Genomic DNA, 54286 nt, shown 5'->3' with positions numbered 1-54286 from the left:
ATGTCCCTCTCTTCAAGCATGCCAACTGCAACGATTCCCTCGTGTTCTTCTTCTGTCCTCACCTCTCTCTGTTATCCCAGTGAATTTCCTTCTTACGGAAAAATTTCCTGATGTTGTATATTGTGAATTTTCTGAAGAATACACAAATTTCAGACCACCGTCTCATCTGCAGGCCGCTGTTATTGTTTCTATTCCTACACTAGAAGGAAAAGGAGACTCCAGGAGTCAAAACACCTCATTTTGTTAAAGACTCTTAGTTTTTTTTTTTTTTTTTTTTTTTTTTTTTTGTAAGTCTGGGTTTGTGCCATGCTAGGCTGCAAGTTTATTTGACCAGGACTGTTTTTGTTTGGTTTCATGGCAAAATCTGGCCATGGGAAGCGAAAGGAAGGGAAGGGAAGGGAAGGGAAGGGAAGGGAAGGGAAGGGAAGGGAAGGGAAGGGAAGGGAAGGGAAGGGAAGGGAAGGGAAGGGAAGGGAAGGGAAGGGAAGGGAAGGGAAGGGAAGGGAAGGGAAGGGAAGGGAAGGGAAGGGAAGGGAAGGGAAGGGAAGGGAAGGGAAGGGAAGGGAAGGGAAGGGAAGGGAAGGGAAGGGAAGGGAAGGGAAGGGAAGGGAAGGGAAGGGAAGGGAAGGGAAGGGAAGAAGGCAGTAGATGGACTTGACACCTGTCTTGCCCTGTGCAGGCAGTAGGACCTCCTCAAGTGAAAATGTAGCAAGAATATATACTGTTTTTTTCATGTAAGCATTCAGTATTTTTATTGTGAATAAAATTAAACACCTGAAATGTAAAAGCATGCTATACATTTTCTTTTCAATTTATGCTGGTTTGCATAACCAATTTCTAATATTTAATTTATTTTAACAAACCTGTGTTTTGGACTTACGTATCTTTGGAGTGCCACAGCGACGTATTCTTCTAAAGTTAGTGATTATTATATCTTTCAAGAGATATTTAACAAGTTCATTTCCTTTTCATCTAATCATTTAAAAATATGTGGCCGGGTCATTTTTATTTACACATTGTAGACGAGGTTTGAATCATTTCCTCTCATTCTTTTTTTTATCGCGCGTCTCTTGAGGGAGTGTAAAATAGAGCAATAACATTGACATGTTGCTTTGTGCCCACTTCACCCCTCCGCCGGTTTTCAGTACGAGGATTTGCACCGGCCCTGCTGGCGCTGGAAGTGTTAACACCTGGACAGAGAAATCCGTGTTCAACCCCATCCCCTCCAGTAGATGTCATTGTGACAATGGGAAATACCGCTGGGGATGCTTGTGATGAGAGGTCCTGTGCCAAGGGAGGGAAAAAGCTTTGCTGCAGTAGGCTTCCCTTCTGTCAAAATATGATAGCTCTCTCAGCGGTTAGCATTTACAGAGTGCATTTCGTTTTTATGATGCTTTGAAAAGCATGGTGGCTATTAATACGTAGTCACCAGTCGGGGCTGTGGTTCGTGGCAGCGGGGTTTATATGCTCTAAGGGTGGCCACAAATACAGATGTATACGTGCACACGTGCATGTGCAATTCTGTTTGTCGGCTGCTTGCTTTTTCCCAGCTATAGAGCTTCATTCGTTCGGCATCCCTTGCTCAATGCCATCTCAGGCTTTCTGTTATACTTTTTTTTTTTTTTTTCCCCCTCAGTTCCTCCTTAGCAGTGATTTCTCCAAAGGAAAAGCAAAACCCTCCCACATTGTTTCTATCAACAACGAATCTCCCCACACCTGCCAGCACCCGACCTTCTGGCATCCAGTCAGTTTTAAGACTCAGGGCTGTCTGAAATGAGCGATGTGTCTTACGATGGTTATCTAGTGGTGAATAAAGCCACAACCCTACAACATAACTGGCTATAATTTTAATCTGTCAAACAGAGAGCAAATCCCCAGAAAAGGCAGGAGACAAGTCAGTCACTGGCAGTGACACGCACAAGGGCTGCAAGGCTGGAACATACATGTCTACAGCAGAGTTAGAGAAACGGGCTGAAAATATGTTTGGCTATTGTCAAATGCTGATCTGGTTTTATCAGGACATAGCATCTAAGATCATGAAGTTCTTGCACAAAACAGAAACCTTTTTTCCCCTTGGACGTCCCAGCGGTTTGATCGGATACGTGATACGTACCTAATGCGTGTGGTCCTTTTTTAATTTCAACCAGTGCTACACCAATGTTCTTCACGACAGAATGATGCTACAGTGAGATGCCATCAGATAAAACAGAGCACAAGCTGGGCCACGTGAAGCAAGGAGGCTGCTGGGCTGAGATGTGACTTTCTAAAAATCAACAGGGTGCATCTATATCAAATAACAAGTCCATAATTTGAATGTACTCTTTTCTCCGGATAATAGCCCTATGAATAATAAGTTTTTCTTCTTTAAAATGTCAGGCTTTGAGAAAGTAGACAGCAAGAAAGCAGGGCACTAATGGCCTGATTAACTTAGGAGTCTGCTTCTCCTCCTTAGCACAGTGTCTAAGACTGAAGCCAGTCTCTGCAGACAACATTTATAAGTTCTAGGGAAAACGGCCAAATGACTAGACCAAATTTGTGACCTCCCACATTAGGAGGAAAATGAACCTTATTGGCAAGATTTTTTTATTGTTCACATTAAAAAAAAAAAAAGTTGGCTGGAATTTTGTCCTTGACCAAGTAGAAAGGCTCTCTGCTGGCAGGAAAACAAAATATTTAGTGAAAACAAAACAGTTGATGCTTTTGACGGAGCAAGAGCAGGCACCTAGTCTGATTGTTTTGAGTAAGTGAAACCATCTCAAATGAAATATCACAAAAGCCCCATAAGCATCTATTAAAATGCATGGAGAGAGAGGGGTGCAAAGACTTGTTTGGCATTACATCTCATTTGGGCACTGTGAAAGTAGTATGGAGCTGGGGAAAAAACAGGTCTTTATCCTCAGGAAACGTACGAGGTTTTATTACCAGAGTTAATAATAAAACATACAATAAAGAAATAAAATAGCAACACCTTAAGAATTGGAAAGATATAGATGCCAACTATAAAAGAAGAAGACAAAGTTGGTTATAATCTGTCAGAAAAGGTGACAAAGGTAACTACTACCTCATGTCTGTTTTGTATTTTGCTTCAAGAAGGTAACTTTTTGGTACACATGTATTCCTGTTTAAGAATACTTACATTCCCATTAACAGTATTCACATTTTTATTCTAAAAGCATTCTATAAAACAGTAATTTAGTATTTCAAGTTTCCCTAAAGTCTTAAAATATTCAGACTGTAACCCATTACTTGGAGAGAATTAAGTGCAGCTGATAAAAGCCCAAAAGATCAGAAGATAACTCACAAAGAGGTATCACTCAGTTCCCTGTATCCACCTTAAATCATGGTCAGTACACCTGAACTGTTCCTAAAAACTGACCCGATGGTAATTCCACATTTTCTTCCCACGACCTGCTCCAGCTGCAGAGCTATCTGTGTGGTTGGAGCAGGACTTCCTAACGCCCACCTTCTGCCTCCCTTGCTGCAGTTTAGCCCTGTGATATGTTGCCCTATCTGCTTTAAAACAAACGTTATGCTCCCTCAGGGCTATGAACCTTAGTAATACAGCTGAAGCCTTAGTGTTTCCAGGGGAATAGATTGAAGTGCGGAGTCTTTGGACCAACGCTGGTTCTTGTGTCTTGGAAGAGGTACAGCTGGGAGTCGGATGGAGTGGTGGGGGTCAGGCTGGGTCAGATCAAACTGATCTTGCTGTATGGACCTACTGGTGCTGCTTTTTAGGACTGCTTCCACCAGTTCTGCGTGAAGCCAACTGCAGTATACGTACTAAGGGCTTAACACAGAGCATCAAGCCTCTTATCCGGTCCGTCGGAAGACAGACGGGCTTTGTAGGCTTGGATCTACCTCCCTGTTTTGGGGGTTAATGGGGTTACATCAGAAGGGAGAGCTTCCATTAGCAAAGCATGTGCTTGGGATTCCAGCCCTTGTGATTCAAAGGCAGAGCTCACCAGCACGACCCGAGGGTCAGCGATAATGCAACGCCAGCCGCTAGCGCCGAGCCCAACCCCACCCTCTTCATCAGCAACCACAGGACAGCATTGCACGGGGATATCGCATAAAACTCCTGCTGCTTGGCAGCCTTTCTTTTGGTACTTTGCTTAGCAGGGAGGGCTGCGGTGCTGCGGGATGCACAGGGGGCTTCGTGCTCGGGTGGGTGTCTGCCACGTTCTTCCAGCTCGCCAACACAGCCTCCCCTGCCCGCGATTCTCTCCTGATGCTGTGTAGTTGCTTGTTTGTCTTGTGAGAGCAACCTCCACGCATTTCCCCTCTTCCCCTCCCTTACCTCAAGTGCTGGTTTCTAGGACTCCAGGCTGTGTGGGCTCTGAGGCAAGGTTTATGTCTGTCCCTTCCAGCAATTAATCCTGGTAATTGCTGCGCTACAAACCTACGTGCGTGCTTTTAACCTCTGCTTGATGCTGGTGTTCGTCACAGTCCCAGTGCAGTGTGTTCTCAGGGAAGTGTGAGGAAGAAGAAGCAATGGTCTTCCTGGCTCTCATGCTGTAAGAACAGATTATTCTTTATTTATATTTATTAGGATTTAGTTCCCGTATTTTTGTTAAACTTCATTTTAACGTTAAACTTTGTTAAACTTACATTAGTGGTACAGTGAGAAAAATATATATATATTTTTTTCTCTTACTGGATCCATGTCATAGCCTCTCCTTAAAATTTAAGCAAAGTCAGAACCTATTACATTTTATTTTCTAGTGTTGTAAACATTGTTCCTTGCTTTTGAGATAATACAAAAAAAATGAGACTTAGATCTTCAGTGTTTGAGTCAAGCAGACATTAGTGATTTGTCACTTTCCTGAAAGATCTTGTAAAGAGACTTCGGCCACAGCAGTTTTCTGTCAAAACATGGTTTTGACAAAACTTAACTTTTTTGTAGGAACATAGCAGTTTCATTTGTGTTTTCAAGAAAAAGTTATCCAAACATTTTATTTCTGGTTGAAACTAGAATATTAAGAGGAAAACCATAAGTGCAAACTGAACATCTGATGCTGTCAAAATATTTTATTTCTGCCAGTTGTTTCCCAAAATAAAAACTGCAGAATTCGTTTTGCAAAAAGTGTTGACTTTTCATTTTCATTTGAAAGGAAATTTCAGAATATCCGTTTTTTTGTTCTTAGGCCAGCATTATTTTCCTTGAAACTGCTTTCAAGGAGGATGTCAGACCAGTAGCCTCCGGGGACCCTTGCATTTGGTTCGAAGCCCTTAGAACTCTGCTGATTAGAAGAATGACTTGGTGCTTGCTCGTGGTCCAAATCAGAGGCACTATCAAAGGCTCTGTGAAGGGCAGAGCGAGTTCTGGGCATTGTTGGCAATGTTAGCTGAATTTCCAATCAAGACAGGACTGCCCTTAATTCTGAAGTGAGCATTTTTCCATCCTGCCTGACACAGAAGGATTGCTCCATGGAGGTGCTACCAGCATGCAGCCGCAGTCACGGCTCACCTGGCCTAGGCTGGGGCTGGGACGGAGGAGTGACACAACGTCTGCCTCCCTAAACAGTGCCTTTCTCGGTGTCTTGCAGGCTGTGGATTTGGTATCAGATCAGATGACTGGAAATAAATGCTATTTTTTCCTGAGGTCCAGCTGCACTGTTTTTTTTTTAAAAATGGACTGTGCATTGAATTGAGCTTTAAGAACGCGGTCATATGACAGAGATTACAGTTGTTAAGTATTTATTTATCAAGGATTTCTATTTTTGAAGAAGCTAACAACCCCGTTATAGTTTGCAATCTAAATATAAGATCTTAATATAAGATCTTACAATGAAAAACGCAGATCAAAAATAGTCAAACGGGCAGAAGCTGCTGGTTCCGAATTATTTTCCTGAGCAATAAGAATATTTTGTGAAAACTAAAGGAAACTGCTTCCTGGAAAAACTGTTTCTGAAACACCGAGCAACCTTGGCTGCTGGAGAAGTGGAACACAAGTCTTGATTCTTTGCGGCCCTCCTCTTAGAGGGCAACTTGGAATGGATTTCTAATGGGAAAAAAATCTGCCACAAACGTAAGATTAAAAGGGAATAAATGACGCACACCTCTATGCACGGAAATATCAATACTTAGTGAAAGGATGCACTGCAAACAGTTTTGGGCATTTAGGGTATTTAAGGCTAATGTCCTAGGAATGCCTAATTTAAGTAAAACCAGAAAGTAATACCAGGTAAACTATTCTCTTTTAATAATGTGACCTGAAGTTGCAGAACTGTCATTGTATCTCATACGCTGCATGTGAAGTATGTCTGCCTTTCATTTGTGCATGATTCATTACTTTTACTAATTGTTAGAGTCATAATGCATCAATAACAGAAACATTAATAACTAATGACAGTGTGATCTCACTGCCTCTGTTTGCAACTAACAGGGTCACCTAGCATGTCCTTTATGTCGCAACCCACAGCAGCGCTGGGATACAGAGTCCACATCAGTACCTGTATTCCTTCCTGATGCTGTATATGTGATAGAACCGAGGATACAGGCTGACAAATTTGTTTTTAAACTCCTCTTGCACTGCTGCATCTTTACTCGCGTGGTTTGTTCTGTATTCCACGCTGCTCCCAGATCTGCAGGACTGAGCACAAAACCAGGCCAGGGAAGAGAATCCGTTTTTTAAATGGTCTTTTTTCACTTGGTTATCTTCAGACTGAATTGGTTTGGCTAGTCAGGTAATTGTGTGGTCCCAGAAACCAAAAGGATCTCAGGAACAGGTACAGTCGGCAGGCGGGAAGCGTTCTGATGGGAGCTGCTTATGCCTGCACTGCTGGCAGAAAGTGATGGAAATGCAAAGAATCTCTGTTACTTGGTAATTAGAAGGGGAAAAAAGAGCATTAAGCATTCTGGCTCTGATTCAGATGTATGTTCTTTCTAAGGTGAAAAAAAAAAAAAAAAAAGAAAATCTTACTCATAAAGTTCTGTTTAGTTGTTCCTAAGACTGTGTCATTTAACTGTCTCTCTTCATCTTACCGTAGTAAAATAACAGAACTCCCTTACACCTTCGTTGGAACTAATACCATCTCTTTTTTTCAGGAAAACAGACCCATTTTATCCAGTGTCATAGAAACTGATGCCAGAATGAAGTTAGACCATAAAACAGTGGGAGTAGCATAAAGAGAAATGACTTAGTAAGAAAGACATTTACATTCTAAAAGCAATTTTCATGTGTTATTTGTGTTATTGAAAATCCTTGAAAATAACCCATACGTTTCATTGTCACCGAATTTGAACGACACACTGGACACCCGTGGAAATGAGTGTTACGATGGTACAGGTTGAGGCACAGCTTAAGCAGAAAGACACCGAGGTATGAATGCAGGAAGGGTGGATTTTGAGTGAAGGTGTTGAACCTGCCAGTTCCTTGGGCTCCAAGCTCCTTGTAACCAACTGGTGTGGGAATGGAGATCCTCTGTGGGCAGGAGAGCTGTGGGGGCAAGGTGTGGGGGAGCTGGGCCCTGGAGCAGCGGGTGCAGGTGAACACCTCTTGGCATAGCCGGTGCAGGGGACACCCCTTGGCACAGTGGGACCCCCTTGGCACAGTGGGACCCCCTTGGCACAATGGGACCCCCTTGGCACAAGGGAACACCCCTTGGCACAATGGGACCCCCCCTTGACACAATGGGTGCAGGGACACCCCCTGGCACGGGGGGGGGCAGGGGACACCACTGCGGGCCCTGCCAGCCCCCGGCGCAGATTACTGATTAATTTAATCCGCATTGATCCCGCGGATTACCCTAAGCATGTGCTTCTGAGGATTAAAAATTAATCCCCGAAGCACGCCTGCAAGGAAAGCGTCGCGGCGCAAACGAAAATAAAAAAAAAAATTAGAACTATCATTAAAACAAAAAGTGGCTAATTATGCTCGCTCCGTTTTATTCCAAGGCAATTCTCCGGAGCAGCCCGAGCAGGACAGAGCCCAGGGAGCAGGGACAGGGGCAGTGCTTATACCGGGGAGTCGCTGCCGGGAGCCGTGAGGCGGCTGCGGGACCCCCACGGCGCCGCCCGCCCCCCCTCGGGGCTCCCTCAGAGCCCCGCGGCGCCGCCCGCCCAGCCCGCGGGACGGCCCCGCCCCCGGTGGCCAGAAGAGGACCCCATTGGCTAGCGTGACCGCGCTTCGCACGCCCATTGGCTGCCGCCGCCGTCAGGCAGCGGCCGCTCGGGCGGTGCCAGCCCGCCGCCTCCCTCCCGCCGTCGCTCCCCGCGGGCGAGCGCGTCCGTGAGCAGCGGAGGCGCCGCGGGGCGGGCGGGGTGAGTGAGCGAGCGAGGAGTGAGCGGGGGCGCGCGGCCGCTGAGGGAACTCGGCGGGGCCGCGCGGGACGGCGGCGGCCGTTGGGCGGCCAACGGCTGCGGGGAGCCCCCACGGCCCGCGGGCAGCCGGTACCCGCCGGGGCGGGCAGGGCAGGGCAGGGCAGGGCAGGGCTGGGCAGCGCCGGGCAGCGCCCCGCCGGCTCCGGTCCTCCCCGTGCCGAATCCGTCCCCCGAGGGCTGCGGGAGGCGGCAGCGGGCTGGGGGCGGCGGGCAGACAAAGAGCTGCCCCCCGGGCGGGCACCGTGCAGCGGTGCCGCGGCGTGCCGCCCGCCTCGCCGTGCCGCCCGCCCCTCTCCGCCTTTTATTTTCAATTTTCACCGTTTTTCCGCGCCGCGTCCGCTGGAGGCGGTGCGGGCAGGGGTGCGAGAAGTGGCAGCAACAGTTGTACGCGGCGAGAGTTGGCGGCCGGGCGCCGTGAGGAGGAAGTGCTGCGGGAGGCTGTGCCGGGGGAGCTTTCGGTATTGAGCCCAGCGCGCCCCAAATCGCCTCATCGCGCCCCAAATCGCCTCATCGCGCCCCAAATCGCCTCATCGCGCCCCAAATCGCCTCATCGCGCCCCAGATCGCGCCAGCTTGCCCCACGCTGTCGTCCAAAGGGAATATCCGATGCAGAAGTAACGGCCGCGGGCTGACTGCTGTGATCCTGGGAGCTGCCCTCCTTGTTTCTCTTCCAGCGGAACCCTGGCTCTGTCAGGAAAGTTGTGCGTCCTCAAGGAAAAGGTTTGGGTACCCGAGGAGCGTGTGTCTTGTAACGCCGATCTCTGATCGTTCCCAATGCCGGTTGCCGATACACGCGACAAGTGTAGAGGAATAAAATACTAGCTTCTGTTGATTGCCGCTAAGTAGTTTTGTCAGCTGCACGTTCAGGCTTAATGATTAGTGTTATTTTAAAAGCGACTTGAGCAAATGACACGGCGAAGGAGCAGTTTTGTGTGGCAAAGTGTAGAGCGACGTTGATGATTGGTTGTCACTGCATTTAAAAGGCTTTTCTGCAGGTTTTTTTGCCTCTGAGAATGCAGCTAGGTGCTACAAAGCATCTTTTCAGAAGCTTGTGCCTTTCACAGCATGCCTTCCTCTGTGACAGTGCCATGCTTTTGTTGTCATCTCCACCTTCCAACAAGTTCTTTTTAAGTTGTGAAAAGTCAGTATCCTTGGAAAGCGTGGTGAAATTAACTTCCAGTCTATTTCACTTTCATCAGTGAAATACTTGAGGTAATAGTAACAAACGTTAAAGTTGAGCTGAATCCATCTGGCATTGTGCTTGGATACGTTTTTTCCTCCAGAGTAAGGAGACGACATGAAAATACTACTTTTGAAATGCAAAACTCAGCTTCTTCTTCTCTGTGATAACCTTTGTGTGAGACAGGGTGCTTTTAACAGGGCTTTTAACAGAGGGGTGACAATTTTGAGGAAGTTCGTGTTGCTGCGGATGATTTATTAATTTTAGCATTTCACTTCCTTTCAATGGTGAGCTGTTTCAGGGGACAAGTTAAGTTTACTCAGAATGCTTCTTAAAAGGAAGAAGGCTTTCATGGGCAGAATCATCTCAAACTTCTGCAATAGCTACATGAATGGGAGGGTTCTCTTTCACTTGGGAAAGTTCATGGTAGACATGTTCACAGGCATAGCTGGATGGTTAAGTCACTTGGATTTTAATTTGTAAAGACTTGTATTGCAAACAAGAATGTGCGAAAGATATTGCAAGGCTAGGCCCTGTAAATGGTATGTGTCATCTGTATTTTACTTAGCACAATGGGGCTGGCCCTAAGCTCTGAGCCCACTTACTGATGCAAATGTTATGACTAGCCTAGCAGTAAGTCACGGAGTTAATCTATTTCTTAGTACGTTATCGCACACAAGGAAACACGTTCATGTCAAGAAATGCCCTTTCGTTAAATCCTACCTCAAGGTAGGTAGGTTCTCTCTGATCTGTGACTTACTTCAGTATGTGCAACGTGAAAACCACCTTGTTCGTTCTGGAGATTTATCTCACTATCATTAGTTTTTAAATGTTGACTACTGTCTGGCTATTTTGATTAGAAAATAAATATGCATTTTATGGCCCAGCTTGACGCTGCTTTGTTTCAGGTTCTGTGGAAGTTTGAGAAATCTGCGTGATTTGTAAGAGAAAAGTAGCAGTTCCCAGGCTTTCCTTTGGGACTAAGAGCCTGCGGAGTGCTTTTTATGTTTGAGGCTTGGAAATGGCATTTGAATGAGCCTTAAATGTTTATGGTGATGATAATATTCAAACGCAGTGGGTCTTGTACTCTTGCAGAGATCACCTGGCTGCTCTGCAAACATGCAGAGCCTCCACTGGGAACAGTTTAGACTTATCTCCGTTAGTTGGATCACCAGGTTCATTACCAAGCCCTCATTTAGGTAAATGCCCTCTTCGCACAACCTGGCGTGCTTCCTGTCTAGCAAATGCAAGATCGGGTGCAAGCTTATGCTGAAGTCTGCCGTTGGATTTGTGCAGGTACTTTTGTTAGCATGGATGGGGGTTATGCACATGAGTCGCCGCACTTGTGTGTTACTGAAGATATTAACAGTTATCAAGCAGTCGGTCTGCCAGAGTAATAGGCGTGAAGTTTAAACAGGAGATCCTGTCACACTATGTAGGAAATGAGAAGCCTGATGATATGACCTGCGCTGTGTGTGTATGCTCTGTCTCCTTCGAAGTTAGGAGAACTAGAGCCCAAATCTCCTACGCTTAAAAACAACAAAAATACAGAACAAACAAAAACGCACGCAAACCCTCCCAAATTGAAGACTGTGCAAATACTGATGCGTAATAGCTTGATCGCTGGAGTGGCAGTGTGTAACCTCCTAGACTTATGTGGTGTTGTGAAAATACAATGTGCTTAAAACTTATTGCTCAGCGTATTGGTTTGGTTATGGTAGGATGGATTGGGAAGTTCTTGTCGTTGTACTGGAATCTGATAGTTTGCTGTCTGACAGAACTATAGCTTTTGATTTGCTGATGCTGTTCTGTTTAATCATGGAAGTATTTAAAATAAAACAACAGCTCAACCACACACACAAAAAAACCCAGCACCCCAAACCCACCAAGTAAAATTGTAGGCATCATATCTTTTCTTTAAATCTGTATTTTCTTTCTTTTATGAAAGAGCGGCCCTTTTGGCCACTCGCTGCCTTCAGCTGCCAGAATTGAAATGGGGAGTATTAAATGCACGTTTGAGAGTGAAGAATGTGTTGGAATTAAAACATTGTTTTACTATCATCAGTTAATTAGGTACTTAAATTGGATTAATATATTTGTAATGCTTCTTGAGATAATCTTGGAAGGCAGTAACAAAGTGGTGTCAGGATGAAGACTGGAATCTGTGTCAGGCCAGTGTAGTTGAAGAAAAAAATGTACTCAAGTATGAAAAATGTTTTTAAATTGTGCCAGGGCTGCAAGGCCCTGCTTAAAGCTTCCAGGGCGCTCAAGTTCTGCACACCATTAAAATGATTTCTTAGTTCTGTGAGGCTGAGGGTCTTGCTTCTGCATCTGCTCTGACTGTAAGTGGTTAGGGTTCTGTCAAATCGGTGTTGGAACTTTGCTAGCTTGCAAACTCAAATACTTCTGGTTTAGATTAAAAGCCAGCTGAAAGAGCCAAGCTTTTAACGTACTGCTCATCTAAAATAATGCAGGATATTCAGTGTTTTAGTCCTCCTGGTGAAACTGCTGTGAAGCCTTTGTCCTAATTAGGATCAGGTTTGAGACCAGCAGAATAAAAATAGAGTGCTGGCTTACTCTCATCAGGCGCCTTACTTATGGTGACTTCTTTAGCCGCATCCCCACGTGAACTTGCATGCTTTGGTAACAACTGGGGAGCTAGTGAATGAACGTAACGTGGCTTGCAGCCCCCGCGAACGCTGCAGCGCTTGGGACGTGACCCGTCCTTGTCATCCCGCTGGCAGAAATTGCTGCGGTTATTTCAGGGTGATGCATTAAGGGCTTGGTTTTTAAGGCCTGGTTGTAAATTCCAAATGGTGCACAAATTTAATGTGTGCTTGATAAACAGTTGTTATCAGGAGCGTTATTTATTAGATTTGGAATCAATAAAGCACGTGGAATTTGGACCGTGCTCAGTAATCATCACTCTTGTGTATGGAGAGTGCCATGAAAAATGAGAGCATGCATGAAAACATTTTTTACTCCTTTTTAAATGATCAACATTGCAGGAGAGTCGGTCACATATCATCTGATTGCTGAGAGGAAGATTGGAAACAGGCTATCTCTCCAAAGCAGATGTATGTTTGCATTCTTCTGTCTCTAGCCCCCGATGATAAGAAATGCTCTGTAGCAAACAAAGCACAACAAAGAGATGTAGGTAAAAGCAGAACTGGCTGAACAGCTAAACACGCCTATTGCTGGTGCACGAGTCACCGAGTGTTTGCTCTCCATCCTGACTGGAATAAGCACTCGTACTCTAAATTTAGTGCCAGAAGCTTTGTGTGTATGGGGTGGCTTAGAGAGCTGTTACAGACGGCTCTCTTAGGTAAGAGTTAAGATACCATTAGCATTTTGTTACTTTTTTCTATTTTGAAGCTAACCTTTAATTAAAAATAGCATAGCATGCTCCGAAGCCGCGCTGGATGCTAATTACTGCACTTCAGTGCTTTAAGCCTTGCTGTCTCCTAAGGGCTCCCGCTGTTTGCACTGGATAAATATTTATGCTTCAGCAAGGTGCTAACTCCAACCTGATGAACAGTGCATACAGCCTTAATATTTTTGTTAATACTAAACACTACTATTACGATATTTTATTGCAGTCCTTTTTCTTTTTTCCTTTTAGAAACGGGGGGAGGAAGCCTGTTATGCTCTGAATATGCAGCCTTTGCAAAATGAAATAGATTCTTGTGGGAAGATTTTTGATTGGAGGTAGAGAATTAAGTCTAATGCTCAATAATTAAGCTGTCTAGCAGTCTGAGTATTGTACACAAGCTAATGTGGGATAATAAAAGGTCTTCATGAATGCCTGGTTGATGGACAAGGCTGTGCTATATCATTGTGGTTTGTTTTCAAGTACTGGAATCTATTCTCGTTTCTAAATACAATTTTTTTGTACTTTTAATTTTTTTAATCCTATTGTATTTGCTGTGTCGAAGGAAATGACTCAAATATCAGTAAAAGTTGTAAGTTGGCCTAATAAATATTCAGAATCTTCATTTAATAGTTTTTATTGCCATCTACCGTCTCTTAACATTAGGATGGTTGAATGTTTTCAAGCAGCCTATCCTGTAAGCATGCTGGATGTGCTGTATGGTCTCTGTCTCTATAGGATCTTCAGGCAAAAAAATGGAAACTTTTTTCCATGGTAAGATTTTTCCTTAGTGCTTGCTGGCTGAATGAATTTCTGTGGTATTCTTCCAGAGGTGAAGTAGGTTGCAAAATCAGGCTGTGACTTCCAACACTTTGCGTTGGGCTAATGAAGGGAAGCTTTTTGAAAGCACGGGGGGGCGATGGTAGAAGGGGTTTGGTACTAAAGCAACAATTTAATGTGCCTTCCAGTAACTTTACATTTTGGCAGTGAGACTCTGAATATTCTCCTACAGTTTGCGGTTAGTAGCACATCTGGCTGAGCCAGTGACTGTCTGCTCAGTTAAGATAATTCCTTTCTTATTGCTGTTCTCGAGGCTGTGCTAAAATACTTACAGGTTTCATGTCACATGCTGGGAACATGCTACTACTTTTACTCAGTTGCAGCTTTTAGGCGTAATAAGCTGTAGTCTTTCCACTTTCATGTCTCACACTCCCAATTATATTGACTCTATATATCAGGTCTAGAAAGACTAATAGGCTCTTGCTTTTTTTTCCTTTTTTTCCCCCCCTGCTTTGAACTGAATTCCCAGTGCAGCAGCCGGAGGAGCAGGTGATGGGCTTTTGACAGTACTTCTGTACATCTGCTCACACAGCTTTGTGAGTGCTTGTATAGTATTTACCTGTGCCTCTCTTTCTTGAGAAAATGTGATTGACTTTTCATTGTAAAGCTGAGGAGGGAAAAAAAAAAAGTTGTGCTCCCCCCATTTTCTCAGCAGCATTTTGCATCATTACTGTAAGTGGCAGGTATTTTCACCACAGCATTGCTATGCTGTCATGAAGCACTGTATTTGAGACAATCAAATTTGTCGTGTCACTTTGTGGAACACAACAAAGGAAACATCTCTTTTGCAAAGTACTTAATGATACTGCTTGAAGTAGCTGGATTCTCTTTTCAGCTAGAATTGTTTGAAGTTGGTCAAGATAGCTTGAAGGCGTGAGCTCAAGTTGTGTTGCTTTTTCAGTAATTTCTGCAAATGTAGCAGAACTACTCTTCTAGCACTTGCTAATCTACTCAGCCGCTCTCTAACATGATGCAGCCTCTGCTCCTTTGAATTTCTTTGCTGCCTAAGTAACTTTTTTTTTGGCGTATGTATTTTTAATATGATCCTTTTTGTCTTGCATCAAAATTTAAGAGTCTCTGAAGCATGTGCATTAGCAGTGGTTCCCGGAAGGTCTTACTAGGATGTAATGGTTATTTGTGTGGTGATGTTTCATGCTAAACTATTGATGCTGGCAAGCCGTACGTGTAATGGGAAAACCTGACACATTTTTTTCACCTGAAACTTAGCCTAACTAGAGAAGATCTCTAAACTGTGCATTTCCCATACATAATGCATACATTCGTTCCTTAAGGAAGTCGTGGAAATCTTTGATGCGTTCCCATTTTAGTGGTACTTAAAAATGTCCTATTCTGGTCAAGGAATGCTTGTTAGTTCAGCCGTGTTCCCATGAAACAGTGGCAAGGGCTAACTCGCTTAACTCACCCATTTATGACCAGTTTTCAGTGCAGAGAAGTGAACGTCCTGTATAAATTTAGTAGCTTTGTAGGATGTGGGTATTCTTGACGTTGGGAGGAGAAGAAACCCCTGCTCGTACAGCAACCAGAGGAGCTGACTGAACAGCGTGAATAGGAAGTTGACTGGGTGTTGAAACCACCAGGAACTAAATGCTGCCACACTTACCCTTCAAGAGGTTCCTCAAATGTGACTGGTGATTTTAACGACGGGATTATGATCCTTTTGTATCGTGCAATTACATCTCTCTCTCCCCTTGGAAGAATGTCATAGTGTTTGAAAAGTGGCCATTCACTGAGATTTTATTTGGTGTTTCCTCTCACGTGGTAGCGTGCTTTGCTCTTGGTTTGTTACAGCTCCTCTTTACTGCGGGCACAGCAGTTTTCATGAGTGTAACGTGCTTCCTAGGGCTGTGAAGCTGTCCTGAGCTGTCCTGCTGTCACTCGGCTCTGGTTCATTTGAGTCCACCGTGTCCCAAATACATGTGCAGTCAATGACCAATTTCCATGTATTGTCATAATTGCATCTGCAATTCAAATGACTTTTCAGTTGCCTCTCGTAAGCAGAATGCACTGAATCGGGTTCCAGGTTGAACTCCATAGACTTCAGGTTATTACAGAAACAAATTTCGACGACTGTATTGTTAGGCTACAGAAATATTGTCAGACTTGAAGTCCTGAAGCCTGTGCTCCAAACTAGGGCTCAGAGCGTGTAACCAAATATTGAAGTACCGATCACTTGTTCTAGAAATATTAGGTGCGGAAATCTTAAAGAATTAGACTTAGAAATTCAGGCCTGTTTTGAGCAGAAGACATCTCGAGTTTTAATGAGCGTGAAAATAAAGGAAATAGGAAAAGAGAAATTATACGCGTGCTCTGTTATTGTTATTTTTTAAAATCTTAAGCATACCAAATTCTGAGTAAGACAGAAGTGTGGGTCTTGCTGTTACATTAAAAAAAATAATCAGGAAAGAAATGATGTTTTTCTGATGTTCATAAAGTGTGTAAAGTACACAAAGCTCTATTTAGATGCTGGAAAATGTCGTTCAAATTAGCGTGTCCAGTCTTCTGATACAGCAGGCTTGTGTGGGAGAGCTTGGTGGGGAAGAGATGAGGAAGAATGAGAAAACTGTCATGTGGAGATAAAGGAGCCTTTTCCTGAAGCTATTTAACGTAGTATTATGTACATTTATTGATGGATCATTTTTGTTCTGCAGCTTAACAGGGAGCGATCTTCAACCACTCAAAGCAAACCAAGCCCTAAGATTACTGTCGGTGTTGATGTGCCCCTCCTCTGGAAAACGCAGCTTCCTATAGCTTCTTCATGACAAAATAAGCTACTGAACCAGTTACCGGTAGATCACCACAAGCCTCTTTTTGCTATAAAATGTGTGCTGTATTGCAGATAGTAACGCTTATGCTTTTCTCTCATGGTCTTTGGGGAAATGGTAGAATGGTACGCTAGAGGTAATATTTTGGATGCATTAAGTTATCAGGAATGCTTATGTTGTTGTAGTGGTAGAGCAGGGTGGTGGGAAGTGTCATAGCAGTTGTTTAAAATAAAATAAATGCTCTGGAGTGAAAATAAGAATCAAACCCTTTCATTGCAGTCACATTTGAGCGTGTGTGTTGATGTTAGTATACTATACTGCAGGTCTGCCCTGGGTAAACACACCATAATAACTCTTCTTAGGGGTAGTAAGTTTTTGAAGTCTGTTTCTGGGTCATCTAAATCGCTGACCTATCCCAGGATTTATGCCGATAGTATAGTTTGATGCTTGTTTCAAATACAGTGTGTTAAGCTTTCTCAGCTATGCGTGGACCTGCTTTGAAAGGATAGTTCTTATTTGTAGGTGCTTGTGCACGCTTTCAGGAGTTCAGGCTGCAGATGGACCTTTCAGCTGGGCACGTATGACTGGCTGGCAAAGGCGGGTGTGATTTCAGAGCAGGCAGTTCTCTTTCAATGGTTTTCATGCTAGTAATATTACTTCAAAAAATAGAATTTACAACTTAACTATTTCTTTTCTAAATAAAACAGTCACTTCTGAAGCACCTGGAACTTTTGCAACCTGATTTTCAGTTTTTGGAGCTCCCTGCACGTTGTGGAGGCAGAAAGAGGATCTTGTTGAAAAGAAGTCCCAAGAGCTGCTACAAAATTTCTTAGTCATGGGTCTTGTGTACTGTCTTCTACAGTTAGGTTCTGTTGGCTTGTAAGCAGGCGTCTCTGCCTTTCAAAACAGATGAGGAGCAGATACCAAGAACAGGGTTGGAAGTAGGCAGAACCTCCTAAAATCTTGCTCTCAGCCAGTGGAGCGAAGAGGTTTTGGCCAAGTGTTGCATTCTTCACGTTGTTACTGAAAAGTAGAAGGTGTAGAGTATTAAAAGTGGAAGGTGAAGAGCTTGCTCCAGCCCCTGTCCATTTGTGAGCTTTGTCCTTCTGATAAGAGTCACTACTAAACTATTTGTTGGATGAACTCTTTTCTGCTTGCTCTAGCCAAAACTACGCCGTTGTGGTAGAGGTGTTGGAACTGTGCCTTTGGCAGCTGACGCTTGGAGGTGAAGCGCAGCCACTGCTCGATTCTCTGCATGCTTTTTAGGTCATACTGAAGCTGTTGTGATTTATATTGACAGCATTTCCGACTGCTGAATTACCTGCCACCTTTCTATTTGATCAGTTCAGAAGGACCTCTGAGATGACTTGCCGTTTTCACAGGAAGGAAAACTTGTTTTTAAAATTAGCTTACAGCAAGCAGACTTCACAAACAGCTAGATTAAACGAGTAACTACTAGTAAAGGTAAGCTGTAGTAGCACTGAAGTTTGAGGAGGCAAAGTAGGTAACTAGAGGTCATGGCATTGCCACCAAAATAACGCTCTCTGCTCTTGGAGAGACTGTTGGTTGTTGACTCAAGGCTTGTATTGGCGCTGAAACAAGAGCTGCAACATAATTATTCTCTCTGCGTAGTTTATCCTATATCTCTGTTTTAAATTTTGTTTTCTGGGTTTCAGGGAAACTTCCTGACTTCATCGTGATGTAGTATGCATTGGGCTTAGTGGAATGAGGGTGTATGAGGACAGTAACTGTATTTTGCTCGGAGCTGCGTAGAGAATGCTTCTTCTAACTTGGTAACTTCTGCAGCACTGCATTTCGTTACAGAAGTGGTAAGAACACTGTGTCCTGTCCTGTGGTGTTTCCTACTTCTGACACAGGAGTAGGACTCCAGACACAGGTGTGCTAATACATTTAAAAAAAAAAAAAGACAAATCTAAAGCTTTCTAGTTCTTTCTTATTAGAGCATAAAGAAAACACCTTGATCTGAATAGTGCGGGGTTTTGTGGCTAATGCAAAACCTGGAAAACCTGTGTGGATTGGGTGACTTTAGTAGTATCAGTATGCTGTTCCCTTTTGTGCATTTCTGTTTGTTATTTCTGATATGTTTGGTTAAGCTTTTGGCTGGTCTACCTGTAACGTTGCTTTAGGTTAAAATGTCTTTCCTTGTGATGCATATATGGTTATTACTTTGATTTTTGTGTATGTTCAACTGTTAACTCTATTAACCCACAATAACTGCAAACATAGTTTACGACAAGATTTTTCATCTAGATCTCTTATTTTCTCCAAGACTATGCTGTTTATATCTATTCTTTCTTAAAGATTTAATAAGATGTAAACAGTAGTGTTCGCATGGACCAGAACAAAAGAGGAAGCAGGTATATTTCAGCTGCTAAGAACAGCTGTTTTGAAAGTAATAGCTCTTTATTTTTCCTATAATGGATGTAACTCTTGGTATATTGCAGATGATAGAAAAGCTAACACTTGATATACTGCAACTGAAGTAGCTTGAAACAGAGTAGGGCTTGTGCAGGCTGGGGAATGGGATGTGACCAGGGCAAATTGGTTTCCAGTGGCTGGTTTTGACTGACCCTGTTGTTGCCAGTACTGCCGTTGTACTTAGGGTGTGCTTTTGTGCAGAAGGCAGCAAGGAAGAAATGGTGAAGTGTGATTAAAAAAAATAACTTCTAAGCTTTTTTATTTCATTTTTTTTACACCGGTTTGGCGCCCTACTATTAGAGTTGCTTTTGTACAGCTTTAACAATACAAACCTGACTTACTACAGCTTGTATAAATTGGGAATAAATCAATATGAAATCTCACTTCTCTATCTTGGTAAACCGTTTGGCTGGCATGAGTCGTTTGGTTGTGTTTAAAGAGTTATCTTTTGCCTGGTAAAGGGCAAGTACAAGGTGGGTTGTGAACAAAGGTGGTTTATAATTGTTGTTTGCTAATCTGAAGTTGAGCAGATGTAACTGCCAGCAGCCAAAGGTCAGAATTAAAATCTTCTAAAGCGTTTGCTTATAGGGACCCTACCCTCTGCTCAAGATTTGAGAAGGCTTTCTGCAGACATGTTCTGGGTCATGTGTGCCCATACGACTGTTTATCAGCCCTGTAAATGGCATTATGAGCTCAGCTGTTGCTTTTTTCCTCTCCATGTTTACAGAAGTTGAGGGTTGTAGAAGGGTGAGTTCTAGCTTGATACAAAAAAAATAAATAAATCTGTGTAGGTTTCTGTGCTGCAAAGTGTCAGTATTGTATGGTGCTGTATCCCTAGCACAAGAAACAACTGCATTTAAGGCAGCTTTTTGTTGCTTCTGAGCAGTTTAGTTAATGTACACTTTCTTACTTCAGTGTAACTATTTTTTTTCATTATCTACTATTGCCAGAACTGAATTGTCTGTGTCTCAATATTATTAGCCATGTGATTTTTTTAAGAACCTATTATGAGTACTGTTTAGGAGGATTTTTTCCATGTGATGCCCAAAGATCTGTAACTTGGTCATATCTCAGATGTAAACCATTCAAGAAGAGTATATGCACAAGATGAGGAAATCTTGCTCAAGTCTCTGTTGTGGACAAGTTCATTGACCTCTGGCTCTCATCTGATGCGTAACCTGCTAATAAGGTGGTTAGAGCTGATGGACTGGGGAGAAAAATAGAAGCAAAACTGAAAAAACAGCCCTGGCAACGTGAAATTCAAATTGACTGCAGTTTCAGTTCTGAAGGTTCAGTAACCTTTGAAAACCACTGGAAACAAGGGTGTTCAAAACTGCTGTCTTGGTATAGCTTCAGCACAGGAGTTGTGAAGACAAGATAGCTGAGGTTGGGACCGTACGGAGTCAGACCAGAATTTTTGAGATGTTTCTGTCTAACAAGAGCTGTTAATAGGTTGTTAGAGAGGAAAACAGGGCATGTAGTGACAGGGAAAGCTGGAAGAGTATTCTGGGGGATCACCCTATGACTTGGGCTTTCTGAATGAGAGGATGTGCTCTTACATTTAATGACTGTGCACGGTTTCTTCCATGAATGCATTCAGGCTTCTTTTTCTCTGCAGTTCTGTAGACTTAACCTACTCTGACTTGGGACTCAATGCATGCTTCCTCTGCATTGTTTTCGGTAACTCCTCCCGCTTGTGTTGAGCCCTGGCACTTGTTAGTTCTCCTGTTAGATGATGCTGAACAGCTCTCTTGTCGTTTTAGGGACTTGCCTGAGCCAGTGATGCTTGGTGCAACTATAGCTAGCTAGTTGACGTTGCTTTTCTTTTACACTGAAGGCAGCAATTATAAGAGAGTATTTGACACGGAGTCTTTGAGCATTGCTTGCATTGTGTATTTGAATAGAGCATGTGACTTTCAGGCTTAGCACAATGGGGTTTTTGTTTCTTTCTCTTAGAGTAAATTTGAAAAATGTCAAGAAGTCACACCTGGCCTTTGTGGTTTGTGGAACTTGCCAGAGTGGTTTTTGGAGCCCAGAGCAGCGTTGGTTTGTTTTCTTGACAGACTTTAATTTGCTATCCATTACTGCAACAACAGGTATCTGTTTGAACAGGATAGCTTGACAATATTTGAAATTCCATAATAAATGAATAAAGCACTGTATCAGTAGAATAAGCCGTGCATTAACATCAGGAAAATACATTCACTTCGCTGACAATTTAGTCAAGAACACGCTAGCCCAAGTTACATTTCCTCTTCTGAGGCCTACCAAGGTTTGTCTTTGTCTCTGAAAAGAGTTGGGAGAGAAGAGGGTTCAGCAACATGAATTTTAAGTATTGACTGTAGTCCTTAAGTGAACCTGATGTGAGATACAGAGCTGATTAAAAAAGTTCCCAATGCTAATTGTACCACTTCAAAGGGTTTAAAAGGAGGGAAGAAAAAAAATAAAGGTTGAGTCCTAATTAGCTGTTCCCTACTTTTGAAAATGGAACTACCATAGAATACAAAATCAACAAGGACCGGGGACTTGGACTCTTACAGACCTGGTGCATCATAACAGAATGCTCACAAGTTTACTTTGTTCCTCCTCAGGGAATTAGGAACCAAATTTGGCTGTTGGTTCTTAAAAATCTTCATGTTCCGCTCTTAGATCTGTGTAGCTGAAGATGAAGAAAAAATATTTCTTAGCAAATATCATAAACTTCCAAACAGATGCTTTTCATATTAAGTAAGGGCACAATATATGCTTTTCCTCTTCTTCCAGCAGTTCCCAGAGGATGGGACTTGAGCAGTTTTTGGCTCCTGGTTTTGTTTTTTCCACTAGCAAATGCCTAGTACAGTGACTCCAGAAGGTCAGTTCTGCAGAACTCCAGAGTTCATTCTTCGTCCAAGTCCAGCCTCCTTGTACTTAATCCAGAGTTCATTCAGATACACACATCCTGTGGATAAATTCTACCAAGGTTGGGTAGCTTTAAAGAATAGGAAAGCCACCCATTGTGAGAATTTTCTTTAAGAACAGCCTGTGCATGTGTTGTCTGTGACTTGATTCAAGGCCATCATTTGATACTGGGAGATTAAAAAGGTCTTGAGTGACATGGAAAATGAAAGCCATTTCAGTACCCATTAGTATGTTTGCCAGAGAATATAACTTCATTCCTCTTGGCTTGTTCTCCACCAGCTTGGTGCATAGCAACATTTTCTCCCTGCCTCTGTTAAAAGTTTGGTAAGTTCCTGGTGTGTTTGTGCTGTAATGAAAAAAGGATTGTCTCTACAGTCACTTTGTAGGAGTCTCTGAAAAAACTCTCTGCTTTTGTCAGGTAAACTTGCTTGATATCTTATTCCAGATGTACTATTCATTCGGAAGCAAAGCAAAAAATGCCATCTCCGATACATGGAGAGTTTTATTATAGTATTAGAATGGAGCAAGATCAATTTACAGCTCTCAGAGTCTGCTTATTACTTGGGAACAGATCCAGAAAAGTCCTACCTCAAGCCATATCAAAATGGATTGCAGACTGAGTGGAATGTAAGTTAGATTCTTTTCTTGTTGATATTAGAGCTCGAGTTCCTTTGGGTTCTGATGTTAGAGATTAGCAAGGGCTGTATGATTTCATGTATGTTTACTTTAAATAGATGTTCTACTAGGGAAGCTTGTTTGTTAATTATTATGTAGTATGTATCCTATTCCTTGCTGCTAATCCACGTGAGAGTCTTGTGGAAAATTCTCCAAAGTGCTTCTAACTCACAGGCTAAAATACACAGATAACTTTGCTGTGTGCTAGCTGGGCTGCAGTACCTACACGTGTGATAAATGCGAAATAACGTGGTAAGATGTGCAAGGAGAGCTGCCTAAAGTTGCTTTGCCTCATGCATGATGTAAGCTAAGAACATGTCTAACGTTAGTATGACATAGACACATAATATATGTGTCTACCATTAAGTTCAACAGATGGATGACAACCTGACTGAAATCCGTCACAAACAATTTTGTGGGATCATTTGAATCTTTGAGACTTCTCTCTGTTTCCTGCAACGATCTTCCATCAGAACGTCCAAATGGCTCTGCCTGTTAGGCTTTTGGAGTGAGGAGCATGGGGACATTGAAAGCTGCTGGTCAGTTTTAGTCAAAGTTTGATTTGTGAGGATTATATGGACAAAAGCTATTTTATTACTATTAATTTTTAAAGAAATTCTCAAACTCTGTAGATCTGATACAGGGACTTGAAGGAAGAGGCCAAGGAAAAAGCTGGTCTATTCAAAGGGAATAACAAGCTGATGTTCCTTAAAGCAAGATGTTTGGGGGGGAAATGCTGTGTAGTGCTTGCTGTATTGTTTGAATTTTCATTACAGCTTTGGTATTTGTAAAGATCGTTCTCAATATAATTTTACTTTTTTTTTTTTTAGTAGCATGTATCTACTGTATCTACTGTATCTACTTTTGTTGCTTTAATTCTTTGGCGACTGGGGCATCTTGTGCTTTACAGTGGCCTCTGTGTTGGAGTTGAATCCACTCAACTAGAGCTATAATTAAGGCATACATTTTTTTAAATCCTCTTGGAATTTGATGCATAGAAGGTTAACAGATCCTATAACTTAGCCCCTATTTAGGCCCACTTTTTTTTAAAAATCAGTTTTAGAGTTGATTTCTTTTTGTAAACTTTCCATAAGCTTCAGAAAAAAATTGCATCGTTAAAAGAAATTTGTTAATGCTTCTTTTAGAACAGTCTCAAGAAGGGTTTGCCAGATCTGTCCATACATTGCTGCAGTGCAGCATGATCAATCTAACTAGCAAAAAATGCAGCAATCCTGAGCAAAACATTAGGTTATCTGCCTGTTTTAACACAACCCCCCCACGCCTGATAGGTGGAATTGAAGCTTCTTAAACGCAGAGAAAAGTCTTACAGATAATCATAAACATGGTCTTCAAAATGAGATTTCTTATTTATGACACTTGCATGTTTATTGCTGTGGATGTGTATGTGCTTAAGTTTAAACCAGGTGTTCAGAAGAGTATATGGTTTTTCTTGTGATGCATGAAGGCAAAATAAGAGCAGTCTGCATCTCTTATGGATCACGACTGCCTTAACTCGCAATGGGATGTTTCCATGATGTAAAAAATCAAAGACCCAATCAGCAAAAATGTTTCCTTTTTCTTTTAATTCAGCTTTTTGTAGCTTTTCATTTCAATATTCATGTTTTAGCATTGCCTGGTATGCCAAAAGAGTTGCCTTCAAATACACAGTCGTTAAGTCTTGAAGTATTGTTCTTGGTCCAATGGATAGTGCCAGCCAGGGATGTTCGTATTGTTTTAGTGGCCAAATAAATCCTGTGTTCTCTGGATGTCTTTAATCTATTGATCTATCAAGTGTTATTTTCAGAAATAGGTAGAAAAAAAATAATAATACAAGTGTTTGATGAATTTGGTGTCAGCTGTGAACTGAGGTATCCAGGACTCCTTGATACAGGAGTCAATACGAGCACAAGCATTTATTCTATTAATGGAGCTTAGTAAGGGTTACTCTTGTCAATCCTACTGAAGCATAAGACATTGCAGAAGCCTTTGTCCACATTCATAGGAATGAAAGTAGGGCTAGCAGATCTTGTGATTTTGTAGGAAATGAATTTGTTGCTTCAGTATTTGCAGAAGGACCTGCCTTTGTGTTTGTTAGCACAGTGTTGTTTGAAAGCCTCCCTTTTGCGTCAGGGTTTGACACAAAAGCTAATTCATCTAGAGGCTGCTAATCTGTATCTTCATTATTATACCTTTAGAGATCATCAGAGCTGGTCAGAAAGAACTGGTATTTAGCTAGATGGGTTTCCTTCGTGACAATGTTTCCTATTTCTTTGTTGATACAGTGTGGACAAGAGATGCTCTGGTGTGCCCACCATCCTTGTGGCCCTTTCCCGAAGTCTCTCCCGTGTGTCTGCTGTGGCGGGGGCCCAGCACTGGCCGCAGCACGCCGGCTGTGTCCCGTTGAGGCTGAGCCTTCACTCCAAGGCATGGCTGTCTGAACAGGCCAAAGTCTGTGGAGGTCCAGGGTTTCAACCCTTCTTACTCTGCTATTTCTTGAGATCTTGTGTTGCCCTGTGTCACGGTCAGTGCAGCTGTAGCTGCTCCTGACATTCACATTGCTGCCCAGTTTTAACATGTTTGTAAGTATGAGGTTCAGCAGAGTGCCTGCCCTTGTTGGCTCCTCGGTATCCCCTTTAAGGACGTTATCATCAATGGACTCCAAAAACCTCCTGGGTTTCATGTTCCCTGCTGTGCTTCTATTTCAGGAGACAGTGGGGTAGTTGAAGATCCCTGTGAGGGCCAGGGACCTGTAAACATGAGGCTGCTTCAGTTGTATGAACAAGGTCTCATCTATTTTGATTTGAGCAGGTAATGAGTAGCAGACGCCTGCCACAATGCCATCTGTGTTGGCCTGCCCTCCTATCTGTGACCCCGAAGCACTCAGCGGGCATATTGCTCATCCTAGGCCAGAGCTCCACGTGTCCTTACTGTTCTCCCAAACAAAGGTGCCTTTCCCTCCTCACCATCCCACTCCGATCTTCCTAAAGAGCCTGTGCCCAGCTGTGACAGTGGCTCTGTTGTGCGAGCTGTGCTGTCACATCTTCGTGATCGCAGGGAGATTGTGACCACCCAGCTGCATGCAGACCTCTAATTCCTCCTCCCTCTCGGTCCCCATGCAAGGTGTGTGTGTCTGTGTGTGTTAGCAGCCGGGCTCTGCAGAGGGGCACCCGGTCATGCTGATTGCCTGGAAAAGCTACGAGAGCTTCATCACGCCTTCCTGTAGGCACTGCCTTAGTTAGCTGTTTGCACTTGAGCTGAGGGTCCTGGTTAGCTCTGTATTTGTTGATTGAGTCTCTCTCGCCCACCTCACCTCGTACCTTTTGCAGCCACTTCCCGGCTTGACTGTGGGTTGTTGTCTCCCTCCCTTGATGCTGCTGGCATCCTTCTAATGGAACTGCTGCAGCCCTCCACCTGCCAGGAGAGGCATTTTAATGGACCTGCTGCTGCTAGGTGTTTACAGCTACCACTGCTGTTTTCTCCAGAAATTAAATCTAATCCTGTGTGTTTTATACTTCCTTAGCCCTCGTTCCGCTTTCATTACTGGAAAGCACTGTCCTTCTACTTTTTGCACAGTCTTCCATATCTTTCTGGAGTTGCAAGAGGAGAATTCAGTAGCTGGATTCCCAAGGATTTTAGGTTTCATCTGACCAGATAATTTATTTAACAGGCTAAATTCTTTCTCAGTAATGCTGTGAGTTCTTCTTTGCTTATGCTAACCATGTCAGTAATCTAACTGCAATGGACTTTTTTTGGTCATCATTTAAAAACAAAAACAAATAAAACCTGACCAATTCCAAAACCAGAAACAAACCTTTGGTATATTTTCTTCCAGCAAAGTTTTCCCTCTGACCAAGGGGATAAAAGAATTGTGTGTTCCTAGCGTTTTCATGTTTACGTTTTGACCTTTCTAATGCATGTCCATATAGACCATAGCTATTTTGTATTTCACAGTAATTTAAAATGGATCTGGTTTTCAGTGTGCCTCTTTATTGAATTTCAGATCATTACGAGCTCCTGACTTCAACTCATGATTAGGCTGATAGTCTGATCCCCTCCCCTTCCCTGCCCTTTCCTTTTCCTTTGGCATAATCTGGGCTTGTTTTTCATGATTCTTTCTTGAGCAAACTGCCAGCCCTTCTGAACACCTTTGCCTTTGAAACTAGTGGACACGAAATCTTGCCTTAAGTCTTGGGAGAACTTGAAGCCTATTTTCTCTTAAAAGGAAAATCTCTGTCTGCCTATGCTATTATTTTTTATGAACACGATGCAAGAAGTTGCCAGACAGCCTGTCCAGTTTCATTGCTTTTGCAGTGCATATCTGTGTAGTTATTCCTGCAAATCATGTACTTACTATACCTTGAAAGACTTCAGTAGCTTTCTCTTTAAGTAAAGCCTCTCTTAAGTAATTTTTTCCCTTGCTTTGGAGGGCTTATAGTGAGCTCCCACTATTATCATGCCTGGTTCTTTTCCTTTTATTTACGCTTTCTAAAATTCCACTGCAATCTGGATTTCAGAGCAAAAATTTGCATCCGTGTTATACGAGGCAATTCTTCACTTCCCTCTTTTCCCTGCTTGTCATTTCTCAAAGAAGCCCATACTTGGGTATCAGAACTTTGTGACTATTTTTAAACTAGTGAAGGGGAGCTTGATAACGTGTATCATGACTGAACATTTCAAGTAAGTGTTAATTATTTCATCAGATGAGTATTTGTTGTCTGAAATCCATGACCACAAAGTTGTAAGTTAATGTAAATAGTTTTCATGTGCTGTGGAGTATGTCCTAGGCGTGCTCTTAACTTTTAACAGTTTTGTATCTTAGTGGGATGTTGTTCTTAGTTTCAGAATAAGCCATTCCAAAGAACAGCTGTTTTTAAAATGTTTTCTAAAAGCTTAAGGGAAATCAGAAACGAGTTTCCAAGGCCATTCTGCATCTTTTGTGTTTGTCTCGGTACCACTGATCTTGCTCTGTCTGAGACTGTGTGGGAAGTTGGGGAGGGGAGTCCATCTTAGGCTACATGCTGAGGCTGCAGACTCATTGTCTTGCAGCTGTGGTGAGGGGGAGGCTTGAAAGGTCTCCATCAGTCTTTCAGTGTCCTTTTCCAGGTTAGGAATAGCAGTTGTCAAGGAAAAAACTAAATTGTCATTTCTCTTCAGTGAGTTTGTACAGTTTTCTCTTGAGTTCTGTAAGCTGAAAAATAAATAGAAATGAGAAGGTAATATTTTCTGTTTTCAAAATGCCAGTTCTGCAAATCTTTGACTTACTGAGCTTCCCACGCAATACATATTTGGAATTTATTAAACTGCTGTATGCGAAGGCTCCCATGCTTAATGCTTTCAGCAGCTTGCGCAAGTGAGGTAGAATGAAAGTTCAAAATAATGTCAGCATGTGAAATGTTAATGAGTAAAAGCATGGTACGATGCTTTAAATATTCCCAGGAACTTAATTTTCATCATCTGTTTAGTGCAGCAACTGCATAGTTTTTACAAACTGTTTGCTTGCTCTTTCAGGCTGAAGGTTTTGGAACAGATGCTGGAAGATGTTAGCTGTGGATACTGGGATTGTGGAGGAGTGGTTATCGGAGTTCAAGGTAATACACTGTAAGATATTTAGCCACGAGTCTTTGAACTGCTGCTGGAGCAGTATGCACCAGTGCCTGATTGCTGTAGAAAATAAAGACACCCACTAACCTTGGATTTTGCTGAGGTAATCTGATGTATACAAACGTCTGTTGGAAAGATTTTTTTTTCCCTTGTCCTTTTTGGGGTTACATACTTCCTGATACAGAGCAGTGAAAGTAATCGTGAGCTGTGGCAAAAAATTAAGAACTGCAAGCTATGAAGGTGTACCCCAAATCTCAAGTCTTTCCATTTTTTCCTGTATGGTTTACCTTTTTATGGATTGTATGGAGTAATTAACACCCGTTGTCTCTGGAATGCCTTCTTTAAACTTTATCATTAAAAAATCAACACTGTGATAGTTGCTGTTCACCTGTTGAACTTGTTGAACTTCTGTTATATCCTGTAGTTTTGATCACTGTAATTTTTTCCAGTCAAAGAACTTGTTCACAATCGGATGTCCAGGTCTGTTCCTTGCAGGTTGCATTCCTCTGCTGTCGCACTGTCATTATGTTAGATCAGGTCCGGCTCTAAGTGGGGCAAAAGCTATGGAAGAGAATATCTCAACGCAGAGAGCAGGCATCACTGGTCATCTCTGCCTTCCACTTGCCATGGGAAAAACACTTGGGTACACGAGTGTTTTCATTTATTTATTTATATAATTGTTGATTATTTATAGAGTTTTTGCTCTAGCAACAGTAAAGACAACTCTGAAGTAAGGAACTGTCGTTTTACTACTTCCTCATGCATAACGTGATTGGGCCGCTATCTGGTAACTGCAACAGCAGATAGATAAGCTGGCTCTAAGGAAGCCAGAGCTTCTCTATTTTCTGTTGTTATGAAGCCACAATCTCCTGTTACTTTAGAAGAAACTTGATATCAGCTTGTAAATGTTGCTTATGTGGTTTGAAGAAATGTTGCAAATTAAAACACCATCTCTGTGACTCCGTTCTGATTCACTATTTTCTGTCTTGAAATGTGATAGATTTTTTTGGGCACATTCAATGGCCCCAACCTTTAAAAGAGGACGAGTCATACAGCTCTGTTTTATTAAGGTGTACTCTCAGCCTTGATGTTAGGACACTGTCCTGCCAACAGCCAAAAAGTTTAGTGTGTTGATTGAATACCTTTGAAAACTTCATTCATAGAAATAAAAGCTTAAGATTATAACCCCTAGCGTACTTAAACCCTTGTGGTCATGACCAAACTGTTCTTGAAACACCTTGACTGGAAGATTCAAGTGTTATACGAATATCAATAAGATACCGATACTGAGGACACAAAGTATGTTGTGTAACTGTAGGGGAAAATGCACTGTACCTTTGTTATGGATCCATGTAGATTATAGACCAACCTTATTTCTCTGTTAGTGTTTGTCTCGGTAACTTTTTGGTTACATCAAGCTATTGTTGAAATGTCCTGTGAGCCCTCAGCATTCTGTTCAATCTTGTTAGTGAATAACTGAAAGATTTTGTGTAACAGAAGTTGAAAGTTATGCACAAAAAACCTAAACCCCAGAAATTCTGTTCGTGGTCGTTTGTGAAAATTCTGGTAGCCTGCTGGATTTCTTTCCAAACTTTGATACTGGCCTTCTGTTCCATTCTTTCTTTCTCCTTCTGATATTTGTAGTGTTTGGGACGAGGCATGCATTGTGGTCTGGTTGATTTGAGTATGGGCTGGGACTTACATGACCATTTTTTCCTGGTCTGCTAGGAATCTAGGAATCACTTTTTGCTTTCCTATCAGTATAATGGAGTACGATCTCCTTTGAAAGACTGCAGACAAGTAGTACAGTAAGAGCTATGAATAGTAAGTTTAAATGTACAGCTTCTAAAAGGTTGTTAAAGAGATCAGACTTGGAATCTCTACTACCAGAAATCCTGCTCATGTTAAAGAAGAGCTATTCATACCAACCTGAATTTGTGTTCTTTCAGGTAGTAATGTATCCTGTAACAATATTCACTGTCTGTGTACTGTCATAAAGTGTGGGTCTGCAAACTGCAAAGTTTCACAGTATTTAAATTTCATAGTCGGCATGTGTTGTCACTGACACTAGCAAAAAGAGTGGGAAGTGAATTGTGTTTTTTTTTCCTGGCTTCATCAGTATATTATGTATTTTCAATGAGATTGCACTTCTGAAACTCTCATTTTTTATCTATTTCCATTCCAATGTCATTAGTTTCTCAATGAAACTGTCTTCAAAATGAAAAAATGTGGTGTCTTCTGGCAACTTTGCTGTCATGAAAAAATGATGTTTTCTGTTGTTTGGATTTCCTTATGAAACAAATTCTAGTTTACAGTAAACTCTGATGAATAGTAACTTGTAATGGAAAATTGTTGACATAGCTGTTACATCTTAATGATAAAAATTGCTTTTTTCTAGTAGTTATAATACACTTTTTTTTTTTCTCCAGACCTTGCCAGAGGCATCCATATCCAGCTATGCGACAAACTTGAAAGACAAGACTGCTCTGATTTCATCTCTTTACAAAGTAATTCAGGAGCCACAGAGTGAAGTGAGTATATCAGGTCTTGCTCACACAAAGTGTTTCACAGAATGCCAGCAAAGTAAAGTATTGCATGCTGGTTAATTGTGTTCTAGCTATGTGAAATAGTTAATTCTAACTATGTGAACTACATGAAGAGCCTTTATGAAAATGTTTTCCTTCTGATTTTATTGAGATGTGTTCTTAGCAATGACATAATACTATGGAAACAATTTGTAAGTTTTGCAACCTGCTGATCATAACTAAGCTTATGGATCATACTCAGGGGCTTCAGGATCTGTGTATGGAATTAAGAAATAAATTAAGGAATTGAAAAGATGTTTGAGACTGAATTATTTTTGTGTTTCAATATAATTTGAGTGTGAATCTATAGCTATCAGATACTTGTCTTTTGTAAGCCAAGAGACCAATGTTAGATAGGTTTGCATTCCTTTTATGTAATTGCTTATGTCATATGGCTTCTTGCTTTTTTGCCATCACTTCAGCAAATGTACGTCCACTGTATAAATACATATATTTAAAATCATTTAAAACAACAATCTGCCAATTCCTAAGAAATTCTGGTGTGGAAAGGGGCAGGTTTGCTCTGTACCTGTGTAAGGAATGGTTTATACGCCATGACTGCACTTCTTTTGAAGTGTCTAGGTGAGATCAGAACATGCTGAGCTAGTGCTAGCTGTGTCCTGGTAATTGTATTGTCTCACTTCCTACCATCCAACATACCTTTGTGTATTTTAAAACTGCACTGAGTCCTTAATTCCTGTTCTGGAAAGACCCAGAATAAGGAACCTCTCCAAAGTTTGAGATGATGCCAGTAGTGGGCAGAGGGTAAGACACTTCCTGTTACAGGTACATTTTTAGAGACTATGGTGATTGAGAAATCAATGTTGTAAAACAAATCAATGTGTTGTACAACAGAGAAAACGTGTCACTTGCCCTCCAGAGCAGCAAAGAAAAGTCATTCTGAGTCATTCCAAAATACCAAGTCAAGCTTGCCTGGTCTTCAGAGTGGATATCAACATGCAAGTTAATCTGATGAGTCTCCCTATTGATGCTTTCACGTGTTCTTTGATTTATTACTACTACTACCTGTCACCAGGTTTGTCATTGTACGTTTGTAGCACGGCTGCCAAGGCTGTGAAAATTCTGCTCAAAAGGATTGTTGGGATAATTCCAGGGACGAGGTATTGAAGATTTTCCTGTTAGTGAAACTTTGAATTGAAATAGAAAGCCAGTGCTGAAATGCAAATATTCTGGCTTGAGAAGATGCTTCTAAAATCTTAATTTGTACAGTTCTCCAACTACCTGGCACTTTATGGAAAGTTAATAAAGGCTTTATTAGTAGGGAAAATTGTAATTCAGTAAAAGTAGAGTCTTCGGTAGATGTGAAAATTTAAAGGACTTTTAATTGAGCAGATACTCAAAAGTCCAATGGCAATTCTTTTTTCTGAGAAGGTTTGTTTCTTCACAAATTCAAGATTTTTTGCCTTGTACCTAATGCACTATTACTGCTGATAATAGCAATTCAGGTCTTTGCATCAGGAAATAGAAAGTGTTTGAAGTTCCCGATGTGTCTGGTTGCAGCACTGAAGAAGGAAGGATAAAATTGCTTGAACATTCTTCTGTTCCAGCATGAAAAATTTTCAGTCTAGTTTTCATACCCTTTAGAACTGGTTTAATGTAAAACATTATCTTGAAGCAGCAACAACTCATCAGTATGTTTTGATATTACGTTTTAGCATGAGGTGGCATTTTAAGGAGGAAAATCTGTTTTTTGTACTGATTACGTATTTAAAAGTGTTGATATAAAGCTGTCTCAGCTGAGATAATGATGTGAACATGGATACCTGTCATAGCTATTTTTGTGCCTTGTAAAGTTCAAGCACATCATTCTGAACTGGTCTTTCATTAAAAGAAGCATGCAAATTGTGTGAAATATGTAAGCTGAAGATGGAAAGCACTTGTGCTGATAAAGTTTTCTAGAAGTATCTTTGATAGTCTGCTTTGAAAACTGACTGGTAGTTTAGCTTGATATGCTTTTTTGTCTTCTCTGTAGGATTTCAGAATTTTTTGAATGAAATTAATAGATCAAATACAAAACATTATATGCAAGTTACTAGCAATAAAGTACATATTTATATCCCAGTTCTTAAGGATTTTCAGAAAGGTGTTGCATAATGCTTTGCTTTCTGAACTGAAGTGCAGTGGCAATTCTGATTATTACAGTATCTTTTCTCAGTGCAGTCTCTAAAATACTCTAAAATACTCTTTGGTTTGGATTCCATCACATTCAGGTTGAAACTTTTGGGGACTTTGAGTAACACTTTTCAATCTATTACTATCCTTGACGTTCCTGGTTTTGAAATAAATTTAGAGTCTGTTTCTGGGAGTCAGATGAACCATTAAGATGTTAAATCTTGGAGGTAAGGAACCGAGGCAGCAAAACTAATCCTTTAGATATGTTGCACTTGAATACTGTCTTAGAGATTTGCAATTGGAGAATGTCACATTTCTTGTAATGTTTTTTTTTTATATCCTAGAGCTGAGGTTGATGAAATGAATTCTAAATAGCAGGAATCTCAGATTTCATTTTGTAAGGTTTTTTTAATGCACATCCACTGGCTATCATGATTCTTTTTCTAAGAGTAGTTTCTCAGATGATAATGTCCTCCTATTTGTTATTTGCAAATGCATGACTTAGAATATTTAACTAAACATCCTTTTTTGCCCCCTCTCTTCCTGACCCCACTTTTTAGCGACGTTTTGAGGAACGTAAGGAAGAAATCCTCTAACAGTTCCAAATTCTTATCTGCAATTTGCTGTGTTTGCAGTCAAAAAGAATTTCTGAGACTGTGCTTTTGATTTTTTTGTTTGTTTGAAGTTTCAGTATCCAGTTCAGCTTGCTTTTAAAAGTGCCTGCTAGTGTAGACAATGTTTACCAGTTGATTTAGGAATTTCTTACTGTTGTGAGCAAAATGTAACCTCCCTACAGTGACGCATGGTTAACACTATGTTTTGTCCTCTAGTAGGTCATAGCAGAAGAATGAGCATTACATATGGAAATACAGCATAAGCTGATCACTTAATTACTTTAAATGTTTAACTGTGCTTGCTCAGTGTATGACTTCCAGTTCAATCTATTACTTCCATTTGTGTCAGCTTAACCAATCTTGTTTAAAAAAAATAAAAAAAAAAATTACTTTTGAAGCTTCCTAATTCTGTCCCAAGCCTATACATTGAAGTTTCTGGAAGAGTTTAACGAGAGTGGAAAGATTAAAAGTACAGTGTACTAGTTTGTTGCAATACTTTATTGAGGGGTCTGGAGAACAAGTCTTACAAGGAGCGGCTGAGGGAGCTGGGCTTGTTCAGCCTGGAGAAGAGGAGGCTCAGGGGAGACCTCATCGCTCTCTATAGGTACCTTAAAGGAGGCTGTAGCGAGGTGGGGGTTGGTCTGTTCTCCCACGTGCCTGGTGACAGGACGAGGGGGAATGGGCTAAAGTTGTGCCAGGGGAGGTTTAGGTTGGATGTTAGGAAGAACTTCTTCATTGAAAGGGTTGTTAGGCACTGGAATGTACTGCCCAGGGAGGTGGTTGAGTCGCCATCCCTGGAGGTCTTTAAAAGACGTTTAGATGTAGCCCTTAGTGATATGGTTTAGTGGAGGACTTGTTAATGTTAGGGCAGAGGTTGGACTGGGTGATCTTGGAGGTCTCTTCCAACCTAGACGATTCTGTGATTCTGTGATTCTGTGATTTATACATGACTGCCTTGCAGCTTTTCTCTCTTGCAGAGTAAAATCATTCAGCACTTTTTGTGTACACTGTGAGAGCTCTAGAATAACAAGACCTTTTGTTCAGGTACTCTTCATGTATATTATGTGTATTGAGGTTATGGTATGAGATGCAGTGATAATGAGTATCCTCTGCTTATGCCTGTGAGGCTAGAGGAAGTGGGCTAAAAGTAAAAGAAAGGAGCTAGCTGTTGGAACTACTACTTTTGAGGGGATGGAAGACTCTACATGTATCATCTGCAAGTGTAAGAGACAGAAAATGCACAAGGTGACTTGCGCACCTACTGCTCTGGTCACTGCCTCACTGCCCTGATAGCTACAGCCTAACATTTATCACTTTATAGTTTTGTCCAAAGGACTAATCAATTTGTTTCCACACAAAGTTGCAGTTTCCATAATGTTTTACTCATTAACAATTGTAACCTAATTGTGACTTCAGCTTCTGGAGCCAGTCTGCCATCAGCTCTTCGAGTTCTATCGCAGTGGTGAGGAACAATTACTGCGATTCACGCTGCAGTTTCTACCAGAACTGATGTGGTGCTACCTTGCTGTCTCAGCCAGCAGAGATTTGCAGAGCAGTGGATGCATAGAGGCCCTTCTCCTAGGAGTTTACAACTTGGTTTGTATTTGCACATAATTTTTCAGGCCTAAAAATATTAGTGTGCTTTTGGGGGGGATACTACAGAGTACTTAACAGGAAATAATAAACAGTTTTGTTTCAGAACTGAAAATAAGTGACTGAGTATTTCAGTTTTGTCTCTTTGAATTGATGTCCTAGCTTGAAATCAGATTTTATCTTGGTGAATATTTATTTCTGCTCTTTTTGTGTTTTTTGGAAAGTGTGATGTACTTTAATGGCTGAAGGAGACAAAGAATTCCTCGTTATTTATTTTGTTTTCATTAATTCTTGGTACAGTGATTAAACTTATATTCTGCTTGAGAGCTTTTAGAGGCACTGCTTTTGAAATGGTTGCAAATATTTTTGTGGTATTCTAATTGCCTTGAATAGAGATCACAAAAAAGTCACTTTCAACAAATTCTTAGGGCTTGATTGTTGAACAGTTTGTTCAGTTTGGAGAACATAAAGGTCGTCTTTCATTTTTGTAATAACCTTGACATCTTTTTTTTTATATATTCTCTATGAAAAGATACTGTTTGATGTTAAAATAGTCCTTTGAAAAACAAATTTATGGGGGAACCTTTAAGAGCACCATATTTTAGTTATGGGCAAAATGCATTTAGTCCATGTTAGACATTTTACTGATGCTCCTCTCCAATCTCTACCTTTTGGACATATGAAATCTGTTGCTAAGATTTAAAAAAAAATAAAATTGTTGTATGAATTTGGTCAGATCTGCTTCAGAAGTTATTTCTGAAGGTTTTTGACTGAGAGTACTTCAGTGCTCTTCTGTGATACGTGGGCACCTTTTTTTTTTTTTTTTTAACATTACCTGTTAGTCTTACACTAATTAACAGGAGTGAGAAGTCTGCAACACACCTTCCAAGATTCTGCCATAGTGGTATCTTCTCAAAGATCTTTGCACCCGTGTTTCTGTTTTCCTAGGCTGCATCATTTACGACTCTTTGTAAATATATAAGTATCAAGGTTGAACTTTTGCGAGTATTTTGATATCTGCTACGGTGTCAAGCCGTATGAGGCTGCAATCCTTTTAGTGATATGATGTTTCCAAAATGACTTGTAGAGTCATTATTTGATGAATAAGTAGTTTTCCAAACATAACTGAGTGTTAACCTTCACAACTAGCAAATAGTGTATAATTTTAAAAAATAAAAATAAAAAACAAACAAACAATAAAGCAACAACAACAAAAACAAAAAAGCAAAACCACAATGCTTTAAACATATTGAGATTTCCAGATTAGGTTTTTAAGGTGGCCTATCTTAGCATGTGCCCTTTGCTAAGTCATTTGAATAGTATTCAGAAGCAAGACAAATGTACTGTGATAGAAAACAAATACAGAGATAACTTCTAGCTTGTAACTTGAATCGTTATAGTATCCACTATCTGTTCTTATAACAATTTATTTTGTTTTCTTTGTCCATTCACCCCACTTCAGCACTTAACATTTTTGAATGTCTGGTTTCTGTAGTACAGTATAACCATGGGTGTCTTCTGACTTTTTCAGGAGATAGTTGATAAAGAGGGACATAGCAAAGTGCTGAGTTTCACGATTCCGTCTTTATCCAAACCTTCAGTATATCATGAAGTAAGTAACACCTACAACACAAACTTGTCACTGATTGTGAAAAGCAGTATGATTTGTGGTGCCTGTTTAAGAATAAAACTGAAAATTAGTTTTAATGCTTTGCATGGCCTAATAACCTATTTTTCGGTCTGATTACTTCTAACTGGCCTCTGAGGCCTTTTCAGGTTTTAATAGTCATAAATCCATAGTATGCATGCTCCAACTATATTTTTTTCCTGTTCTGAAGCCTTATACTTTATCTGGTGTAAAATGATTTCTTCAATCTAAGACAGCTGGGCAGACAGATAATCTTAAGCCTGTTGAACATTATGTACAAACATGGTGATGCTGTCCTGTTGTCTGTTTTTTCTTGCATTGTAGCAAGGCTTCAGGTGGATGTATTTTGAATGATCTTTTTTCTTTTAGCCTTCCAGCATTGGCTCCATGGCTCTGACTGAAGGAGCTTTATCCCAGCATGGTTTGTCCAGGGTTGTATACAGTGGACCTCATCCTCAGAGGGAGATGTTAACAGCACAGAACAGGTAAAATTGTATAGTAGGATTTTGCTTGAGAATCAGTAATGAATCTTTTAAGTTTTTTTTCATATAGACAGAAGGTATAGAGGTGTGTGCTGTTTTTCTTTTTTTTTTTTTAAATGTAAATATAGATGCAGAAAGACTAGGAGTTTTTCCACATGAAGAGGAAAAACTTGCAGACCCAAGATAATCGTTGGTCAATGATTTTATTGAATTACATCAAGTTTGTTCAAATAACTCTTGCAAATTTCTGTGTAAACCTGTTTTATTTTTTCAAAGTAAACTTGGTAACATAATCTCTGTTTCCTGTAAACTCCAGGTTTGAAGTGTTAACTTTCCTTCTGCTCTGCTACAATGCTGCCTTAAGCTACATGCCTGCAGTTTCTCTTCAGTCACTGTGTCAAATTTGTTCAAGGTAATTTCTGTAGGCTGATTATACTTGAAATGGCATTGCCAACTTGAAATGCAAGCAATTTGAATTCTAAAAAAAAATATCTTCAGGTTCCCAAAAGTTGCTTGTAAACTTGACTTTTTTTGTAAGTATTTATTACTGCATTACCTGTGTTTAAGTTACTCTTATCTAACTATGGGTTGAGATGGGAGAAGCAATTACCTGGTTTACATGCAGTGCTGTAAAATGGAGAAAGAAGTCAAATCAAGGAAATTCTTTTTAATTAAAGTAGTCGTAAGTGTTTTAACTAAATAAAATCAGAAATGTCTTCTGAAATCTTGGTAAACTTTGCATTACATGCTTACTAAGTATATTTAGCTGTAGTGCAAATTGAAATGTCTTTGAAGTTATAGTAGATCTGTAAACTAGAAATATGCTTATTCTTACAGATATTGCAGGTATTTCCAAAATCTGTTGTTACTTCAAAAAAAAAAACAAACCTCAGCTTTTATTGGTGTCCATTTTTCCTCTCTTTCTTTATTCAAAAAGGAAGTACTGGTATTGAACATTTCTCTCTCTAGAATTTCCGAGGTGGACATTGTGTTAAGGAATTTAGAATACTTTTGTTAACCCAGAGAACCCAAGAGAGATGCAGAAATCAACTAAGTCTGTCTCCATAAGAAGGTTATCTTACTGAGACATACAGTGAAGCAGTTCTGCTGATTTCATTCTAGCCTTTTTACAGGAAGCAACTCAGGATAGAGCAGGGCTTTTTGAAACTGATCAGTACTGGCATTAAAGAAATGACTATATTAAGAGGGTCTCCTCTGTATCATTGTCATCGTTAACTGATTACATTGCTACTGTGAGTTCACTGTTTTCCCCCCCAAGTACATGACATATCCCTATGCTGTAGCATCTGGTAAATGCATAATTATATATATTACTGGCATAAAAATGACCTGGTTAGATGTTTTTTATCTAAGCTAGCTTTACTTTAAACTGGACACTATTTTTTCCCTGCCTCCATCCTCCAGGCTTTAGACAATACTGATACGCTTATTATTTCAGTTAAGTATGATAAATTATCTTTGAGCCAAACCATTGATAGAAGTTATGGAATATCTGGAACTGAAGTGTTGCCCATCTTGTATAATAGTAAGCTCTGCTGGAGGATAAAGAGGAAGAGAATGGATGGGATTTTTGGGGGTGGGTTATTCAACCTAATTAATTTCAGTAACTAGCTCATGGTTTGGGACTAGATAAGAGTCAGAAAAAACAGTTTTAACTTTGTCCATGGATGTACAAAGTGAAGTCTCAGAGGATGAACTTGGTTGGTTCAACACCTTAACCATATTTAACAAAAAAAGTCAGTTTGATTCATTAACTGGAGGTAAAACTCTTGTGTTAGCTAGTTTTACTCTGCAGGTGAACTCTGTATTTTAAGCTACCGGTTTATTTGCATTTTGGTTTCTAACGCTTAGTTTTAAGCCATTTGAATAGTGAAATGCAAATCATAATGTATTCTGAAGTAATATATTCCTAATGATAATAGAATTGGAGTTAAGAATCTGAATAAGCAAGGAATACTTAAGTAATCTATGCTTGTGGCCAACATCATCATCATCATTGGCCATCATCATCACCACCAACATCATCATTAGGATAAAACTGGCATTTAGTTGCAAATGAAGTGTTTGTCTGCTCTTGAAAATCAAAATTCAAAACTAAGCAAAGGGTTTTTTTTAGGCATATAATTTCGAACTGCTGAATTCAATCACTTTACATTTTGTCTGAGAAGTTTGTATTTAGGGTCATAAATTTCAGTGACAATTATGACTAAGTGCAGATGCTCAGCTCAGAGCAGCAGTTGACCAACTCTATAAAGTGGCAGCACAAGCCTAGGGTCTATGGAATTACCATCAGTAACAGATGAGTGCAAAGAGGGTAGGTATCTTGCTCCTTTATAAACATCTCCTAGTGTTTTCGTTTCCTGGCATGTTGTCACTAGCATGGCTTCCTGTCTTTCCTGATGATCTTTAAAATCCTTTTTGTTGTTGTTTGGGGTGGTGGTGAAATCAGCATGATGAGTCAAATTTTTATATCATCCTATATGCAAAGTACATACTGGGAGAGTTGCAGAGATCTGGAGGAAGGGGGTTGTCTGCTTATGTTTTTGGGTTTTTTTTGGTAAGTCAAAGCAGAGGATGAGTTGCGGAATAGAGAAGGAGAGCGGAAAAAGCACAGTAAGTTAGTGGCAAAGTTAGTATTTCTAAAAAAAAGGGTGCTAGAATCTCTATGGCAGTTCTAATTTGACTGGTAAGAAGCAATAAAATCTTAAAGAATTCTTCCCCTCCCCCTCTCCCCTGGCAAAACCTATCAGAAAGCTTGTAAAACACCTCTTAAATCTGTATTGAAGCTGAAGAATTGAAGGTGTCTAAGACTAAACCTGTCAGTCTGTGCTATGAATAAGAAAATACTGATGAATGTCATTAAGTCGTTCGAGAAGTCCAGTAGCAGTCAATAAATTGAATATTTAACCACCCCATATCTTTGTTTTTCAAAATCTTTTGTCTACAGAATCTGATGTGGAATTTGGATCAGATCTGTGACTAATTCTGCTAATGCTGACTTCTGCTGGATTTTAGAACGGTTTCATGAGCGTGATGCTTCTGGTCTCTTTGCTTGAAAAATCTGCGTGTAACTTTCATATTTTATGGAATTACACTTGCTTCTGTCTCTTACAGTAATAGTTTCTATTCTGCTCTGTTTCTTTAAATACTGTTAGTTTATTTTTTTCTGTTCGGCAGTAAATGCTTTGAATTGATAATAACTTCTAATGGCTGTTTTTTCCCATGTTCAGCTGTGGTATAAATGTAACATTGTCTAGGGTATCTCTGCTTTGAAGGATTTGAACTCTGCCAGTAGAGGGCATACCCTTCTTCCATAATAAGAAATAGTCTGCTTCAGAACACAGTTGTTGATGAGCATTTTCCTGGGGTCTACTGCAGTTTAAAAAAAAAAAAAAAAAGTACTAAACACTTAACTTGGTAGTGTTCTATGCAAAGGTACTTCTACATTATCTGCTAATGACAATGCATGATTTCCTTAGAATTTGTGTCTGTGGATATCCCCGCCAACAAGTGAGAAAGTACAAGGGAGTAAACTGCAGGATTCCAGTTTCATCTGAATTCATGGTGCAAATGCTAACAGGGATTTATTATGCCTTGTAAGTGTTTTTGTTTGTTTGTTGTTTTTTAATATGTACAAAATAAATAAATGACAGCTTAATTTTTACATTCATTTAGGCATGCTACCTTAGAAATGTTTTATTTTCTAATGGGTAGATGTAGCAATAAAGTCTTCAGGAGCAGAACTAGTTCAACAACTAGTTAGATGACACTACCTGTGTAATAATGGGGAAGGAGGACTGGACTAGCACTTGGGAGTTATAACTGGTGTTGTGAAAAAATGTCCAAAAACCCTTTTCCAAATTTTGTCTGCTGTCCAAATTTCTGCTTGCTTACTTCTGACATCAATCTAGTTAAGCAAAAAAGTCTTCTACTGTTCTTTCTCTGAAATGCTGAATGCTGACCACCTTTTTGATAGTCATGTTGATGCATAAAACTCTTTTATTAATTGAAATAATCAGAGGATAGTAACACAGGAGTAATCAAAAAAGGTGGAGTAATATTAAAACCATCCTGTTTGAATTTCAAAATATTTCATGACTGGCTGATCAATAACTAGTTATGTCACTTCTAAACTGCTCAGGCTGGTTAATGGAAATAAAACTAGTGTCTCCATATGTAATAATTCAGAACAGTTTTGCTAAGTAGCAGGCTTACTGGTAATAAACACAAATAATTCCACAGTTAATTAATTCCACAATTAATAAACACAGTTAATTCCTCTAAATTGAACCTTCAAGGAATACTGTATTCTTGAAGGTCATGATCAAGAAGGTTCATCCATTGACACAGATGCTTATTATTCTGAATATATTTACCTTTGCAGTTATAATGGAGAATGGGATCTGGCTCGTAAAGCTATGGATGACATTTTGTATAGAGCACAGCTAGAACTGTATCCAGAACCTCTGCTGGTAGGTAACATATTTCAACATTTTTAGAGTAGAATTATTAGTCTAATAAGTCCTTCCAGTGAACATCAAGCCAGGAACCTAAATCTCATGAGATCTGTGTGGCTGCGCTTGGTTATTTTATCATCTTCCCTAGTGAATAAGCTATTTACAGTAGAACACTTCCAAGTCTTGAAAGCTTAATGATAGTGCAGAAGTACTCTGAGGTTCATGTTAAGTAATAGCCACATCTTTAAATCGGAGACTTTGTTTTAAATAATGACAAGTGTTAAATATAAAATAATTCTAAGAGGTAATTGCAACCAGCGTTCTTAATAACCTGTGCAAAATGGTAGCATACATATTTGACCTTAAACTGGAATTGTACACAGTGATCTTCATGGAGTAATAAGAATCATATGATAAAAGTCTTCTCTAAAATTTTGATCTTCACGTTAAGAATTTAACTGCATATTTCCTCGCTCTAGGTTGCTAATGCAATAAAAGCTTCACTGCCTCAGGGTGCCATGAAATCTAGTAAAGAAGGCACAAGGTGCATTCAGGTTGAAATTACACCTACTTCATCCAGGATATCAAGAAATGCTGTGACTAGTATGTCTATCCGAGGGCATAGATGGAAAAGGCATGGTAAGAAGCACATTTTACAATGAATTCTTAGCTTTTTACACCTGTTTAAAGTAATATTGAGGATTTTGTCTTTGCGAATCTTCATTATTAGTTAAAATGTCTTCAGTGAGCCAATGCTATACATTCGTTCTTTTTTAAAATGAGATTCTTCCTAGGAACAAACTTAATCACATTTTTAAGGTGGGTCTGGAGCAATACTAAGATTGACTATGTTCTACATGAAACATGTCACGGTTGGACTTTGGTGCCGTTCTGCTGCTGCTGATAAGAAAGTGGCAGTTGGGACTTTTTTAAACTGGTAAATGGGAATCTTCTTGTAGTTCAGAAAGTATATTCTCTCTTTCCCCAACCCTCTTTTTTTTTGAAACGAACAACTTTTTTTTAAGGGCTGCTGTACAAAGTTTTTGATTATTTAAAGAGGTTGTTCTCTTTTGAAGGGTAGTGTATGGCACCTGAAGCAAAGCCACAAAAACTCATCTGTCTTAAATTATTTAAATAACAATGGGATTTAAGGGTAAAGGGATAAATTACTATTTTTTTGGACAAACTAGTATAAGGGCTTCCCCAAAGTGAAGCACATTTCTGTGCTGAGAAGTAGAAAAAAATGGTGCTGAGTATACTTGCAAAGGACAAACATTATATTCCACTTCTTCTACCAGCTTCAGATGAGGGAAGAGCTGCTGGACCAGAGATCAAAACTTCAGATTGCTTCCTGTGCTGGGCTTGTAATTGTGGTGAAAAGCTAAGGGAGTGAGTGTAGATAATGCCTTTTTAATAGGTTCAATAAAGATTTTGAAGCAGTATATCAGAATGAATTCTGTATAGTATTTACTGTATGAACTTTTGTAGTAGATAGGCAGTTCAGTTAGAAAAATATTGCAGAGTTCTGTGTCATAAAAGAACCTAGGAGTATTTCAGGTAAGTGTTGGAAATTATTTATAAATACGCTGGTAGAAGATGACTTTAAAATAGCGGTAGAACTTTCAGAGCTGTTGGTATTAGTGGTACCAATAGCGTAAGCCTTCGAAGGGAGGAATGAAGTTAAAATAATTAAAGTTATTTTCATTTAAAGGAAATAAAAATATTTCATTTATAAACTGTTTAAAACTGTGAGGTAAAGCTAAGGAATAAAGCATTAGTGTCTTTCCTATTGGACCGCACTCATAGCAAGTCATTACTGAAATCTGAAGACTGCTAAGGAACATTTTAGCCTTTACTGTTTGTTTTCCTTTATTCTGGCTTACATTTTTTAAGAAGGGAATATTGACCAGGTCTCAGAAAACTGATAGCTTAGCTTTTAAACTCAGATATGCCCTCTGAAGCTTGGCAGTTTTGCTAGCTATTATTTTTGAGTGGTTCTGATGTTCGTACAAAGTGGATGGGGACACAGATCAGGGGTATTGAGTGTTCGCTCATTCAAAGGAATTGAAAGTGTATTAAAATAAGCATTCCCTTGCTCCTGCATTTGCAGAAAAAATGAAATACAAAAACCACGACAGAATTTGCTCTGGAACCATCCTGATGTAAATCCATTTTTTCAGCAAATACAAGAATCTGGAAGCTTTTACAATTACTGCATTCTTACAGGGGTGATACTTCTGTGAAGTTCAAGAACCAGTGGGTGGGACAAGTATGCACTGCAGCAGATAACAGATGAAAGAGAAATAACAGTAGGATTCATAGAAATGAAGGGAAATGCAGTGTTTTGTGGAGCTTTCATATAAAGCAGGACAATTTGAGATAAACAGTGATAATCTAGCTAGTATGACTGAAGCAAGTCAGTATTTAGGGATAAGGACTGGAAGCTCATTTTATTTGGGTTATTGGAAAAACTTTGAGTTTGTCTCAGTGGTACAGGATTTGATGAAGAAGAAGAAGAAAATCAGTTATACTGATGGTGGGCGGGGACAAAAACTTGTATAGCAGATTTTGGAAATAGCTATAAGTTTGAAGGCTATGTAAACATGAGGCTAGTTTAAAGGCAAAAGATGAACCTACAGTATTTATGACTTACCAGTTGGCCAATTATTTTGGTTTAAGTGGCATACATTCCAAGCATGTAGTACTTCAGCTAGCCTAGTCAAAAATTTCATTACAAAATGCTTAAAAATAAATTACTTATAACTGGAAAAGAAGTCTTTTAAAGTCAGAATAAATATTCTCTGGATTTCAAAATTCCTAATAAAATTCAGTGCTCTCCAACCCTTGATAAAAGAAAGATGTGGAACAGATACTCAGGATAGGTGTAAAGAATGACGATGCTTATACTTACAGATGGGTGCTTGAATTAAAATGAGTACTGGAGTTGTTAGTAGTAGGATAACAAACCTTGTACCTCTTGACCACTATTCTCTCTTCCACAGTGACAAGGAAAAATATATTCAGGGATTTTATTTTTGTGCTTCAATATGAAATGAATTATACAATGGACGATACAGCTAGATGTAGTATGATCTTGCGCATTATGTGGACAAGACCTTACAGAGCAAAATATCCCTTGCAGGAGTGAGAGCAGTAATTTTCAATCATTGTCTATTTGTGTAAAGTAAAATAAATATAAAAAAATAATACAGCTGATCATATTTCCAGTTGAGAAGCACATACTTTTTTAAAAACTAGAAAAAAAAAATCAATGTAATACCAAAAATTTAAGGCGCTAGTTCTTGCTAGCCTGTTAGAACTCTAGATTGAAGTCTGTTTTGGAAACAGGGCAACTTAATGTTTTTTTCGAATCAAGCTGGTTTTGCCAATTTGGACTTCTGACAGAGGTACTAAATGTAAAGGTCATTTGCAAAGTGGATCCGTCTACTCAAATGAATAGGATTTATAGACTTCATTGATATTAGCCATCCCTTAAAAACAAATTACTTAGTGCTATTGAATTGGATTGCCTCTAAATTTGTAAAGCATAAAAAAGAGGATTTGATCTAGCATTAGTGTTTGTGTTTTAAAAAACAAATCCTGAGTGGCATTTATGTTTCCATTCAAAAATAGAGGAAAAGCAGAAAAATCATAGAGTTTATAAGGTACACAAACACTTAAATGAGTGGTTGTTTTTGGAAGCTAGGGCAAAAAAATAAAGCAAACACTGGCAATGCTTTCTCTAGTAATATAAAATATATCAAACTACCCCATAAAAGGGCTGTTGGGGAAGAACTTCTGTGCAGGTGAGACAAATACCCTGATGTAACAGACTCAGTAAGAATTGCTGAGCAGATGCTAGGAAGATGTATAACAAAAACAAAGATACTGACTAGACAATAAAGACTAGATGATTTTTTCCCCCATTACAGGAATTGACTTTCAGGTAGTGTACAAAGAAACGTTAGTCACTGAATCTCTGTGGAGAGAATTTTCCTACTATTTTTGAAGCAGCATTAGTTCTTTAATGCTAAGTAGTAAGTAGTTACAACTTTTTTTTTTTTTGGGGGGGGGGAGAGGATCTGGAATGTATGTTAATTTGGGGTTATAAGCTTGATAATAATTCAAAATGCTGACGTTGTTGTGCAGGAAATGCAGCTTGAGCTTCTGGTGGTTAAAACTGAATTACAATCCAAATGGGCAGTTTGTTTGTGTAAATGATGGAGGCAATTGTAATAATAAGGTAGACTATGATTTAAATCTTTTAAACTAGTCCTTAGCAGCTGGTAATCATGAAATGCATTTACCAAGGTTGGTTGTACTACTCGAAGCATTCAGAAACACGACTCCAAATGTATTTTTCTTCAAATCCTACAGCATATTTATATTACCTTTCAAAGTGCCATAATTATTTAGTTTCATCTGTACAAAATTTAGCAGTTTCTTTGCTTTCTCTTTTGCTACATTGCCTTTTGCACTGGGTATTAATATCTCTTTCTCAAAGGATAGACCCACAGAGTTGTCCATCTTGAAGCAGTATTATCTTCAAAACCAAATACTACGAAGCTGAAGGTTAGTTTTAGGTGTTCTTAAAAATTATAAGGACGGGGTACTACTGTAAGGGACATGGTTTGTGTAGCCTTACTCCTTCCAGAGGACTTGTGGATATTATGGGAGATAGCGATAATAGAAGTTGAGATACCTCACGTCCTCTTTTCATTGATTTCCTCCTGTAGTTCAATGTTAAGCTCAGAAAGGTATATTACCTTTCATTAAAAGTAGTTAATAGGAGTTAGCATAATTACGTTTAATCTTTATTCGAGTAAAGCTTAGTGGTTGTTTTTTTTTTCCCCAGTTCATTGTTGTAGTGATTACACAGCTGTGGGAATCTAGCAGTGGTGGATAAAGTGCTGATACACAATAGGATATTGCATTTAGAAATGCATGCCACTGAACAATAATTCAATATCACTATTACCACAAAATCCATGAAATAAATTCTTCCTCTGTTCCTCCAGTCTGTGCTGAGCCCTGGACTTCATGCACTCTGAATCTCCTTTCTTTGGAGCCGGGTGCTGCTAATCAGTGCTTTTCTGCCCTTGGTGGGGAAGGGGCTGACAGCGAGCTCTGTTCTGCCCTCTCCTCTGCCTGGTTTCCTAGCTGCCAGTGAAGTCTCTGGGCTTGTGCATGTGGAGACCCATGGATCCTGGGAAGAGGTGGTGCTGTGAAATAAGGTGCCCGTAGTGGCACTGACGGGGGGGAGGAGGGGGTTTGAAGATTGCTATAGGAGAGGCACAGCTGCCTCACCCCTGTGCAATGAGTCCAATAAGGCCAACGAGAGTGTTGATCTTCTCTCCTCACTAACTTTCTCCTCCTGTGTTTTTAGAAAAAGTGCTATATTTGGTGGTATGAGTACTGCTGCAGTTCGTGGTGCTCAATTGCAATTCTTACCTTGTTACTGACAACAGAAGACGTTTGCAAAAACCGCTCTTAAAGGGAGTAACACAGCTTTTAACTTGTGTTTCATGACTAGTATCAGGAAAGTAGTGGCTAATAGCAGCAATTCTTAATGCCATTTCCACTGCATAGTACAACTTGTTAGATGGATACTTTTGTTAATGATACTTCTGTTAATAGTTGACTAGTTAATTAGAAAGAATCATAACAATTAGCTTTTGCTGGTAAATTCAGTGTTAGCTCTTCCACGTGGCGACAGGGATGCCCATCCCTGCCAGAAAAACCTTCTGCCCCTGAGACTTATTTCTTTTCTGTGATGAGTGCAGACAGCACAACAGTAAGGAGCCCAGCTCTGCAGCACGCTGTGCCTGGAAGTACAGTGCCTGCACAGGAGTCCTCAGTGTGGGGGCTGGGGGAAGATCCCCTCCAGTTAAAATAAAATTTCAGTTTTGAAATACTGAGTGTGAGGTTTCCCAGTACGTGGGTGCAGGCCAATCATCAGAAGATTGAAGCCCAGAATTTAGAAATAAAATTCCATACTCACTAATATTGCTGATTAACAAGACTTTGACATGTGAACATCTGCTTTAATTCATAATGCTTTAGTCATCTGTTTCTGTTGGTTTTTTGTTTCATGTTTTGTTTCAGACATCTTTTGTGTGTTTTTTTTTTTCTTATCCGTCTTTAATTCTAGAACAACCAGAGAATGGTAATGATGCTACTGAATTGGGCAACTTTATCATACCTGAGATTAGTGTCACAAATGTGTCTGGAGAGAGAACCGGGAATGGGGAAAAGAGCAGAGCACTAGCAGAGAATGATGTTCAGCATATACAGGGAGTACAGGAAACAGCTACAGATCCTAGAACTGACAGCAAAGGCATGCCAGAAATCAGGAGGCAAAAATCTGTAAGAAAAATGATGGATGATGGAATAAACTCAACTGGCAGAGTGCAGTTTTAGCAGACCACTTGTAGCTGCACTCTAAGGTACAGCTGTTGATTGAAAGGATCACTGCTGCATGTTTGGAGAATTAAAGTATGCAGTTAATATATTTGCATGCGTAATAACACAAATGCATGTATTGCACACAGCTTTGTCTGTGCCACAGACAATAATGATGTACTTACAAGTAGACACATTTAATCTGGAGGCTGTATACTGTGAGACTCAACACTTCTTTGATTGTATAGAGCATATTTACTGGATTTACAGATCCAGTGATCAATGGTATGAAGAATCAATCAAAATGGACGTGAAAATTATCTCACTGTGTACCTAAGGTATTCCAAATTGGACTTCTCATGGTATATAGGAGATTTCATGTTCCATTGTGCTTGAGTTTCCAACTTAATACCACCAGACTTACGATGCAGAAGGTGACCTTTCAGTCCTAAGGCATTCTTGGGTTGCTAAATGAGCAGGTGCCATATTGGGTTTTCTGGGACATTGATCACAGATCTTCATAATTAATCAGCTTTGCAAAATCACGTATTGGAGCACTTGCTCAAAATGAGATTTATACTTTTTTTTTTAGTTTTGTGCGGTATCTTCTAATATGTTTCTAATCTCCTGCATGAATTAACAATAATGCATTTTTTTCAAAATCACTACAAACTGAGGTTGTGGGCATGCTTTTTGATCTAGTTAATGCAGTATTATTTGCTGTAGCTTTATATCCTAATGAATCTTACTTCCAAAATGTAATAGGTAAGTGTTTTGTCTTCTATTCTCTGTTCTTTTGCTTCATGGCTTCATGCTTGTAAATATCAAAGCTTAGTAATAAAAGTCAATAAAAGTGAGAAAGCCAAATGTTAATATTTTTTTTCTCCCTACCACACAGGTAATACTGATCTAGGAATTGAAGAAGAACTGATAGAAGTATCTGAAACTGATGAAGGGTTTTACTCTAGGGCTGCATCTAGCACGAGTCAGTCTGCCTTACCTAACAGCAGCAACGCAAGCAGTAAGAACCTTTTAGGGAAGAGCCAACGAAGATCTGGAGGAAGCAAAGCTGGAGGAAAAGAAAAAGAAGCAGAAACCTGCAGAGATCACTTATCACGAAAACAAACTCAGAGAGCCATGAGCGAGAATCTAGAACTTGTTTCCTTGAAGAGACTGACACTGACAACCAGCCAGTCCCTGCCTAAACCTGGTAGCCATAGTTTGGCCAGAACTACTACTACTGTGTTTAGTAAATCATTTGAACAGGTCAGTGGTGTCACAGTTCCAAATAATCGTGGTGGTGTATCTGGTACAGAGGCAAACAGGTTCTCAGCTTGCAGTCTTCAGGAGGAAAAACTGATCTATGGAACAGAAAGAACAGACCTTCCTCTTTTAAGCAAGCAACCTAACCAGCAGCGACCTCCTAGTATTAGTATAACTTTGTCAACAGATTGATACCATGAATTAGCAAGTATGAAAAAAGAAATATGGGATTGTATGCCAATATTGGTACCGTACAGTAAGCTCCTTAATGTACTCTACATTACTGTCTTAAACCTCAAGCCCATACATTCTTATTCAGCTCACATTTGACAGTAATAGTGAATAGACTACAGTTTCAATTATTTTGCATCAACTTCTAATAGCTTGTTACGTTCCTCTTTTCACTCACTGTATTTATACTCCTGATTGCTTATGGCTTTGTGTGAAGTTTACAGCTTTACCAGATTTACAAACATTGATTGTTCAGCCACTGGCCAAGATATCTGGCTTTTTACAAATGCACACCATGGGAACAAATAGATCCCCTTTCCCAGATTCTACTTTTCAATACTTCTTGGCATAGGCAAAACTGCAAGCATTTTTTTTTTATTTAAGAGGAGCCTTATGGCATGAGCATAGAATTTTGGAATGGCACTGTTAGAATATATGAGTCATGAGAAAGCTGTACTTACATGCAAGGTTAAAACTGGAAGGCATTGGTCAGTGTGTGATGTTATGGATGGTTTTTGTAATGTTAGTCAGTATATACTGCAGTGTTCATACTTCTGTATGCCTATATGTGTCTAAGGTATAGATGCATTTTGGATTATATGTGTATCTTTGAAACTGGGTCAAAAGTCATATGGTAGCAGTACTTGTGTATGGCAGTTCTTACCAACTGCTGTAATAGTCACTTTTCAGACAACGAGTGTGACTGACTCTGTATCCCTTTTGTACTTTTAAATAGCAAGCACAAAACTACTCATTGAAAAGTTGCCATCATCAATAGTTATTACTTATGAGGAAGAGATGTGCTTATGTAAGGGCATTGTAGAAAATATGGTATGAACCCTTTGCACTGAATCAAGCAAATCAGGAGTGTAAATGCATTTCACATGAACTTGTTACTTGAGACTAAGAGAATGCTACCAAAGGATGTGTACTTTCAGTAACTTGCAAGCACAAAGGGAAGTTATAGTGTAAATATAACTAGCAGTGTAACTCCTAATTTTTTGTATCTATTATTTTTCTAGTTAGAAATTCTAAAAGAGCAACATGTTCAAGGTTACTTAACCTTTAACCTTCAGTCAGTTTGGTGACCTTGTTTGATACCAACTTTTATAAGCTTAAGACTTCAATTAAAAAAGAACATTGAAACTACTTATGCAGAAATAATACTTATTGCAGAGAAGCAATAGCAGACAAAAGCACTTCAGTGGCAGTGATTATCTGAGAGACAGCATATTATTGTGTGTGTAGAATCAAGGTGAGGATCTAATGCATAGTCATTCCCAACTGTCCAGGTGTCTGCAGCTAGTCATCCCTTTTTGTCGAGAACGTAGAAAGACCTTGTGACAGACCAAACACTAAAATTCTAGGAGACTTTTCTGTCTGCCTGGAGATAAGTTTAGGTATACCTTTTTTGACTTATACTGAAGCACAAGTAACTTTTAAGCAGCTAATGTTATTCAGGTTTATGACTGGTTGATTAATGAAAAGAAATAAGAAGACATAGTTGTTAGGGTTAAGTTGTAGAATTCTACTACTTAGCAGACTAGATGTGTACATTTCTTAATATTCACTAAAGCAGCAGAATAGCTACGTTGGTCTACAGATGTTTGTCTTCAACTGAGAGTCTGAGTTTAAATGAATGTGCCACCCTTTCTTGTGTTCTTCAGTTTGTTGTGTGACATTGTTTTGTTTTAGTACTGCAGTATTTCACCTTACAGTGAATGTTTTCGTAATTGTACATGAAAATTTACATTCCCATTGTATAAACAAGAAGCTTGTCTTGTTTAGTGTTTAATGCTTCGGCCAGTAGAATAAACTGGTGTATTTTTTTGGAAGTTACATGCTTTTGTAAATACTTAATACAGCAGAAAATTTTGCCTTTTTACTCTTTTTTTGTTTTTTTTTTTTTTTGTTTTTTCCCCTGAAATACACATTAGATGACAATATATTTGTTTCAGATTGACTAATATATGTGGTTACTGGAGCATGCATAATGACAAGCAATGGAAAAGTTTCAGGCAGCTGATTGCAGACATTGCCTAGAAGTACATATACTGAATGTAAAGCTTTTCCTTTCCTTGAAATTTATATTAGATGTGATGAAGAAATAACCTGCAGAACTTAGGGCTGCCTCCTGATCTGTTCTTGCAGTGTCATATTTAACAATACTGTGGAAACACCTTACAGTAACTAAAATAGAAACAAAAACTGGGATAGATGAATAAAATTGCAATTGACAAATGTTTGTTGTGACAGTATTATTTATGAGTTAGTGCTAAGAAACTAGAACTTATAAGTACTTCTGTTGGGTTTGTTTCATTTCATTTAGTTCATGATCCTTTCAGTTATCTCCACAGTAGATATTATTTCAAGCTGGGTGTTGATGTCAAAGGTGTTTATTACACTTGGAAGATCTGGCTTCTTTAGCTGTAAATCATTGGAATTTTGAGGCAACTAAAATGCCATAAAGTGTAGATACATAACATGTTTGCAATGCTGTTGGCTACAAGTCAAACAGCATTAAAGTTAGTTTATCCTTTTATTTTATACAGCTAATTATTCTAACTGTGCTCTGGCTTGAATCCAAAATAGAAACTGTCATTGGTACAACTGAAATTGTGTAAGGATTTATTCTTCCTTTAGAAAATGGTAAAAGAGGAAGTTTCTTGGTACCAGACACTGCTGCTTCCATACATGTGTGACGTTGTGTAAATGTGTCTGTGTTAGTCTCCGGAGCGACTCGGAGAATGTGCATGTTTTTGTGAACTGACATCACACTTTGATACTGATCTAGTCTACAGAATTTCTTTACTGATGTAAGTAATAAAACTTTCAGCTGTGCTTCTTTCTTTTATTTAAAAGTATGAAAAAATGGGGATGGGGGAGGAATGGCAGAATTATTTGTTGTCCAAACGTGCATCTTGACTTCCATAAGACACGTTGTGCTGTTTCCAGTGCAGAACTGGAGGGGGTTGGGGCAAGAAGCATAGTTATTAATTCTTTCCCAGTGTTTCTAAAATTTGGAAGGCCTTGGATTTGGAACATCATCTACTTGTTTTATACTGACGGAAGAAAAGCGTATATTAAAGAAGTAGAGGTCTTCTAACAGCACAGGGAAAATATATGAAGACATTACATATTGTAGTCTACCCGGTAGTAGGTAGTTCTGATGAATACACTCCAAATGTCACACACAGTTGCAACATTCTGCTGGAAAAAAATGTTATGTAGGAGTGAATCATCTCAAATTATAATGAGAGAAGTTGTTTAATGCTGACATTTATAACTGACCTTACTGTTTTAATCAAAGGGAACTGTTTGCGACGATGGCTTTGAAAAGCAACATTTTTGAAACTCTTGACAGCAGAATAGAATTGTTTTTGTTGTGAGAATCTATAGCATTTGTGCAAAAGGATTATGACCTCTAACCATTTGTTCTAGAGCTACAATGACTTTTCTGAAAGGGGATGTTGAATTCTTTTAAATACCTGACAGATTCATCAGGTACAGAAATACATAGCTTTTAGCCACACCTCTCTCTAAGTAGGTCTCTTCTGATTTCTGTGAGAATTTTAGAGATTTCTAACTTAATTGTCCAACTTTTGTCACAGTTTGAGGCTTACAATGCTATATATAGATATGTAATATATTGATATTTGTATAATTCTAAGACAGCAGACTAGATGTGTACATTTAATATTCACTAAAGGCAGCATAGTAGCTGTGTCAGGTGATAGATGTTTGTCTTCAGCTGAGCCTGAGTTTAAATGAATGTGCCACGCTTTCTTATACCCTTCAGTTTGTTGTGTGACACTTTTGCTTTAGTACTTCAGTATTTCACGTTACAGTGAAGTGTTTTTGTAATTGTACATGAAAATTTACATTCCCATTGTGTAAACAAGAAGCTTGTCTTGTTTAGTGTTTAATACTTTGGCCAGTAAAATAAACTGGTATGTTTTTTTTTGGAAGTTGCATGCTTTTGTAAATACTTAATACAGCAGATTTATTTATTTATTTATTTATTTTTTACAGGCTTTGTTGAAATACACATTAGACAACGTATTGGGTTTACGTGGCAAGGCCTTGGTAGCAGGGGGCTGCCTCTGTGAGCAGAGCCCAGCAGCTGCCCCATGTCAGGTCAGAGCCAGCTCCAGCCCACGCAGGAGCAGGGGTCTGGGGGGAGCTGCCGCCCATGGGGGACCCGTGCTGGAGCAGTTTGCTCCTGGGGGATGGATCCCTGGTACGGAGCCATGTGGGAGCAGTTCTTGAGGAGCTGCTGCCTGTGGGCAGCCCCCACAGGCTCAGTTTGGGAAGGACGGCATCCCGTGGGAGGGACCCCACGTGGAGCAGGGGCAGAGAATGAAGGAGTGGCGGAGATGAAGTGTTAGGGACTGACCGCAGCCCCCATTCCCTGTTGCCCTGCACCACCCGGGAGGAGAAAGTAGAAAAAGGTGGATGAGAAGGAAGGTGGTTTTAGTTTCTTACTGCTCTGGCTTATTAGTAATAGGTAATAAATTATATTAATCTCCCTATGCTGAGTCTGTCTTGCCCATGAGGATAATATGCGAGTGCTCTCCCTGTCCTTATCTCACCCCTTGAGCCCTTTCCATCATATTTTCTCCCCTTTTTCCTTTTGAGGAGGAGGAGTGAGAGGTTGTGGTGGAGTTCAGCTGTCCAGCTGGGTAAAACCACCACAGAGAGCACTGTATTTGTTCAGCTTTTTTATTATACACACCTAGAAGTCACAGTA

The 54286-nt window shown here is 39.9% G+C and overlaps 1 protein-coding gene across 8 annotated transcripts; it reads left to right on the top strand.

Moving 5' to 3' along the window:
• The first annotated feature begins 8134 nt into the window (after nucleotides 1-8134).
• Nucleotides 8135-53504, top strand: HYCC1 (hyccin PI4KA lipid kinase complex subunit 1). Of its 8 annotated transcripts, none has more exons than XM_080582663.1 (12): nucleotides 8135-8262; nucleotides 28015-28094; nucleotides 30537-30638; nucleotides 34856-35035; nucleotides 36564-36644; nucleotides 37050-37165; nucleotides 37479-37574; nucleotides 40663-40779; nucleotides 41568-41655; nucleotides 42120-42279; nucleotides 47792-48006; nucleotides 48941-49101. In XM_080582663.1, the coding sequence occupies exons 2-12, from the start codon at nucleotides 28044-28046 to the stop codon at nucleotides 48953-48955; spliced, it is 1221 nt and encodes a 406-aa protein (XP_080438789.1). In that variant the 5' UTR covers nucleotides 8135-8262; nucleotides 28015-28043; the 3' UTR covers nucleotides 48956-49101. The 8 variants fall into 8 exon arrangements, with proteins under 8 accessions (XP_080438789.1, XP_080438787.1, XP_080438782.1 ...); XM_080582661.1 differs by having other exon boundaries at nucleotides 47792-48086; nucleotides 48941-49080; XM_080582662.1 differs by lacking the exon at nucleotides 8135-8262 and adding an exon at nucleotides 16555-22458 and having other exon boundaries at nucleotides 47792-48086; nucleotides 48941-53504.
• The last annotated feature ends 782 nt before the right edge of the window (nucleotides 53505-54286 follow it).

This window comes from Anser brachyrhynchus, assembly GCF_964034855.1.
Source record: "Anser brachyrhynchus genome assembly, chromosome: 2".
NCBI lineage: Eukaryota > Metazoa > Chordata > Aves > Anseriformes > Anatidae > Anser > Anser brachyrhynchus.
The sequence above is the reverse complement of the archived record's forward strand: the minus strand, read 5'-3'. Positions and strand labels throughout refer to the sequence as shown.

What these genes read in the sequence shown, in the direction of transcription:
- HYCC1 (XM_080582656.1), top strand. Translation starts at nt 28,044, where the DNA reads ATGTTAGCTGTGGATACTGGGATTGTGGAGGAGTGGTTATCGGAGTTC. An exon ending in CTGTGTCAAATTTGTTCAAG is followed by an intron (nt 37,575 to 40,662) that starts GTAATTTCTGTA and finishes TGATTTCCTTAG; the next exon opens with AATTTGTGTCTGTGGATATC. An exon ending in GCATAGATGGAAAAGGCATG is followed by an intron (nt 42,280 to 48,940) that starts GTAAGAAGCACA and finishes CCTACCACACAG; the next exon opens with GTAATACTGATCTAGGAATT.